This window comes from Strongylocentrotus purpuratus, unplaced genomic scaffold, assembly GCF_000002235.5.
Source record: "Strongylocentrotus purpuratus isolate Spur 01 unplaced genomic scaffold, Spur_5.0 spur5_scaffold_20, whole genome shotgun sequence".
In the NCBI taxonomy this organism is placed as follows: domain Eukaryota; kingdom Metazoa; phylum Echinodermata; class Echinoidea; order Camarodonta; family Strongylocentrotidae; genus Strongylocentrotus; species Strongylocentrotus purpuratus.
The window spans coordinates 36,107,007-36,179,095 of record NW_022145606.1 but is presented as its reverse complement, the minus strand read 5'-3'; the positions used below and the strand labels follow the sequence as shown (position 1 = coordinate 36,179,095).

The 72,089-nt window shown below is 39.2% G+C and overlaps 2 protein-coding genes across 4 annotated transcripts; one reads left to right on the top strand and one right to left on the bottom strand.

Moving 5' to 3' along the window:
- The first annotated feature begins 4,969 nt into the window (after positions 1–4,969).
- Positions 4,970–17,760, top strand: LOC592505 (oxidoreductase HTATIP2-like). Of its 2 annotated transcripts, XM_030993315.1 has the most exons (7): positions 4,970–5,100; positions 6,321–6,702; positions 9,860–9,967; positions 11,070–11,207; positions 11,980–12,041; positions 12,924–13,138; positions 15,647–15,757. In XM_030993315.1, the coding sequence occupies exons 2-6, from the start codon at positions 6,322–6,324 to the stop codon at positions 13,132–13,134; spliced, it is 900 nt and encodes a 299-aa protein (XP_030849175.1). In that variant the 5' UTR covers positions 4,970–5,100; position 6,321; the 3' UTR covers positions 13,135–13,138; positions 15,647–15,757. The 2 variants fall into 2 exon arrangements, with proteins under 2 accessions (XP_030849175.1, XP_030849174.1); XM_030993314.1 differs by lacking the exon at positions 12,924–13,138 and having other exon boundaries at positions 4,971–5,100; positions 15,647–17,760.
- Positions 17,761–24,163: 6,403 nt separating this feature from the next.
- On the bottom strand, positions 24,164–63,537 carry LOC583722. 2 transcript variants are annotated; one of them, XM_030993313.1, is made up of 20 exons: positions 63,432–63,537; positions 46,492–46,636; positions 45,210–45,442; positions 44,477–44,749; positions 43,858–43,901; positions 43,570–43,619; positions 42,006–42,325; positions 40,877–41,006; positions 40,159–40,305; positions 39,526–39,619; positions 38,204–38,460; positions 37,447–37,540; positions 36,604–36,836; positions 31,214–36,033; positions 30,297–30,446; positions 29,182–29,333; positions 28,410–28,589; positions 27,899–28,090; positions 26,730–26,894; positions 24,164–26,222 (listed from the first exon to the last, which is right to left on the bottom strand). In XM_030993313.1, the coding sequence occupies exons 2-20, from the start codon at positions 46,553–46,555 to the stop codon at positions 26,012–26,014; spliced, it is 7,809 nt and encodes a 2,602-aa protein (XP_030849173.1). In that variant the 5' UTR covers positions 46,556–46,636; positions 63,432–63,537; the 3' UTR covers positions 24,164–26,011. The 2 variants fall into 2 exon arrangements, with proteins under 2 accessions (XP_030849173.1, XP_030849172.1); XM_030993312.1 differs by lacking the exon at positions 43,570–43,619 and having other exon boundaries at positions 43,808–43,901.
- Positions 63,538–72,089: the final 8,552 nt, after the last annotated feature.

The following is a 72,089-nucleotide window of genomic DNA, read 5'->3' as shown; positions in this document are numbered from 1 at the left end:
ATCACTGGCTTGGGACACTTAAGTACAAAGCGTATACAGTGATGATCAGACATAAGGTTGCGGTGTATGACAATGTCCTCTATGACGCAGTCATGGATAGAATTAATGTCTGTAGAGGATTGTCCCTGTAGATTATCCTCATTCCTGGTCATGACAAGGTCCAAAGTGTGACCCATGTTATGGGTAGCATCATGGACGTGTTGAGACAGGTTTGCTGATTCTATGATGGAAAGGAACTGGGCTACCTCAGACTTTGAAGGCATATCGACATGGATGTTAAAGTCTCCTAGGAGAAGAACTCGTCCAGAATAGCCGTGATATCTCAGCAGTAAGATCATCAAGTTCTTGAAGAAAGTCTGCAGTACGAAACCGATTTCGTGAAGAAGGTGGGGGTCGATAAACTACCAGGAAATGAATCGAACCTGCATTATTAACAACGTACAAAGAACATACAAATAATGCATTATTCAAACGTTGTAATGGAACCCTATGAATCCAGGAATAAAATAACTTACATTTTAAAAAAATACACATATTTTCCTGATATCTTATATTTTTGGTTAATAGAAAGAAAATTATTTTAATCAAGTAATTTGCATTCCATACTCTCGTATGCCCCATACGAATTGAAGTGTTGTGACATTTCCTTTAAGAGTGAGCTTCCGCTGTTACACCTTCGAAACAGGACAAATAACGAATATTTCCCTCGATAAAAAGTTTTGATTCACTTTCGAGCAACATTACCAAACGGGAGTACCGGTACAAAGAGAAATAAATAGACGGAATTAAGGAAATAAGGAAGATTCATTTCACAATACAATTATAGAAATTACATTAATACCCTTATTTTTATCGAAAGTGGAGTAAAGAGCATCACCAATATGTTGTGTAATCATTTTTAAAAAACACAGCAAAAACTGAAAATATAAAATTTAAACCTTTTACTTGGGGAAATTTTATCAACGTTTCATGTTACCAATTTTGCCGCGTTTTAAGAAAAAAGGCCTGTATTAGTATACCAAACAAGAAAGGTTAGAGCAAGGTTTGAATCGTATTTAATATACCCTACATAAATAGTAATGTTTTATTTTCGGCACTTACGGTGACAAACAAAACTAAATTAGAAAAAAAAAAAACACGCCGACGTGCACCGAGTTCTGTAAAAGGTAAAAAGGCAGTATAATATTTTTGGGAAAGCAAATGTTTCCATAAAAAACAAAACAAAATATAAAAAAGTCAATCCAAAATAGAAACACGTGGTATTATTATCATTGACATTTTTAATATTATTTTTATCTTAAAAACGAAATCAATATAGAATTTTTTTTCCTTCAATAATCCTTTATATATTAAAAAAAAAAAAAAAAAAAAAAAGAAAAGGAAAACAAGGAAGAAAGAAAATTGAAAGAATACAAAAACGAAAAGAAATGACGATGAACGTGTGCTTCGTTGATATGCCCTGACAACATATTTAAACTGTATACATACTTTTCAAACAAGAATGTTATTGAGAACTATAAGCTTATCTGAGGCTTGCCTGACATAGCATCAAATAATGTATGCATACTGGATTATAAATATATAGTTCATTCAGATCATGAACAACACGTAAATGGAATAACTCGTCGTCGCCAGGATAGAAATGTCCAAATAAATAGTAAACCGGTCTACCGCTTCCGGCTATATTTCGTCAAAAATATATACAGGGGTAAAGGTGAGAGTTGGAATTGGGTTTTACGTTAGGTTTAGGGTTAGGGTTAGGGTGAGATATATTGTTTGGTCTATAGTTGAAGTTAGGGAGAGGGTTAGGGTTAGATATATTGTTTGGTGTATAGTTGAAGTTATGATTAGGGTTAGATATTTTGTTTGGTATAGTGTTGAAGTTAGGGTTAGGGTTAGATATATTGTTTGGTCTATAGTTAAAGTTAGGGTTAGGGTTAGATATACTGTTTGGTATAGAGTTGAAGTTAGGTGATGTAATAGTGCAGGAGATTGATCTCGGAACAGTACTGCCGCCAGAGCAATTTTGTATAACAGGACCAGGGCAGCTGCGTGGTATGGTAACATACACAAGTCAGATAAAAAGAAGTTGAAAATTATACAGAACAAAATGGGGATATTCATCAACTGTTCTGGTCCAAGAACTCATTATCTTTGTGCAGCGAACTTTCTAAAGCTGGCTTTCTTGAAGTCAACCAAAGATCAAAACAACTCGTATTGCATCACGTGCATAAAGTATACTAGGTCGAATCATTATATTCGAACCAAAAACTACGATCTTGTTACTGACATGATGATAATACAAGAAATAGCCCATTCCACCTTAACTTACCAGAAAGAGTAGGTAGGATTGGAAATTCGTTTTTATTTCTACGTTGCCATAAAACATTGTAATTCCCTTCCTGATATATATAAAGGATATAAAAATTATAACACTTTGCTCAGGGAATTAAAGAAATATTTGAGAGACAGTGGAAAGAAGCGAATGACATATTATATGATTGAAATAGCCTGAATACAGAAAACTTTTCTTTTGTCTGCCGGTTCATACTTTTTAAATATGTATATACTTATGTTTTTGTACGTTATAGAAATTCAACATATTCATCATTTTCCTCTTCTTCTCTTCCTCCTCTTCCTCTTCTTTTTCTTCTTCTTCTCCTCTGAAAACCTCTGAAATGGACCCAAATGGCGTATCGCGCTTTTTCTGAAATGACCCTTTTTTTAAAGAAAACTTAGAAACGTCTGAACCTGAAAACCCTTTATTTTGTTTTTGTGCGATCAGTGCTTGAGAAACACCCCCTTTTTCAGTAAAACGTCGACGCCGCGCCGTATAGCCGAAAAGACACCCTTTCGAAACTTTTTCTGGACGCGGGTGCGTATACCAGTCATGTTGGGAGTGACCCAAGCAAGGGTGTAGATTTGTATCCGTGGTTGGGGGGGGGGGGGGGATGATAGGTGCCAAAATATTTTCGGCGATGAATCAAAGCAACCAAGAGGTAGAAGCGTGTGGCGGGTTACACCCCCTCCCTAAGCGCGTAGCCAGGATTTCATTTGAAGGGGCGGTAGTGAGCGCGCGAAGCGCGCTCCCTAGGGGATTGTGTACAGGGAGGAGGAGTTTCCCCCTATAGCTCCCCCGCGAAGCGCGGAAACTTTGACGTTTCATTAAATTATTAGAGAAAGAAGACGATTCGTTGGACCGTTCTCGACTCTTAATCCTTGTTGGAATTAAGTTCCCCTTCCTCCGCGCGTAGCGCGGAAGCTCTGACGTTTCATAAGTTTATTAAAGAAAGAAGACGATTCGATATACCATTATCGACTCTTAAAGTCAAATAGAAGTCAGCTCTCATGGGGAATTCGACACCGTTCGGGTGTTTACCCAATAACATATGTTGTCAATCACCAGGGTTAGCCTTCAGTTTGATGACCATTAGATCTTATGTAATGCTTCGCTTTTCCTTCACCGAAGCTCTCCGAGCGATTAGGGGGAAATTTTTGACTGGCCAACGGGTTTGCTTTGTGCAGATTTGTACTCCCATTAATGGTATTTCCACCAAGTCTGGTGTCAGCGAATTATGGCCTTCTACACATAGAAACTGCCGATCCAGTCCCTTTAATCCTTGTCTGAATCAGTTCCCCCCCCCCCCCCCGCGAAGCACGGAAGTTCTAGCGTTTCATTAGATTATTAAAGAAAGAAAACGATTCGTTGTACCATTCTCGACTCTTAATCCTTGTCTGAATCAGTCCCCCCCCCCCCCCCGCGAAGCGCGGAAGTTCTAACGTTTCATTAGATTATTAAAGAAAGAAAACGATTCGTTGTACCATTCTCGACTCTTAATCCTTGTCTGAATCAGTTCCCCCCCCCCCCCCCCCAGCGAAGCGCGGAAGTTCTAACGTTTCATTAGATTATTAGAGAAAGAAAACGATTCGTTGTACCATTCTCGACTCTTAATCCTTATCTGAATCAGTTCCCCCCCCCCCCCCCAGCGAAGCGCGGAAGTTCTAACGTTTCATTAGATTATTAGAGAAAGAAAACGATTCGTTGTACCATTCTCGACTCTAAATCCTTGTATGAATTCAGTTTCCCCGCTCCCGCGCGAAGCGCGGAAGCTTTCTCCTTGTCTCCGATCTCATCACGAATTCGTCACAGAGTTCATCTATGTTTACACTGTCCAGGATTGTTTGATGTGCATTGCAGATTGCTACTTTTGCGCTTCGCGCTTAACATTTTAGCTCTTTGCTTTTTAACGCTGCGTCTTTGCATTTGGCGCACTGCATTTCTATGATGCTGTTGATTGAACAAATTGAATAAATTCATCAATTCCTGATGAATCCGTATGAGTGAGAATTCAATTTATTCTTGTCTCATATGTGGTTGTCTCATTTACTTCGTATATTATGTATGTATTATGAAAATGAGATAGCAAAATGTGTATATTGATGGTCATCTTGCGAGTAATAACCATTTACGACTCTCATCGGGCTCTCATCATTACTTTTTCTCTTCATTTTTAATTTTTTTTTATGGTGAATTACTGGGGGGGATGATTGTACAGGCCATCCCCCCCCCCACCTAAAATATTTGGGGATATATCTCCCCCCCCCCCCCCGGGATCGACACCCATGGAGTGACCCCCTTGGAATTAGGGGGCCGGGTATTCATAATTATAGAGAAGTACCTATTGGGGAAGTGGATCGATAGATAAGAGTTTATCTTCAAATATTTTCTCCTAAGTATGTAGAGCTGAGCATAATTTTGGTTCCACCCCCTCACGGGCCCCTCACCCCCTCGACCATTTTCTCACATGACTTTGCAAATTTGGTAATTATTATTTATTATTATTATCGCAGAATTTAGCCCCGCCCTTTATTCTGTCTGTAATTCATCCAGGCCATGCCACTGCACAGCTGCGCTGCATGCACTCATATCATCACTGTATACTGCTATTAAAAATGCTTGTGGCATAATTATTGATCAACGAACGAACGTACACAAGCAGCAGTGCCCAGGCCCAGCGAGTGTAACCATATTTTGACCTCCAATTTTCGAAAGGATACAAGCTACTAGGAGGAAGCATTGTTTGATATATCTTTGATAAAGTAGGTATTCTACCATGTGATTAGATAATATATTTGATGATTGTAGTTATATTTGTCACGGATCGAGATCATCAACACAGCCTCTGCTTTCGACCTGGCCTGGTATCGCGCGCTGGTACATAAGCACGGCCAATGGCAGGCAGGGATGGCGGCTCGCGCTCGTTGTTTGTGATGACAGCCTGTATACAAGGCTGTGTACTGCTGTGTAGATACATGGGGGTTGGGTGTCCGGACACTGGTTGCCATACACATTTCTCATTTGCCTTCATATTTAGTGGAACAATTCACCAAATAAATAGCAGTGCACTGACCATCATGAATATTTGCCTGTATGATAATTCTCAGTAGATTTAAGAAATATTACTTGTAGTTGTAAGTTAGAATAGTAATACAAGTTGTAAACGTAAACCCCTTCAAAATCAAGTTGCTTTCGGATACTTTATAACATTACTAGGCCTACTACTTACTAGGCCTACTACTACTAGTACTACTGGATGTAGATGATGGATCTACATGTACACCACTAACTCCACAGAGCTCCGGTGCCAAGGCGTCTGTACATGTAGCTGTCCATTTTACACATGTACTGGAAATTACAGTGGTCGATGCAACACAATCATGATGTACAGTACCTAGGCTAATGTACAGTACCTAAAGCTATGGTCACAAATCAGAGCAGCGACCGACCGATCAGTAGCCTGCTCGGTCGCTGCTGGAATTAGGCATCGCCCAGCGATTAGGTCGGTGCCCGGGCGGCGACCGCCCAGGCACCGAGCGTTTTGGCGGTGAGTAAAAAGTGAGCAGGCGCCGCCCAAATTTTAACTCCGCACTAAAACTTCAGCGGCGACCGAGCGATGCCCTAAAAACGAGCGGTGCCTGGGCGACCGCCGCTCGGTGGCCGGGCAGCCGCCGGGCAGAATTGGTTAAAAACTCGCCGCTCGGCCGCCGAGCAGGCTACTTTTGGGTAATGTGACCATAGCATAATGTACATGTACTACATGGACAATTATGAATACAACTCTATCTATGCCGTAATGGCTGTTCTTTTCTTTTTCTTTTTTTTTAGTTGTTTAGCAGGACCGGTCAGGTGGGGGTGGTTTAGTGTATAAGGGAGCAAATTAATTAAGCGTAGTCTTGTGTCCTTTTTTTCACTCATAAAATAAACATTCCCATAATATCATAATCAATCGTTATGATATTGATTTGTTCTTTATATACAGCATGGCTGACGAACAGCAGGAACAACAACCATCGGAACAACCGGCTCAAGAATCCTCCCCACCGGCCTCTATAGACACAGCCCCAGCAGCAGAGGGCGCCGCAGCTCCTACTGAACCTACAGCAGAGCCTGCCGCCACGGCAACTTCCCCAGCAGAACCTGAACCCGAAGCGCAAGGAACCGAAGCGAAAGCACCCCCTCTCCAGGCCGAGATGGAGAAGTTCCGAGGGCTTGGGAAGACAGCGTTTGTGGCAGGATACACAGGAGAGTGCGGGAAAGCCCTAGTCCAAGAGCTGGCCAGGACCAAGATCTTCAGTAAGGTCTTGCTGATTGGACGACGGGAGGTCCCCCTTGAAGGGGATGTATACAAGGATTTTGCTGCAGTAAGTATTTAGCCACTAGACTAATAGTTTCTTTTACAAGCTTAAAGATAATGTTGGGTTCTGGTCATGCGATTGCATTGTGAAAGAAACGTGAATGGATCAAAAAAGGCTTATCATCTAGCAAAAGTATTGGTGTGTACTGCAAGGTTCTGGCATAAGTTCATCAAAATTTGACCAAGTCTTGGTATATGGGACTATACAAGCATGTAGCATTAAAATCTGTCTTAATTTTTTTTTATGCTGTTACATGCCATATTTAGAATATTAAGGCATTTGAAGAGCCTTGCTTTTCAGGGAACATTTTTTATCTGATGTTCTTTCACACTTGCATAATAACAATGATAACGCTCACAAATTATTGTTTACCTATTCCCAATACTCCACCATCTCTTTAACAGCAAACAAGAAGAAACCATTTTTCTCTTTTGATGGTGATAATGTAGACGATGGTGATGAAGATGAATGATTATGGTGATAATGGTGATGATGGTGATGATGAGAATGATGATCATGTTGCCTAAAAGCTGATGCAGTTGGTGCTGGTGGTGGTGATGGTAATGGACAGTGATTTGGATACCGGTATATGAAAATCTGTAACGAGCTGTACGAGCACCTCTAAAAAATGCACTGTAGTGTAGTTTTTTTTCTTCATAGGGAAGGGGGATGTTTAAAAAAACATGTCCGGATTCCCACTCCCCCTGCACTATTACGACTGATGATGCTGATGATGAGGAGGATGATGATGATAGTGATGTTGATAATGAGGATAATGATGATAGTGATGTTGATAATGAGGATGATGATAGTGATGTTGATAATGAGGATGATGATGATAGTGATGTTGATAACGAGGATGAGGATGATGATGATAGTGATGTTGATAACGAGGATGAAGATGATGATGATAGTGATGTTGATAATGAGGATGAGGATGATGATGATAGTGATGTTGATAATGAGGATGATAATAGTGATGTTGATAATGAGGATGATGATGATAGTGATGTTGATAACGAGGATGAGGATGATGATGATAGTGATGTTGATAACGAGGATGAGGATGATGATGATAGTGATGTTGATAACGAGGATGAGGATGATGATGATAGTGATGTTGATAACGAGGATGAGGATGATGATGATAGTGATGTTGATAACGAGGATGAAGATGATGATGATAGTGATGTTGATAATGAGGATGAGGATGATGATGATAGTGATGTTGATAATGAGGATGATGATAGTGATGTTGATAATGAGGATGATGATGATAGTGATGTTGATAACGAGGATGAGGATGATGATGATAGTGATGTTGATAGTGAGGATGAGGATGATGATGATAGTGATGTTGATAATGAGGATGAGGATGATGATGATAGTGATGTTGATAGTGAGGATGAGGATGATGATGATAGTGATATTGATAGTGAGGATGAGGATGATGATGATAGTGATGTTGATAATGAGGATGAGGATGATGATGATAGTGATGTTGATAGTGAGGATGAGGATGATGATGATAGTGATGTTGATAACGAGGATGAGGATGATGATGATAGTGATGTTGATAGTGAGGATGAGGATGATGATGATAGTGATGTTGATAATGAGGATGAGGATGATGATGATAGTGATGTTGATAGTGAGGATGAGGATGATGATGATAGTGATGTTGATAGTGAGGATGAGGATGATGATGATAGTGATGTTGATAATGAGGATGAGGATGATGATGATAGTGATGTTGATAGTGAGGATGAGGATGATGATGATAGTGATGTTGATAGTGAGGATGAGGATGATGATGATAGTGATGTTGATAATGAGGATGAGGATGAGGATGATGATGATAGATGTTGATAATGAGGATGAGGATGAGGATGATGATGATAGTGATGTTGATAGTGAGGATGAGGATGATGATGATAGTGATGTTGATAATGAGGATGAGGATGAGGATGATGATGATGAGATGTTGATAATGAGGATGAGGATGAGGATGATGATGATAGTGATGTTGATAATGAGGATGAGGATGAGGATGATGATGATGAGATGTTGATAATGAGGATGAGGATGAGGATGATGATGATAGTGATGTTGATAATGAGGATGATGATAGTGATGTTGATAATGAGGATGATGATGATAGTGATGTTGATAACGAGGATGAGGATGATGATGATAGTGATGTTGATAGTGAGGATGAGGATGATGATGATAGTGATGTTGATAATGAGGATGAGGATGATGATGATAGTGATGTTGATAGTGAGGATGAGGATGATGATGATAGTGATGTTGATAGTGAGGATGAGGATGATGATGATAGTGATGTTGATAATGAGGATGAGGATGATGATGATAGTGATGTTGATAGTGAGGATGAGGATGATGATGATAGTGATGTTGATAACGAGGATGAGGATGATGATGATAGTGATGTTGATAGTGAGGATGAGGATGATGATGATAGTGATGTTGATAATGAGGATGAGGATGATGATGATAGTGATGTTGATAGTGAGGATGAGGATGATGATGATAGTGATGTTGATAGTGAGGATGAGGATGATGATGATAGTGATGTTGATAATGAGGATGAGGATGATGATGATAGTGATGTTGATAGTGAGGATGAGGATGATGATGATAGTGATGTTGATAGTGAGGATGAGGATGATGATGATAGTGATGTTGATAATGAGGATGAGGATGAGGATGATGATGATAGTGATGTTGATAATGAGGATGAGGATGAGGATGATGATGATGAGATGTTGATAATGAGGATGAGGATGAGGATGATGATGATAGTGATGTTGATAGTGAGGATGAGGATGATGATGATAGTGATGTTGATAATGAGGATGAGGATGAGGATGATGATGATAGATGTTGATAATGAGGATGATAGTGATGTTGATTTTGATGATGATGATGATAATGATGATGAATATGGTGGTGATTGTGATATTTAAATCATCAGCACTGGTGGTGATGATGATGATTATGAGGATGATGGTGATGATGAGAAGAAGGAGTGATGTTGATGATGAGGATGGTGATGATAGTGATGATGAATATGGTGGTGATCCATATTAAATAATCAAGACTCGTATCCACCTTTCTTCTGTAACTTTTTTGTTTAAAGGAGCAGAAAGTGGTTGACTACGATAAACTAGATGACTCTGCAGATATCTTCAAAGGGCCAACGGTCGGTTACTGCTGTCTGGGAACAACCAGAGGCAAGGCAGGAAAGGTAAGCAACTAGACAAGACTCTATTTCCCTCTCTCTTTACAGCCTGTCTGCACTAGTTTGGCCAGGAGGAATTAGACCTCCCAGCGTGGTCACTGACAGGTGGTTATCTTATCAAATCAGCTCTCAATCAACATAAGAAAAAGGGATCATGGGGGACCAATGGTCACCGCTTAGGCATTGTTTGCTATATAGAGGGCACGGGTAGCTATAGTGCATTGGGGCTTTAAATCTTCCCTATTATTACTTCATCTCCCTCTGCCTTCTTCTTCTTTTGTATGATGTTTTGTTGCTACAATAGGCCTGTTTTCATCAGCTCTAGATAACCGGCTATTTTAACTATCCCAATCGGCAATTATGCAGCTAATTTGCGTCTTCATCAGGCCGCAGTTGTAATTAGCGGGATATTTGGTCGAGATAATCATCTCAAGATATCTTGGGCTAGTTTGCAAAATATCCCACTATTTGTCGGGTGTGTCTTTACCAGCCCGAACGCTGAGCAAAATATCTTGAGCTAATTTCTCGAGCTCTAGTCTTGGGCTTATTTCCCAAATCAGAAATAGCGGGCTATTTGGCAATCTCAAGCTGATGAAGTCATACATATACCTAATGTAGAGTATTAGGTCAGGGTTGGAGAGCCATTCCAGGGTGTCATCCGATACCAGATGGAGTTCCTTGAATACCACCTGATAACCTTGCAGTCACTGTCGATGTGCGACAAGGTCTGGGCCCTGTTTCATAAAACTCATAAGACTCACAGATTTTAAGTATTTCATGAAAAGTGTTGGATTGAAAAAATCCATAAGTTTCTTATTTATTGTCTGATTTTTCTCAAATATTTGAATTGATTTGATTTTATTTGTTTTATTATCCACATACATGGAAATTCTTTTTTCACATGGTTACAAAGTATATAGATAAAGCATTAAGTCAATTGAAGAAACTTTGAATTACATACATGTATTACTCATTAATCACCGAGTAAATATTCACTGATCTTTCCTTCTCATTTTTCTCTCAATATTAAAACAAACATATTATCAGGGTGGAATTCCCCTTTAATGAATGTTTTTCAACCTTTCTAATCATTGTTGTGATAATATAGGACGGATTCAAGAAGGTTGATTATGACTACGTGATGAAGATTGGAGAGCTTGCAAAACAAAACGGATGTGAGCAGTACCATCTAGTCTCATCTGTGGGCGCCAACGCCAACAGCAGTATGCTCTACACCAGAGTCAAGGTATGGGACTATGTGGAAGGAGAGAGAGAGAGAGGGGAGGAGGAAAGAGAGAGAGAGAGAGAGAAGGAGAGATGCAGGGAGAGAGAGAGAAAGAGAGAGATGTCTGGTAGATATGGATAGTATAAAAGAGGGATATCAATACATGTAACAGTATGCTATACACCAGAGTGAATTTAAGGGACTATGGGTAGGGAGAGAGAGAGTGGGGGAGGAGGAAAGAGAGAGAAAGAGAGAGAAGGAGAGAGTGGGGAGAGAGAGAGAGAAAGAAAGAGATGTCGGTAGATATGAAGAGTATAAAGGAGATACCAATTTGTGGGGGAAATCATCGAAATCAATGGATATAGCCCCAATAAACCCAACCACAACAACAAATGTAACAGTATGCTATACACCAGAGTGAAGATGTGGAATTATGGGGAAAGAGAGAAAGAGAGGGGGAGAGAGAGGAGGCGGAGATATAGAAAGAGAGATGCAGGGAGATAGTTGTCGGGGAGATGATGGGACTATGGGGAAGGAGGGGGGGGGGGGGGGGGGTTAGAGATGAAGAGAGACGGGGAAAGAGAGAGAGTGAGAGGTAGAGTTAAAGAGTGAGAGACAGAGAGGGGGAGACTGTGAGAAAGAAAAAGGGAGAGCAAAGAGTGCAAGTAGTTACTCAAAGCACTTACAAAATTTTCTCGGATACTATGACAATTTTCCTCTCTACTGATAACAAAAATTCACATTTAATATGATCTAGTAAACCTTCTTGTATAATCTGTCGTATTCAATATAGGGACAAACGGAGGAAGAGACGGCCAAACTTGAATTTGAGAAATTCACCATCTACAGACCAGGGTTAGTTGATAATTTCTTTTCTAACATTCTTTTTTGTGAAAGACATACTGTCGTATTACGCTGACCAGTAATGTCTGTACAAGTCTCACATACAGCTTAATCGATGTCTCAAGCTTATAGATGTTTGGTCTAATACCCAGTTGGTCTATTCCCATATGGTCTACACCCAGCCCGTCTACTATCCGCATGGACCAATAATCATTTCGACCACTTATCGTTTGGTCTAATGACCATTTAGGCTAAGAGTCATTTAGTATAATCTCCAATAAGTCTACTACCCATTTGGTCTATCACTCATTTAATCTAATTCGCACTTGGTCTAATTCCCATTATTTCCACTGTCCATATGGTTTCACAATCATGGATCACTGGTCTATCACTCATTTGGTCTAATTCCCGCTTGGTCTAATTCCCATTATTTCCACTGTCCATATGGTTTCTCAATCATTTAATCATAAATAATGCTAGGAACTTAGATGGGCTGGGTGTACAGCAAATGGAAATAGACCAACTGCTTGTAGACTAAATGGCAATTCACCACTTTAGTATACCCCTTGACACCTGGCCAATCAGAGGTTAAATGATTTTCATACGATATGACATTCAAATTATAACAGGACCCTGATTCTTTATTGAGTTTTTGTTCGAAACGATGCTCAAACAAGCGTTTCACCATATAACAGGGCATGATTCATATTCATAATATTTATTTTTCATTTATTTCTTTATTGCAACCGAAAATTGAGCTTGGATTTCAAATACAAATAAAAATATGATCTGATAGATAACAATGGTAGAAATAATGTAATAAAAAGAAATTATTCCGACCTTATGGGCAATAGTTTATATTCATGACCTTTGACCCCTCTCCTACCACGCCAGCATGCTGATGTGCGATCGGGAGGAGTTCCGTCTGGGCGAGCGTTTGATGCGGGGCTTGCTGAAGCCCGTTGATTTGGTCTGCCCCGGTAGTTTCACAAACACAACGCTCTCCGTTGCCATGGCAATGATCGCCATGACGGTGAAGCCTGGCGACGAGGCCAAGATGGTGCTGGATGGGAAGGCGATTTATCGAGCGTCGAAGGAGATTTAAGAAGGTGCAGCTTCTTTGTGAAGGCTGTGCTTGGAATGTCTGTGATATTAGTGGAAAGTGTGCTCCATCTGTTGTATAAGGTGCTCCGTCTGTTGTATAAGTGTGCTCTGTCTGTTGTGTAAGTGTGCTCCGTCTGGTGTATATTAGTGTGCTCCATCTGTTGTATAAGTGTGCTCCGTCTGTTGTATATTAGTGTGCTCCATCTGTTGTATAAGTGTGCTCTGTCTTTTGTATAAGTGTGCTCCGTCTGTTGTATAAGTGTGCTCCATCTGTTGTATAAGTGTAATTGTTATGGCTTTTCATTTGAATGATTTTGAGATGTCATTGTCACTTCAAACAGCAGAATCTCAGAGAGGACACAGTAGCCATTTCGTACATGTTTGTATTTAATAGGCCATGTTCGCTATGTTATCAAATTTAATGTGTGAGTCTTTGTTAAGTGTCTAATTTAAAAAGATTCCATTCACTTGTTGAGAATAAATGTATTTAAATTCAGAATGCAAATTGCATTCATAAGTTGTTGCTAGTATGGACAACATAATGGCTTGTCCTACCCCTACCAGGCCTGATAAAAACCCGATTTAAATCGGTTTCCCGATTTTTTTTATTTTTCCCGATTTTTTCCCGATTTTTTTTTTCCCGATTTAAAAAAAAAAAAAAAAAAAAAATCCAGATTTTTTTTTTTTTTTTTTTACCATTTTTTTTACCATTTTTTTTTCTTCCCTATTTTATCCTGATTTGCCCGATTTCCCTCCTATTTTCTCTATTCTTCCCTATTTTGCCCTATTTTTTCCCAGTTTCGTCCCAATTTTCTTACTCGAAAAGGGAGAATGTTGTTAGATGCCATTTTTCCCCCGCGAATCCTCTTTTTTTTTTTTTTTACTCAAGGGGGGCGTGGCTGAGGGGAAAACAAAAAACCTTTTTTTTTTTTAGTGCTCACTATCACCCCTGCCTACCTAACAACACGTATCGCAATTCGCATTCTGACTATGAAATACAATTATTTGTAACAGGTTCATGCATTAAATCTGATTACATTCCGAAAATGGTCTGCTACTGATTCTGTAGTGGAAATGGGCTGCCATTGGGAATACGTGAAACATGGATACCAGTCATTCAGTAAAGCCTTTTGCCTGTTGCACGTTGTTTTCCTATAGTTTCCATTTATTTTGTTGAATTTTGGCTTTCTGATCTTTCTTGCTGTTAACCCTGATAGCTTAAGACAAAGAACTTTTGTCTTTATTCATTGCTATTCTATAATTTGAACAAGGTCACCTTTTTGTCATAGACTCTTTCCCAGAGGCTTTTATTTCTGTCTTCTGCTGTTTCGATGTTTCATTATTTGGTCCAATTTGGGCTTTTGTTCATTCTTGCTGTTTGGCCTTTTGAGTTTTGGACCAAGAACTTTTGCTTTATTTATCGCTATTCTATCTTTTGGAAAAAGGTTGTTTTTTTGCCATAGACGTTTTCCCTGAGGCGTCTTTTTGTGACAACAGTTATTTTGATTTTACTTTATGGTTGGATTGATTTCTACTTCTGAGTTATGATAGTCGTAATCAGTTTTAAAATAGGATTTGTCCTGCTTCTGCTGTTTGTTTCGAATGATTTCAAGACGTCATTGTCATTCTAAAAGGCATGGATGGTACATCACCCAGTGTGTAATATGTAGTGAGATTATTTTCCTCCTTTCTACAACATGTCCCTTTCATTTGGTTTCTTATCATTTAACTTATTCCTAATGCCCTTTTATTTGAATAATTTGTACAGCCTTTTGTGCTCCATCATCTGACTCAACTTGGATCAAAAATGTTCAAGCCTACAACCTCTACATTGCTTCATCATTTGCTCACTTTGCTTGATATCTGTGTTTATTTTCTCTGTTATGCATGTTCATTCTCTTCTACTTGTTTAGGAAGAAAAAAAAGAACCCCTGCTGGTGATGTTGGTGAACAAATTCTAGCGCTAGTTCACAAGTGTGCCCATACTTTGGACCCGTTATACGGTCACTAACTTCATGCACACGCCCACCTGCACCCCATCGTTTAACACGGCACGCACTTGTATTGTGCAGCGGTTTGCAGTGAAACCTGTGAGAAAGTGTATATTATTATGTCTTTGTTTGTAGGAAAATTCTCCCCAAAATATTTGAAAAATGATAACGACTTTGAAGTTATGACCATTATTTCAAAAATTGTTGAAGATGTAGTTGATTTGTGGTATGTTATAATAGGGTACTCTCCACCCGCGAGTCACAGGTCCAAAGTATGGGCACACTTGTGAACCGGCGCCCATTTTCCTCTATGTACTTTAATCAAACCATTGGCTTAAGCGCCTCGTATCAGGATGGTCTAGATTGTTAGAAATAAGTTACTAATAGGGTGTTGATTCGGATCAATGAAAAGTCCTCCAATCGGTCGGAAACTTACAAACCTGTTGACATTCAGTTGGTACGTTGACTTTACTTTGAGAAAATATTTTCATTGTCATTTTTATCTTTATTTTTATCCCCCAGATTGTTGATGTGCAACCGTGAAGAATCACGCTTTGGTGAAGGCCTCATGCGATTTGTATCCAGACCTATCGATTACCTAAGTCCCGGTAGAATGACCAACACAACGCTCTCAGTCGGTCAAGCAATGATTGCAAGAACGGTCAAGCCAGCTGAGGAACCCAAGAAAATTGTGCAAGGGAGAGACATCTACACTGCTTCAAAAGATATTACAGGCTAAGAGTTTTGATTTACATGTTTCATAAAATTACTGTAAAACCGGAAACATCAACTCAAGAATATTTCACAAGGGAAGGACATCTACACTGCTTCAAATTATATTACGGGCTAAAAATGTTGATTTATATGTTCAATAAAATTACTGTAAAACCGGAAACTTTGTCTATTTTAAAACCGTTGTGAATTTTTAGTTATGATGAAGTCAATCTAGAGCAAGACTTTTGATAACCAAAGTTGTCAAAGAACAGTCATTTACATGACAGAACTTAAAACCATTGTAAATTTTTAGTAATGAGGAAATCGGTCTAGAACAAGACTTTTGATACCGAAAAAATTGTCAAAGAACAGTCGCTTATATGATAAAACTCGAAGGTTTGTGGATTCTTTAAAGTGGTTGCTTAAAGCTCCAATCATGGATTTGCTAGCCCTCAAAAATTTGTCTCAAATTTATCTGTATCAGCAAGATGAGTTTATGAAAGTATGTGCCAAATTTCTGATCAAAAGACTCTGTAATAATAATAATAATAATGATATAGATACTTATATAGCGCCGGTATCCACCAGGCTCTGACGCTTATGGCACTGTACATATTACAATCGCAAACATATTAGTCTGTAGTAACTTTCTTTGAGTGAAAATCAAAGCCCTCATTTCTTCACACAACAAATGAGGTGAATAAAACACTGCCAGTTGCAAAATTCTAATTTGATGACTGTAATTATACGGATGTTGACTACTTTGCCAACATACTTTCAGGGGAATTTTCAATTATGATTTTTTTTCCCACAACATTTTTGCCCTATTCACAATGCAAATCCCTGCAGTGTGCTTTGAGCAGGAAGACTTGAAGCCTCTGTAAATCGGCTAAAAAGGCTTTTCAAAAGGCAACATTTCCAATCATTCAAAGTGGAGATTAGGGATTTAGTTTGTATGCACTGTTGGCCAGTTGACCATGAGATGGCGCTGTGCAATTATCAAACCACTAGGGAAGTTCACTGCACATTTTACATTTCATTAACATTATATTATGTTCTTAATTACTATCAGTTTGGGTGACAAGTTAAGCATCTTCCATTTGTTACTTCTCCCTCTTTTTTCGTTGACTGACAATCCTGAAAATGTAATTTTTGGCAAACTCCTTTTTAATTTTTTTTTTACCCACCAATTGAAAAAACATTCCATTTCTGAGATAGAGCTTTGTAGATAAAAACTGTCAACATGTTGATAAAAAAAAATCATATCGTCCAAATCCGAAACTGAAATTGAACAAATAATATGAATAATTGAATATTATAGTACTTCTTTATCCTGTGTATGGTCAGACCTGTCATGTAAATATGTTTGTTTTTTATGTTGTTAAATATTGATATTTTTCTTGCTTGTCATTCATATGATAGTATGTATGCTTGGTGCATCTGTATAGATGGTATTATTGAAGGTCAGTTCGCACGTGACGTGTTAAACCATGATGGGTTCTAGTTATAATGGTGCGGTGTGAATACACCTTGTATTTCTGTATCTCGTAACACACAGATAGTACACGTATGTTCGCATTGGGCGTTTGTTGCGCACCACTAGTTTATTTTCATTCCAACTTGCTATTCATTTACATGACAATTTTTTTAACAAAATGCTGCAGTAAAGCACTGCCGGTTACCAGCGCCCTATGTAAACAAGGCACTAGAGTGTGATATACTGAATGTATCCTAATTGGGGATTTAATCACAAAGGAACAAGAAAAGATATCGATGATATGGTGTATGATTGCCTAGTGCTAATATGGCTGTCTTTGTATTCCTCTTCCTTCCTTCCTTTATTTATTTAAACTCTTTGCTCTTTCTCCGTTTCTCTGTCTCTCTGTGTCTGTCTCTCTCTCTTTCTCACTCGCTATCTATCTCTCCCCTTCTCTCTCTCTCTATCTCTCTCTCTATCTCTCTCTCTCTCTCTTTCTCACTCTCTATCCATCTATCCTTCTCTCTCTCTCTCTCTCCCTCTCTCTTTATCCCTGTGTCTTTATCTCTATATATTTCACTCTTTTGTCTTCCCCCTCGCTCTCTCTCCCTGTTCTCTGAGCCCCTCCTTCTTTGTCTCCCTTTCTCTCACTCTCTCCATCTCTCTCTCTTCCTCCTCCCCACTGCCTCTAATCTTTTCCATCTGTCTACCACCTTCTTCTTCTTCTCCGGCTATCTAATATTTTGTTCACAATTTTATCCAGTCTTTCCCTAAACATGAACAAATTCATGTATTTTAGTGTCAAAATTAGAAATGTTAAATGAAATAATAAACAAATATATCAGAATTATTTTTGTGGGTATCATTAGTATTCCAATGTTTTGTCATTGACATATGTCAAATTGAACGTATATTTTTGATGTAATTGAAGTTGTATTTTTAATGGAGTACCGTATGTGATATTTGCTTCCATTTCTTGTTATTAAAGCATCTGTTGATCATTGTTGATTTTCATTAGGTAATAGTGTTAACGATATTCTAATGGTTACAATATTGCATGAATATATTCTTCATATGGTGGTTTGTAATGTGTGGTGGTTATACTTATAGTGCAATTCTTTATTGAGTGTTTTACATGTATCTGGTAATAAATATTTGTAGCTGAGCCACGAGTCGTCAAATTGTGAGGGTGGGGCCAAATAAAGTATTATGATGTCCATGTAACGTTAGTATGACATCCTCTACTACACATGGAGGATAAAATCAGCTGTTTAAGATTTTGATGCAATGAATACATATACGGAACAAATAATGTAAAGTTGATCATCCTCCGTCACGGCAATGTACAAATAATAATTAAAACAATTGAAATAAAATTCCTGGAGAGTTCTCTTACCGGTATTCATTATGACCGGTTTCTATTTTATTTCTACAGATGTTAAAGTAATAATGATTTAGAAATAATAATGAAATAATGTTTAATTATAAAAATAACAATATCTGAAGACATAAAATCGAAATCGGTCATAGTAAAGAAGAGAACTTTTTTTTTTAAATTTCAATTGTTTTAATTATTATTTGTATATGTATATATGACTTTTTTGACAGTCTTTGATCATGATGCTATCATGGCAAATGGGGCATTATTGTAAAGGGGAATAAAAAGTCTTTTCAATGATACCAACGTCAAATATGATAATATAATAGCGAGATATCGACTCTCAAACCTGAACTTCATAATTTTTTTGGACAAGTTTGTATGATGGTCATTGATATCTGTACCTGCACTTATGTCTTCACAAGGACCTGTTTCACAAAGCCTTTTTTCAATGACAAATGACAAAAATCAGTGACAAATCTGCTGATAACCAATCAGAAGCAAGGATGTTTTGTGAAACGGGTCCCAGATCACTACCTTTCAAAATGTAATACCTTCTTACAATATGTATGTTAAGAATGCGGACTTTAGCTAGTTGAGGAAGGTAGTTACATCACAGGAAGTTGCTCCTAATTGGTCAGAAAACTATGTGGAGCTTCACGATTTAACACTCGCATACATGCTTGAATGCAAGTGTCACAACTATCTCCCTCAGTCTGCTATGGCTAAAACATAGGCTAGAAAATATTATAATCAATGGACCAATGATCCCAATTAAAAGTAGATTATGTGATTCAAAACTGCCATGAAAATTAAGTATTGTTACATATAGTTGTTGGTCAGTGAATATTTTGGTAGTTTATTTTTCCAAATGGTGGTTTTGCAGCATTTGTCTTTTTCCTTGTAAATGCAAAACGTGAATTAATAATAAAGTTATATCATTGTTAAATATAATCATAGTTCTTGATGTCTTCACTTCTTTGTTTTAAATAATTGTTTCTAGATAAACTGAATCTTTAACTGAATTGTTATGAATGAATGAGTTTATTACAATTGCTGCAAGTATGTGCGTTTTTTTTTGTGTGTGTGTGTGTGTATTTATGTATGAATGAAAATAATTAATTACCAGTTTGTTTAATGAATGTAGTCATTAATGATTTACCACTTGCTCTATGACTGAACGAATTAATGAACAATTACAAAAACGAGAAACTTATTTTAAAGGGGTATACTGGTAAACATAAGTATGCAGTGAAATGGAGACCATGGAACAGCCGCAATGGTTGCAGTTTCCTCAAACTACTCGTATATGTGATTTAGTGTGTAGTAGACCACCGTTTGCTCATACCAGCAAAATAAAAATAAAACAGCTATCACTTGCTGGAAACTATGTGTACTGAAACCAAATGGTCTTCCAAAAGTTCTTTGTAAGTAATAATAACATTAGGTATATATTCTACTGCGCTACAAGAGCTCCTGATATGCTTATATATGTGTTTTCAGTTTTGATTTAAAAATATTCACAGATGGTGATTTCCTGACTTTAGGTACAGTTATTACCCATTATCACTCCCAATTACCATAATGATATATCAAAACCTCTCTTCAGATAGACAAAAAACAGAGCCAATGGATTTCAAATCTTTCATTTTAAAAGCACATTCTTTTAATAACATGCTTCTGTTTTTGCAAAGACACACACACAAAAATGCTTACAAAAGGTGCACCATTTTTACAGATATTTACAAACAATTGTAATTTTTAAAAAGATATTTGTACACGAATGATGTCAGTAATATTAATTTCAGAGATATAGGTTATTAATATTAGAAAAGAGATACAAGTATATTGCTAGATGAATAGAAATTTCTTTTAATATATTACCAAGTAAAAATACAAAAGAGTAGCACTAAATCCCCCACACACATCCAATAACAGAATGACAAATATATACATCATAAAAAAGGATATCAAATCTGATATCTTCATCATGCATCATGATTTGTTAAAAAATGACACAAAATATACATGTACAGTACACATGAAGAATTCAGAGAATATATTACTTTGACAAAGCTATTAGCATATACTATAAACCTTAAGTTCTTGATAAGGTTGAATTTATATTACTTTTATACAAAAAGAATAAACCTTAAAATGCATCCCCTATTTTGGAGTCTGCAATATAAGCTGTTGCCCATAAAGCTGGAATCAGTTTTCTTACCTCTTTTCCTGAAATGATTGTGACAATAGGCCAGTTCACACATAACAATTATCGCAATTTGGATCGCGATGCGAAGATTGATTTTTTTTTGGCAACCATTCACACACAGGGTGAACGTTCGCTCGACGTCCGAACTGCGCATGTGTGAATCTCGACGATGTATGCGCGCATGAAAGCCTGGGATTAAATAAATCAAATTTGATTCTCAAATCCGTTTGAACATACATCGCCCAGCAAACTACCACGATTATTCTGAAAAATCGTGAGACTTACTGCGAATTGGATCGAGATGCGAATCGCGAAGATTAGCGAAATTATTGTGTCCACACTTTTTTCTGTAGGTGTTGTTCTTGATGGATCGATATAAAGAGTCAAAGCGATTGAGAAGATTTAAACTTCATCTATCAAGAAGAAATCATATTCTCAAAATCATTTCATGAAAAGAAGTAAAAAATAAATTATTATTCCAACTTTATGGGCAACAGTTTATTAAACAAATTTAGCACTTGTGCAGCATGAATTCAAAACTATTTTTACAAACAGCCTTGAGAGAAAAGACTTAACATTTATACAACTATAGTTATTTGCCCTGCAGCTAAACATGAAACATTATAATGTAGGAGGCATGACGGCTCAGTGTTCTTGTAACCGGGACGTCTCACGTTTGAAATCCAATTAGATGCACTAGTGCCCTTTGGTTACGCATTAATCGTCATTACAAAGCCGTCAGTCCCTTGGTTCCTTACTTAGAAGCAAACACATGGTTTCTTAGCAGTCAGGTATAACAAACAAAACATCTTATAATATTGGAAATTTCTATAGCACACATATCCACTTCATACGGTGCCAGTAATACCCTGGCCCTACTAGGCAACTAATTTCATTAAGTTGCTCACAGCATTCAAGCAATTCCTTCCTACCAGGTAGGATCAATCAATCAATCATTTAACACCTGGGTGAAGAGTGGCAAATGTAGATTAATGTCTTGCCAAAGGACATTACTGCCGTGAACCGCAAACCATATCATCCACAATCCAAAGACGTATCCACGAGACCACAACTAAAATATAAGATAAACCTCTCCCCCCCCCCCCAAAAAAAAAGAAGAAATAATTATAATAATAACTATTAAAAAAATAAGAATAAAAATGAATGAATGCATAATTAAAATAAAAATGAATAAAATTGACAAAAGTGCCAAACTGAACGTGGAATGAGGTTGTCATAACTGAGAGCGGAAATAAAGTTTCCAAAGGCAAGAGATACGACTAAATAAAAACATAGCAGCTCGACTATTCAGTGGTCTGCTTTCACTATGAACATGACTGCTCAAAAATCAAGATTTCAAGATATTTCTTTCGAGACTTAGAATTAGAAGACAGAATGATTAGATTTAGAAATTTTAGAAAGTTTCTTCTCTCCTTCTTCGATGCATTTGCTGAAAGACATAGTAAATATATATTGCTTATCAACACAACTACACGTACCTTTATACTCACTAATGCATAGGTCATCATCAATGCCTTGAGCCTTTGCGTTTCCATGCGAACACCAGAGAAACAAGCTGACATTGATCTAAAGCTACGCTGCATTTCCTGTGTGTTTAGGGGAAACGGATCGAAAACACAAAGGCCTAAGACTTTTGTTAATGTTTATTGCACAGCGCCATCTCATGGTCAACTTGTGAACAGTGCGTAACCCGATACCTGACTTCCACTTTGTAAACAGAGGACTTAAAGTTGCTCAAGCGTGGGTATATAGAGGGCAGCACACGAACGTACGCATGTCAGCGTAATACACATTGGCTCAGTGTTATGTAGTGATTGGGAGTGATCGCCAAGTTGCCTACTTCACGAACGACTATATGCCCACGCTTGAGCAACTTTAAAGTGAGAACCAACAGTCCAGCTTGGGAAGCAGTGAGTAACGGGACCACACTGCTACAGCTGACCCGAAATGGCGCTAGAGGTTTTTTAACGTAGTGCTTCTAGTACAGTATGGCTTTTAAACAAAACAAGTCCACATCAATTATTACATGATAAATCATTTAAACTCTGTACCACTCATTTGCATAGGAGTAAAATGTCTCAGAGTAAAAAATTGAAAGACAATATTTAGTGCAAATTGGTTGGAATAGGAGTGCTTGCATCCAATCTGAAACTTTACAAAACTTTGAAGTGACATTCAAAGGCAAAAGAGAGAATGGACGGAAACTCCATTTCGGAATTCACGATGTATGGCATACCGTAAACGCTGTAAATTTTGTGTGATTCAATTTTCATGCTGAATGACCCCAAACATATTCCCAGGTTCTTAAATTCCCGTTGCACGCGATTCAACCCGTTCAAAACATGCATAAGAAGTCATGCTTATATTTTCGCGAGTTCTAAAACCTGCGCCTTGCCGATCTTACCGCGAAATCCGCGAAAATTAATGTACCGCATATATTTCTACGTTTGCAGTATTTTGTAGCTAATTTCTAATCTTCACTGGAATATAAAAAGCAGTGTTGAGAATGAACATGTATATCATATACATCACTGAGTGATGTACGTTCCATGAATCGTTTAAACATGACATACGACTGCATTGAAACATCAAGGCATAAGTGAATATGAACAGACGGACAATCCAGTTGATGGAATACTATTTCAACAGTCATTTACTGACCCATGCTGTGTGTGAACTACTCTTTACTAACATACATGTAACCACATTGACGTGCATTGATTTACAGGAATGTGAACACGGCTTTACATCGTTGGATTGAAATTGAGATTCCTGGAAGAAAATTATTAGGAAAGATACCAATGATTGGCATACATTACATTACAAGAACAAGGACATGACATCTATCACCTAATGAATATTTGCACTACTCTTTAGTAACGTAACCATAATGACGTGCGTTGCTGTATCGGAATGTGAACACAGATGGAAAGTGTTGGATAGAATTTCAGAGTTCTGGAAGAAAATGAAGAGAAACTCCAGTTGATAGATAACATTTGATGACATACAAATACTGTGCTTAGTGAAATACGTCCTGCGGGTGTTTCACAAAGATCAAACTTAACACTTAGTTGGACTTAAAATTATGGAGAGCCATCTTGTAGCCTTAAAATAAAATACATTCAAAAGCGAAAATTGAAGTATTTTAGACTTTTTATAAATTCTGCATCAAGAACATGAAATCTCCTTGATAATAGAAAATATGAATGATTTGAATCAACATTTTTTTGCCTTTTAAAATAACTGTTACAAAATATTTTCATATAGATGCTAACGGCTTTCCATTATTGATCTTTGTGAAACACCCCCAGTATGTGATCTACTCTTCAATGTGACATAACTATGTTACTTGTAACGTTTTACAAGAATGCGAATACAGTTTTAAATCGTTAGATTTAGATTGAAGGCACCGAAGAAGCTGGACAGAAACTCAAGGCAATAGAAGCAAAGACACACATGTACTTGTACAAGCGCTTTTCACTGAATGACCAATGCCTCACACTTACTAATCTGAAATCACTTGTACATTATCAAAATTATTGGCACGATTGAGAACACAGATGGACATCGTTGATTGAAATTCAAAGGCATCATAGAGATTGGACGGAAACTCCAGAGATTACCGCAAGTGAATTCACACAAAGGCATGATCGTTGCAATCCAAATACTGATTGAATCATATGAAAATAATGCCTCTGGCTACTTCGTAACGGAGGCATAAAAAGGAGTTTAAAAAAACCATTTGAAATAGTCAAGTAAGCGAACGTCCTACATGTACATTGTTCATGACTAGCTGCCACACAATATGCAATGTATGATTAGTGGGGAAAAATGCATTCAGTTGGCTAAAAAAATTAACAAATTAAAAAGCCAGCTTTGAAAGAGCAATTGCCGACTGTACAGCCCATAGGGCTAATTTATACATGTAGGTCTGAATGAGTTTGTCACTTTCATTTCACGGCATGAATTCTTTGCAATAAAGTGGAAAACATTGTGCACAGTGAGCAGAAGGGAAGCAACAATTGAACCAAAATGGTCCAACTGAATTTGAAACTACAGATGCTCCCGACTTAAACTCACACAAAATGAATCTTTCAGGCATTTCTCTTGGCAGTATTGGCTTTATGTCCAAAACAATGGTTAGGAATAGTTCTACTTTCCCTTGATCTTGACCAAAGTCCCTCAATCTCAGTTGCTCCTAGATGACTGAAAGAGAATTGTCACAGAGTGAATCTTTGAGGCACTTCTCTCTGCAGCAATGGCTCCATCAACGGATCACTTGCAGGGTGTACTCTGTTTTTTAATTTTGCAGAGTCTCTAGATGCCGAACCGTCTAAAAATAAAGACCCTCGCTGTATCCAGCACTTCTCTGCGAAGCAATGACTGTACCAACAGAACTCATGGTGGGCGTAGCTCTTTCCAGCCTTAGGTGCTGCAAAATCCCTGACACATCGCTGGTCCCAATTGTACCTCTCTCAGCCTGAATGTAAATCTTCCAGGCACTTCTCTCTGCAGCACTTGCTCAATCTGTGGAACTCGTGAAGGATGCAGTTCTTAAAACGTTGGTCGATACTGAGGCCCTTAACACTTTAATTGCTGCTTCTGAACAAAGCTCTCAGGGAGAGAATCACTTAGCAACAATCGTTTCATCGACGGAACTCATACGTAACATATTTCCTCCTCCTCTTGGAGGCTGCAGAATCTAAAAATGTTGACCGTTCTCAGGTGATCAAGAGAAAAACCTCTCACGGAGTGACGGAGTGAATTTTTCAGACAACTCTCCCTGCTGTAATAGTCGTGTCAGCGGAACTCATGTGGGGCGTAGTTCTTCCACCCCTTGGAGGCTGCAGAATCCACAAATCTTGACCGTTCTCAGGTGGTCAAAAGAATAAACTCTCACAGAGTGAATTTTTCAGGCAACTCTCTCTGCTGCAACAGTCATGTCAGCGGAACTCATGTATAACATAGTTCTCCCTCCCCTTGGACGCTGCGGAATCCAAAAATCTTGACCGTTTTCAGGTGATCAAAGAATAAACACTCACAGAGTGAATTTTTCAGGCAACTCTTCCTCCTGCAATCGTCGTATCAGCGGAACTCATGCGGGGCGTAGTTCTTCCTCCCCTTACTCTCGGCAGAATCCCTTGATATGGGCTGTTCCCTGAAGACAATTGGTCCATCTTCAAGGGACGTCGATGATATTCTTGTTTGGTGGTAGTGCTCTCTCCCTCTTTCTTTCCTTCTCTTGATGAAGGGATGCTTGAGGAGTTCAGAGGCGGTGGCTCGCTCATCTTGATCCCTGCAGGGCGAACATGAAAAAGGATGTATTAGCATCGCATTAAATCATATCAAATTGTATCACGGTTTGGACAGTAAATCTACAGATCAGCCTGCATTCACATCCAAGTGATCTTTGTCTGTCAATTGGTTACAGAATCATAGAAATTTAGATGAGACAATATATTATTTAAATAATACACAGCAGTGAATGCATACATAAGAATTACCTACACAAGGTACCTTTGGAACAGTCTAACACGCCCGAGGTGATAGCCGAGGGTGTTTGGACTGTTTTGAAGGTACAGAGTGTGGGTAATTTTACTAATGCCTGAATAAAATGATGCATGTTATTTGTTATAAAATGATGTTTTATAACATGATTTTACTGATGACCGGTCATAAGTATTTACTAATGACTGGTCATTAGTAAAATTAAGTGTTCAGCAAAATATATGCATGGTCACGTGTACACTCTCAACCAATCATTTGATTAGGATCCACGTCAACATTTTATAATGATCCTTACCTTGTCAGGCAAGCGTTGACAAACATCCTCGCATCTTCTGAGAACTTGACAGGTAACTGTGGAACAGGGTCCCCAGAGCCGATAGCAAAAATGGCCGCCATGGGAGGCATGTCCGCCCAAGGGGGCTTACGGGTTGCCATCTCAAAGACTGTACACCCAATAGACCTAGAGGGAAGCAAGGAAGTATGGTTAAGGATCAACATAGGGAGATTACCAAAGCCAAGAGTTCAAAGACCAGGGACCCATTTCACAAAGCCTTTCTCAATGACAAATGACAAAAATCAGTGACAAATCTGCTGATAACCAATAAGAAGCAAGGGTTTCAGTAGCTTAAAACAAAAACTGACATTTGTCACTGATTACATGTTTTGTGAAATGGGGCCCTTGTATGGTTTTTTTTAAGGGTATAGTTTGACTTTTATCTGTAAATTACTGAGCCAAAGAGTAACATGCAGTTCATACATTGGGGGTGATAGGGGAGGGGCAAAAAGGTAAACAATTTCCCATGAGAGATAGTCTAATAACCATTTTGTCTAATGCCTATTTGGTCTACCATCCATAAGGTCTAATAATCATTCGATTATTATTATCATTTATGACAATATGACTAAATGAGCAATAGACCAAATGATTAGAAGACTTATTGACGATTAGACCAAATGGAAATTAGACCAAACGACTTTGAGCCTACATGGTCATTAGACCAAATGATAAGTAGACAAAATGATTATATATAATGCCATGTGGACTGTAGACTAACTGATTCAGCCGAGGACGCAGATTCGAAACTGAGTCGCGTTTTTCAGATAGTGATGTTTAAAGGTCGGTCCCCAGACGTAAATAATCATATCTGATTGATACACGTCTGAACAAACCCAACACACAGAGACTTATTTGTTGTAGACCAATTGGGAATAAACCCATTGGGTAACAAACAAACTGGTTGTAGACCAAATGAGAATAAACCCATTGGTAGTAGCCGAACTGGTTGTAGACCCGTTGGGCAGTGGCCGAACTGGTTGTAGACCAAATGGGAATAAACCCATTGGGTAGTAGACAAACTGGTTGTAGACCAAATAGGAATAAACCCATTGCGAAGTAGCAGAAATGGTTGTAGACCATAGGAAAATAAACCCATTGGGTTGTAGACCAAACGGCTATAAACTCACCATATATCTGATTTCTTCCCATGACCAGTCTCCATTATGACCTCAGGAGCCATCCAGTATGGAGTCCCCCTCATTGACTTGAGCACGTTCTGACTGCGGCTGATCTGGATGCACAGACGCTTGGCACAGCCAAAGTCAATCAGCTTAATCACACCAGTCGACATCAGCATTATATTCGCTCCCTTGATGTCCCTAAATAGAGGTGGGGGGGGGGGGGGGGGGGGGGAGAGAGAGAGAAATAATATGAATGATTTAGTCATATAGTCTGTGTGTAGCAATCACTAAAAGACGTTTTGCTCTTGAACTCTTTTATGGGCATCGTATGTCGAGAGAACATGGTTATAATTTATTCCGCGTTGTTTATCCTGCAGTAATTTGATTGTTTAAACCAGTAAAATAAAAATAACGTCACAAAAACTTGCTGAAAATCACCTTCAATAAAAACCACAACTCTCATTTGCACATAATAGTGACCTGTATTTAATAAGCACATGCTGTCGGACCTTCTTACCTGTGTATGACATTATTCTCATGTAGGTACTGAGTGCCTTCAAGGATCTGTTTGGTATAGCGGCAGAACACCGTTTCATCCAACGATCCAAATCTTGCCAGGAGGGATGCGATGGAACCACCGGGGATGAACTGCATGAAGATGTTGACAACATTGTCTTCTAGAGACACTCCTAGGAATCTACATGAAAGAAGGATGTAATCATAGTATTATTGATCTCATCGATTTTTATCTTGATTAGGTAAACCATTTTTTTAAAGTTTTTTTTTAAAGTTTTTTTTAACAGGTTTGGATGAAGAAATTAAGACATGTTGAAAACCTGTACATTTTAGACAATATAAAGCTGGACTAAGCCTGAAATTCAACAATAGCCAGAAAACTATTACATCGTTACTAAATGATATCATTATTATCATTATAAACTTTTTGATAGCATCACCATTACGACAGCATTTTTTTCATAACTACATCATGTTATCATCATCATATCATACAAACCATCAGGTATAATAAAATCTAGGATTTAGCGAGTGACGGGACAAAGCGATCCCAGTCTAACTATGGTTAAAATAAAGTGTAAACACAACAACACGATTGCATCTGCATTACCACAAGCACCCATGGACCCTGTTTCCACTTACCCCACGATGACCTAGAACTTGCCAGAAAATAAAGTAATCCCAGTCTAACTATGGTTAAAATAAAGTGTAAACACAACCACACAATTGCATCTGCATTGCCACACACCCCCATGGACCCTGTTTCCACTTACCCCACGATGTTCTTGTGGCGAAGCGTCTTTAGAAGCTGGACCTCCTCCTGTAGTTTGAGATACTGTTGCTTGGCCTTCTCTTTGTCTATCTCACTCAGCTCAACCTGCTTCACGGCCAATAGCTGTCCCGTGTTCGTCAGTCCACAGTATACCTGTAAGGGTGATAGACAAACGTTGACAATCAAACATGTATATTAAGACCATCCAAGGGAAACCTAACAACAATGTGAGAGAGACTTTAACCTCTGGTACTAAAAGGTGTTTGGAAAGTTGCGAAATGTGTCTTTTAAGAAAATTGATGAGAATCCCTTGGACTGACAGAGTTAGTTAGAGCTGGAGTGCAAAGGAAATGTTACGTGAGATGTTGATTAGGCAGTTGAAGTTCATGGGTCACATTACCGTAAAGAAGGCCTAGAGAATCTTGCTTCAACAGGGAAAATTGTGGGAAGAAGGAGTAGGGGAAGAAGCAGTATACTTTAGATGGACAGTCTGCAGAAATTGTTGGAAGAGAGAGGAGTGAAAGAACTGGGAGTGGTGCTAATAGAGAAGGCTAGGAACCTAGGGTTGTGGAACAGCATGATTGCCAAAGTCAATCGATATAGAGAGAGAATGAGAATGTTTTTTAAAAACAATATTATTAGTATTATTATCGATGCATGAAATCTATTCCTAAGCATTATGATGTTCCAGCTATGACATCATCTCAAGAAGAATAACCCTGACAAAGACAAATAGAACAACATCTCAATGTGGCATATTGACCAAGGACGCTGAATTTGTGAAACATTGTGGAGCAAGCACCCTTAGGGCCCAGCTATACCAGAAGCCATCATCATCATTTTCTCAATTTATCACTCATCAATAAATCATCAATTTTGTTCCTTTCTCCCCAGTTGTTTTTCTAAGATAAACACCCTGTACAAACATACCTTTCAAATCAATGTAATTTAATATATTTGTATGTGTGATGGCTAAATGGGAACTAAATATTCAGATTTTTTACATAAATCATAGAAGGAAAATAATGAAAGACTACTCAGGATTGCACAACAGATAATATTGTAACTTGCAAATATTGGCGCAAAAAGCATTCAACACTGAGAGGGTAAACTTACCGTCCCAAATGCTCCTTTCCCCAGCAGATTGCCTTTCTTCCAGTGGAGCAGCTCCGTACCCTCAGACTCTGACACCGTGGTGTTAGTGCTAAGACTACGATCGGTGCTACTGATCATGCTCGAAGATGTATCGTGACTGTTCAGAACACTCTGTAATAGAAAGACAACATTCTTAAATGAAACACTCAAGATTGACACCGTGGTGTTAGCACTAAGAATGTGATCAGTGCTACTGATTGTGCTTGAAGACATTGCTATATATACTTTGAGTGGCCAGGTACAAAAAAGAGAAGTGTAACTTGTCAAAACGTGGTGTTGAACATACACTGGGAAGACCTTTCTGAAATGATTTGTGAAAGAATATTTATTTTCCCTGCACGTTAGCCGTGTCATATAGCATATGTATGACTGTTCGTAACCAACTAGAGGACCTACGGCTTCAAGTCCTCTCCAAGGGAATTGGTAATGAGGATTAATGCCTTATCAAAGGCACTAGCACATCAACTTTGTTTCGAACCCAGGACCTCCCGCTCTTACCACTGAGCCACTGTGCATTCTCAAGTAGTACCTATGTATCTCCCGCCTACCAGTACTCTTAAAGCCCATCTGCACTAGTTTAGCCAGGAGGGATTAGACCTCCCTGCAAGGTCACTGACAGGTGGTTATCTCATCAAATCAGCTCTCAATTATTAAGAAAAAGGGGACCATGGAGGACCAATGGTCACTGATTAGGCATTGTTTGGCCACATAGAGGGTGCAAATAGCTATAAGTAGTGCAGTGGGGCTTTAAGAGAAAGCTTAATATTGTTGTGCATGAAGATTGCGAGTTAAGAGCATTCTTAGGTGTGCCATAACTTTGTATGTAAGAGGCCGAACAGTTAATTTTGTACAGTATGATTGGTTTGTTTGTGACTCACCTCTCCGGTATCATTGAAATCCCTGAAGACCTCACTGCTTGTTTCCGACAGAGCGATGCTCTGGTTCAAGAACTCCCTTTCATCCTGGTCACCCCCTTGGACATTGATGACATCCCCAGCACTAGGAGACATGCTCCTCACCGAGCTTCGGGCGGTATGGACGGACTGCCCACCGACGGACGATGGAGGCCTGGTATGGATGACCGATGTCGTGGTGGAATCAAGAGATTGTGCGATGGTTTTAAACTCCTGGAGTGTCTTCTCTGTCAACGTCTGGACGTGTCTGGTCAGAGGCTCTTCCTCTTCAACAAAATCATCGTCTGCTGAATCCTGGTGTCCATCTACCTCAAAGATTGGGGATTTTGTCGGAATGCCAGGTCTACTGGGACTTGGACGATTATCTAAGACGGGTGGCTCTGATTGTGCATCTCCAAGTGATTTGCCACGCCTTTTCTTGACTGAAGATGAGGGAGGACTGAACTTCTTATCTGGAAGACTGTTCTTGATTGTAGACACTTGGGACTTGTTCTCTTCCCTCTTCTGGGCAGATTTGTTGACAGGAGTTCCAGGAGAGGATGCACTGTCTGCATCCGCAGGTGGGAAGTTTGGTTCACTTGCTCGCCTTGGGCTAGATCTCTTGGAAGACTGGATCTGGTGCTGCTGGAGTAATTTAGGAAGTGGCGGCTTCTTCTTGAGGACGTTGACCTTCAGCTGGCTCCTCTGTCCTGGTGACGCTTCCTCATTGGCATCACTCCCACTGTCCGGTTTGTTCAGAATCAAGCTCAGATGTTCACGGACCTGTTCCTCGTCCGAGGTCATAGAGGTCATAGAAGTCCGACGCGAACCTTGAGAAGACGGAGTCTCGTAGTGATCCCTGATACGGAAGACCTTGAGCAGGTCAGGATTGGTTTCATAGCTTGACAGCTCTCCAGTCAGGCCTAGGCTCCGACTGTCTTGGTCAGGGTGATTGAGGTCATCGCCCATCTGGGAACTACTCTTCCTCACCCGAACATCTGGCACTGGAGGATCTCTCTCCTTTGCTTGATCAAGATCCATCTGATCAGGCTCCGCATGAGTCCCAGACCTTTCCCCTGATCCTGCATTTCCATCTACAGCCACATTGTCTTGTCCCTGAGAACTGGAAGGATTTTCCCTCAACACAGATTTTGCAGCACTCATCTCTGAGGATGAGGTGCTTTTGAGAGAGTCAGCAAACTCCTTGATCGTTCCCATGGTGTCTGGAATAAAGAAAGGAGCGTTCATCTCAAGAGGGCTCAAAATGTTCACCAGGTTCTTCTTCTCTTCCAGGGATATGGATCTCAGTACGACTAGCTCATCCAACTTTAACGAGTTGTGCGGGCTGAGCTGCACTTCTCCAAGATTTCCAACATCCTCATCAGAAGAATCGTCCTGGTTACCTTCCTGGATGTAAACATCATCGTTCTCGTTGCGTGAAGTCTTGATGCTCCAACCTTGCCCTGTGATGAAGGCAGTAGTATTTTGCTCTGACTCGGGCACCAAGCTGTAATTAATATCCTTCATTTTCTTCTTTGACTTTGTCCTGACACTTGATTTCTTTGTCTTTTTGCTGACCTTTGACCCTTCACCGCCCCTACTTCCTCCGCTTCCTACTCTCCCTTTGCTCTTCCCACCACTGCCTACTCTGTCCTTTGCCTTTCCTTTGCTTCCTTTCGCTAGCAAAGTGCCTGAAACCTTCTTCGGAACGTTCCTCACCAGCTTCTTAACAGGGCCCTTAACGCTTGCAACACGATCTTTGATCTTTCCCAAGACTTCTATTTTGACATCCGGAGAGGTACCAGAAGTGGCCTGTTTGAACATCTCCACGATGTCCATGATCACTGGTGACTGCTTTGCAGCCATCGGATCACGGACAGTCTTCTTTTCTGTCCCAATGACCTTTGGCCCGGCCATGTCACGTGGTGAGGTGTCTGGAGACTTGTACTTCCCTTTCCTGAAAGAATTGTTGCCAGGTTTCGGCTCTCTCGGACTGGTCGGGTTCAGATGAATGTCCTCACTTTGCTCTGATGTTACTAACTTCACCGCAGGGTCAATGTAGTCCTGGCCTGCAGGATTGACCTTTGAACTCTCATCTAATACCTTTGGAGAGACTTCTTGGGTGTAATTTGCTAACATAGTACCTATCCCTATATTTCCAGCTGAGATTACAATATCTTTCTTACTACTATCTATTGAAACAACAGTCCTCTTCTCTGTAGCACCTAGCTTGTTTTCTTCATTTATATTTTGAGAACTGTTCTCAACCTTCGCTGGCGATGCTGCATTCTTCAAATGAAGCTGTTTTGAAGCAGCTTTAGGCATGGCCTTCTCATTGCTGTCTAACTCCTTCCCTTCACTTTTACTATTTCTCAAACCCTCAGCAGGCTTTTGCTTCAAAGCAGTCACATTGCTACTCACTGAGGGCTTCACTTTGGTAACTTCTGTCTCACTTGTTGACCCATTGGAAGGCTTTCGATTTGAAATGGTCAAGTTGCTCTTCTCTCCCACCTTTTTTGGATTTGTCTCATTAGTTGGTCGAGGTTCCCTGGTCATAATCTTCTTCACAGGAACACCTTTTGAAGCTACCTTGCTGTTGCCCGACTCATGCGCATCCTCCTTCACAGGCTTCTTTACAAAGGTTCCCTTTCCTTTCACAGATTCCCTGTCAACGCTCTTCTGCTGTTGGGCACCAGGTGTTGGTTTCTTGACTGTTCGAGGTTTGGCTGAGGATTTCTCTAAGACCACTTTGGTTCCCTGTGGCACCGATGTCTTCTGGTGCTTTGACGATGCCTTAGACGGATCCTTGATCTGCTTTGTCCTTGCTTTACCAAGGTCTGTAGGTGTATCCTCTTCATCGCTGAAGACCACTTCCTCAAAAACTTCCTCAGCGTCACTACTCTCTACAAGCTCCTCAAAGTCATCCGTCTTTGTGCAAGGAGGAACCGTACTTCCTTTCCTCCCTTCCTTCTGCCCTTTGCAATCTCTCGCTGTCACAGGCATCTCTTCCACAAATCTTTGATCCTCATTATCAAAGTCCGATTCGGACGAATCATCATCATCATCGCATGATATTCTCCAAGTGATCACCTTCTTCTCTTCAGCATCTTTCTTCCCTGTTTTCGCTTTACCCTGGTCATTCTTGGTTTTACTTCCCACTGTGTCAACAGCAGTTGCAGCACCTTTCCTCACACTTATTGCACATTTCCCTTCAGGTTTCACATCAGGCTCTCTCTGCGGTTTCGAAGTAACAGTCTGTTTATCTGTCTTTACACAAGCCTTTTTATTTGCAAGGTTAGGGGCCAGCTTTACAAGATCCGATGCTTTCTTCTCCTTTCTCCCTTTACTTGTCAATGTTGCGTTCTTTCCCTTGCTTGCTATCACACTTTTGGTCTCTACTTTGACCTTTTTAGTCCCACTGCTCGTACATGATTTCTCAATCGGAGTTCCAACTTTCACTTCTGTTTTAACAACAGACTCATCTATCTTTGAGCTTTCCCGATTGTCAACCTTACGGGTGTCCTTTTCAGAATTTCTTCCAGACGATTTAGATTCTACTTTGGCAACAGGCAAGACTTCTAATGTCCGAATAACAGGTTTTGAGACACCAACAAGGGTCGAGTTCTTCTCTTCCTGGACGCCACGTTGTGTTCCAGGTACTGGAGGTTGAGCCTTCAAGGTCTTATCAGCCATTTTTTTCACAGTGTTTCCCGATAGTTGTGCCTTCTTACAAGTAAAGTTTGGTGCCGTTTTCTGATGGGGTAAAGATTTTGTGGAATGGCTTGTGGGAGTCACCTTCCCTTTGGTGGCACATAGCGGTGTCACAAGGGCCGTGTTTCTCTTTGATGTCTTCTCAGCCGTATTGTCTCTAGATAGTAGCTCATTGTCCTTTCCTACAGCTGTCGTCACATTGCCACCTGAAAAGGGTGACGAAGTACTGGACTGACTGGCACCAACTGGATGATCATCTGGGGAAGATGCTGATTGTTTCCTTGTACCAAGCAACATGGAATTGTCCTCAAGAGATATCTTCCGTTTCCCACCCTGCCGATTTGAACTATTTTGCGAACCCTGTAAGTTTTTATCAAGGTCATCACCGATCGTTGAAGATTTCCTCTGTCCATCCTCCTTGGCTGTATCATTGGAATCCACAGCCTCTGAAGACATGACGGCACTGATTGAGGACATGGAAAGAACGGATAAGCACTCTTCGCTTGTTTGTCGCTTTGACCTATGTGCTTGAGACTGGTTGACGGCCGGAGAGGCCCGACCTAGGCTGGGAAGCCTCATCTTCGCCCTCTGAAACAGAGCGATCCTTTCATCCAGAACATTGGTGGCGGAGGGTGTCATCTTGATCCCCAAGCGGTTCTTCGCTACTTCCTTGCGATCGAGTTCGAGTTGCGGGCTTGGGCTCGACATGACGAGGCTCGCTGCGGAGGAGGTGTGACTCACAGTCGACCTGGACGATCCCTGACCAGAGTCAGAGCTGTCCTTGAGGGGGTTCACGCGGCTGGCTTCAATGTTGAACATGACGCTGCGATTCTGGAGCACACCCTGCTGCCCTCTACTCTCCTCCTCGTCCACTTCATCTTCCAAGCTCAGTCTCAGGGATTGCATCTCATTCTTGCCATCCTTCTCGCCCTCATCCTCACCGTTCTCATCCTCGAACTCAAAGATGGTTTCCTGGAGCTGGCGGTTGTCACCAAAGTTCCCTGGTGAGAGGGGAAGGATACTGCGTGAGGTTGGGTATAGACTTGAAGCTTCAGGGTTCGGACTTGGAGTTGTCAGCCTCAAATGCATTTGTTCTGAGGGGAAAAATAAAAGTTGATATTATAGATTTGCATACTGTTTTCATCAAATGACATTCCGACAAGGATTAGACTATTTTAAATTTGCATTCTAGGCCTGCTTGCTTCTTCCTTAAAAAAGACACAAATATTTTAGTATTTTCATGCATCTACTGCAAGGGGATTCACAAAGCCAAGTGTTTTAACATACTTGTACAAGTGACAGGATTTGAATTCGACATGAAAGTTTGAAATTCAGTTACAGGTTTAGATTTAGTCCCAACCAGAATTACTTCTGAAATATTAGTTTAAAAATGGCAAAAGATGGCTCAGCTTTTGCAACCTACAGCTTCCCCAGCTCCTTAAAGCCCCACTGCACTAGTTTGGCCAGGAGGGATTAGACCTGCCTGCGTGGTCACTGACAGAGAGTTATCTCATCAAATCAGCTTTCAATTAACATAAGAAAAAGGGGACCATGGGAAACCAACGAGTACAGCTTAGGCATTGTTTGCTATATAGAGGGCGCAAGTAGCTGTAAGTAGTGCAGTGGGGCTTTACAGAAACTCACCAAATTTCAAATACACTTACCAAGGTTTAGGAGTTGTGACGTGCGTATAGAAGGAGTGTGCGCCAACGCAGGACTGGTCGATATATCTTTGTTACAGAACGTCTGATACACCTTGGCGACGTCCGAGATGCTCGGATCCGACGAACGATGTTGGGTGGAAGGGCCCCCTCTAGGTCTGCTAAGTGACGAGTCGCTCTGCGTGGATGAGTGACGATCAGGCTGCCTGACACCTGGGGGAAGTATACGCTGGAACCTGAAGAACAAAAGAAATAATATAATTCTGTTAGTAAATGTTCAATTATTATAATTGTTTCTTATCAAAGGTATAGACCAGTTTCGGAAACGCCCCCCTCTCAAAAATGAAATCGAAGATCTTATTACTAATCATGTGAAAGAATATGTTTTGACTAATACATGATGATACAGATGTAAAGCTTAATAATAATTGATTTTTATTAAGTGCTTTTACAAAATACTGATCAGTGCCATGATAAAACAAAAACAAAAAGTTGATAGAGTGTAATTTTCGACACATACAAAAACTTCATTGACATGAGGTGACACTTACATGATTTCATGGTGATTTTTCAATTGATCTAGAATATAGTCTGTTCGCTTAGATCTGGTCCCACTCTTATCTGTGACAAATCACCATCTAAGACTAGTAGACATTCCATATCCTTAGACCTGTCCCTCTTTTTACCTGAATCCCTAAGGCTATGACCAAGGTCTAAGTCCATCACAGTGACTGGTATTTGTGGCCAATCACCACCTAGGTATAGAATACAGTCTAGTCCCTATAATCTGGTCTTGGTCTACTATCCAGTACAGGCTCTTGGACCTGGTCCTGGACTTATTCTTACCTGACATCCCTAAGGCTATCATCGAGGTCCAGGCCAACCACAGTGACAGGTATCTGAGATCCATCACCACTTAGCTGTTGACCGGTAGGATCAGCTGTAAAACAAAGGTCAAAGGTCGATAACAGGGGTCAAGTGATACAAGAAATTCTTTGAATTGGCTGCTACGTTAATGCACTTGAAACGTGTCAAATTTATTGATTGTTTGAAGCTACCTCACATACAGTTTACATGTTTAACTACACAACATTACACAAGATCAAACAATTCTCCCTCAACTAATTAATAGTTCCATCTACTGATAGATGAATTAACATTCAACAGTTGCACTTGCAAGATGGTTGTATTTTAAAACAAAACTAAAAGTAAATACATATATAGGCAACCTGCAATCTGGCTAATGAATTAAAATAACTAAAAATTTGTTCAAATGGTCTTGCAAAGCGTTAATAAACTTAAGCATACATACCTACAAACATACATACATATTGATATGTATATAGCGCCTTTACATAAGCATGCTCAAAGCGCTTTACATTAGTAAATAAAACGGACCAAGTATTTTGCTCTCCAAGCGCATACACTGTAAATTTGTTGTATAAAGCTGTGTAATTCAAAGTTGTGCACCACATTAACCAAGCCTGGTTCATACTAGTGAACAGGCCTTTTCTTTTGAAAGGATAAGCAAATGCAACAAGAAAGGATGAGTATATAAACATATACACAACGAGGATACAGGAACTAATAAGCATCCACTTACATTTCGTCTTTCCAAGCCTATTATGACCCTTTGACCTCTGCTCCTTGGACGCACTATTGACCCGACCGGAGAAGGTCAGCGACCTGCGCGGCTTCTTCGACCCTTGACCTTCAGAGTGTTTGGTCTTGGAGGCGGGGCTTGAGAGGGGGTCGAGGACCCGGGGTGTCTTGGGAGGGGCAGGGGTGCGGTTGGTGGAGGAGGGGAGGGGAGAGTTGCGGGAGGGGAGACGTAGGAGGCTGAGGGTCCTTGTATGAAGTCTGGAAAGAAAGAATTGTGGAAAATCAGCACTATGGAAAACTATTCATACTACTGAATACCCAATTGAAATTGTTCATTCAGTATGGTTAGGTGAAATTGAAATTGAAATATACTAAACAGGGTTTTGTAGAAATTTATATTATACCTCTTTAAAAAATAATTAACAAAGATTCAGGCAAAAAGAGTATTTTATAGATTAATTACAAAAACAGGTAATCATTTATGGATTGTATTTTCCAAATGAATTTTGTACATAAACTTTGGGGCAAATGAATGAGCCACATAAATTTACAAACAAAAAGTAATTTTCAATACAAATATTTTTCTACATTTTTGTCAGGTCAGTGGACTTTTGATTGGTAGTCGTATCACAAGATTTCGCATTCTTGAATGAAAGACTTGGGTGAATGTCAAACATTGTAGTGGATCATAGTCTAGTCTCCTCCAAGACTCTCCCACTGTATTCCTACCTCCCATTTTCTACTACCATGGGGGCAACTGAAGTTATACGACCCAACTCAGGTGAGTGAAGGAGAAGAGAGGAGGGATGGGAGATATACGAGGAGGAGGAGGAGGAAGAGAGGAAGAGATGGAGAGGGAAAAGAAAGGGAGGGACGGAGGAAGAGAGGGAGTGAGCCCTTTGTTCACTGCCACGGGGGCAACTGAAGTTATACGACCCAACTCAGGTGAGTGAAAGAGTAAGGAGGGATGGGAGATAGAGGAGGAGGAGGAGGAGAGGAGAGAGAAAAGAGAGAAAGAGAGAAAGAGAGAGAGAGAGGGAGAGAGAGAGAGAGAGAAACAAAGGGGGTGGGGAGGCACAGGGGTGGAGAGAGGACAGGGGAAAAGAGAAAAGAAGAAATAGACATCAAGAAGAAGAAGAAGGAGAAGGAGAAGGAGAAGGAAAAGAAGAAGAACAACAACAACAACAACAAGAACAACAAAAACAAGAACAAGAAGAACAAGAAGAACAAGAAGAAGAACAACAACAACAACAACAACAAAAACAAGAAAAAGAAGAAGAAGAAGAAGAAGAAGAAGAAGAAGAAGAGATGAAGAAGACTTACCCAGGGGTGAAGCGCCCGGCTTCGATGTCCTTCAACATCTGTTCCTCCTCCTGAAGTGTCTTATGGGCATCAGCAAATTTCTGCATCATCCGTTCTAAGACGAGACATGAATAAAATTAAACAGATCAAAAGGAAGGGTTAGTTTAAATACAAATGCACAACAGTCAGTAAACTATTCCTTTAAAGTTACTTGTCATTAAAGGGATCCGGTAACTTTGTCTCAGATTCTGAAACAAAATTCTGGATTTAGCTCATGCTGCAATGATAATTATTAAAATTTAGGTCAGTCGGGAACCCCATGTCTGATTATCAAGATATTTATGATTGGAAATCGAAATCAAATGTTATGTTTTCCTAACGTTTTTTATAACACAACAGTCTACTGGGGAAATTGAGTGTGGTAAAACCGGTCACTCAAAGTTGTTTTACTTTTTTGAGGCACTTCATGATCATTTTGAAGCGAAATTTTTTCAGGGCTTCAATATTACACCATATCACAGACACTGATAACACGTAGGGCCATGCATCTCAGATTTAACTTTGTTAAACGATGCCTTTAATACCAACATTACAGGTCAAACGGATAGACAGAGCAGGTTGAGATAGGAGGGTTGCAACACAGAGGTCACTTACTCCCAAGGCCATCGTGTGGTGGCGAGGTCGATGATGTCAGGCTGTGCACCCTGGTTTGGCGGGGGCTACGATCCTCCATGCGAGACGGGGGCTTGACGGGACTCAGCACCTCGGCATGCTTGCTGTCTGTGATCTCCATCCAGGCATCTACAGGTGACACAAGGACATAGGTCAAATTTCAAAGGTCAGGTCAAAGGACAAATCTTTTTTGTTGGGGGGGGGGGGGTATTTTTTTTTAACATAGAAGACGTTAGAAAAGAGAGGAATCAAGGGTTCATAAAGAAAATTTGAAGGCAATAAAAAAGAAGAATCCTTCCTCCAAAATAGGAATGGCTGTCAGCTCTGATAAATTCAATATGTGGGAACAAAATGATATTTAAATTGTATTATGTGGCGTCTGTTTCTTCAAGAACTTGGTACAAAGAGAGCCTACAAAAGATTTCTCTCGCATGTGACATCATGAACCTTGACGCTCTACGAAGGACCACTGAAGGCAGGAAATCTGGATCTCAATATTTACATTTTTGAGAGATGATTACTGCGGGCCCTATATTTTGAAGAGGGAAGTTGTTATGTTTGATCAGTAAGGCTTTTCCTTCGCAATGATATTAATTTTGCATCAATTCAAAACAATTTTGATTATTCGGGTGACTACCTTAAATGCTATGGGAGGGTCATCAATGCGGTTAAATGTCAACCTTAATCTACCAAATCTTACCTCTTAAAACAGATTTCATTCTCTTTGTCTTAGCCAGGTCTACAGCTGTGTTACCGCTATCATCTACAATAGTTATGTCAGCTCCGTGGTTCAGCAGGGTGTTGGCAACCTGAATTTGGCCAGCTTGTGACTGAAACAATAACCAAATGCAAAGGTCAAATCAGAGGGTTCAAAATGAGGTCAGGTCAAAGAGGTCAATTTAAGTACACAAGTATCATCCACACAGGTTCTATTAGCTCCATGTCTATTAAAGCCACACTGTACTACTAGTAGCTACTTGCTCCCTCTATATACAGGGGTGATAGTGAGCACTAAAAAAAAAATAGGTTTAGAGGAGGATTTGCGGGGAAAAAATGGCATCTAACAACAACAAGAGTAAGAAAATTTGGGAAAAAATAGGGCAAAATAGGGAAGAATAGAGAAAATAATGGAGGAATCAGGAAAATCAGGATAAAATAGGGAAGGGGAAAAAATCTGGTAAAATTTTTTTTTTTTTTAAATAAAAAAAAATCAAAAAAAATCAGAAAACCGATTTAAATCGGGTTTTTTATCAGGCCTGTACATAGAAAACTTCCCCAATCAGTGCCTGTTGGTCCCCCGTGATCCTCTTTTTCTTATGTTAGTTGAGAGCTGAGTTAATGAGATAGCCACCTGTCAGTGACCTTGCTGTGTGGTCTAATCAGAAGGGGGTAGAGAGGTTTGTAGTCGCACAAAATGTTTGTAAGATCCTGAATAGTGAAAAAAACAAATCTTACTAAGAATAACGAGTACTTATACAATAGGCTTGCGGTTGCACCATGTGAGAGAGTGTGTGTAGGACTGTTGGTGTAGTCTTGAAGAAGAAAAAAAAGTCTCCTGACGATGGATAGCCAACCTGTTCAAAACGTCAAGCCACTCCTACCACCCATCCTCTCCGAACTCTCAAGACTACACCAACAGTCCTTTTCAAGACTATACACACTCAAGAAAGAAAGATTACCAAGAGTCCTTTTCAGGACTCCCCAATCCCCCCCCCCCCCCCCTTTCTCACATGGTGAAACCGCAAGCCTACTGTATATCTACATCACCATGCAAGCCGATACTTATAAGCAGCATCTAACAAGTACTTTTTTTGAATATGTAAGCTCACCGAAACATGGAGGGGCGTAGAACCAGCATAACCCCTCGTGTTCACATCGACCCCGTGGTCTAAAAGCGCAATCACCACGTCAAGGCTCCCGCTCTTCGATGCAACGTGGATCGGCGCGACGGATCGGCCGTCACGAGAATTGGCCAACAGAGGGATCTGCATGAGCCTGATGGCGAGCTCGTCAGAGAGCTGAGAGTTGCCGGACGAGACGTAATGTAGGGCTGTGTGGCTCTCCCGGTCGGTTGCGATGGGGTCGGCTCGACGTCGGAGGAGCTCTTCGATGACGGCGAGAGGTTTGTATGACTCTAAAGCTGATCCAACTGAGGTGCAGAAACAATGGAAAGATAGATGTGTTAGATACTCAAACAGGCATGTATTGCAATATCATTTGTGGACCATTTATCAGCAGGTTATAACATAACAGCGACTGAAGAGCGGTATCATGTAAAGTATGAACCACTCCCAAAGATTCACAACCACAAGACTCTCTGGGGGGTGTTTCACAAAGATTCTAAGTCGAACTTAACTTTTGAGTTGGACTTAAAAATTACGGAGAGCCATTTGTAGCCTTAAAATATCTTCAAAAGCAAAAAGTCAAGTATTTTAGACTTTTTATAAATTCCACATCAAGAACATGCCATCTCCTTGATAATAGAAAATATAAATGAGTTGAATCAACATTTTATGCCTTTTAAAATAACTTTTACAAAATATATTCATCGATGCTAACGGCTTTCCATAAATATTAAGTCCAACTTAGAGATAAGTTCAACTTAGGATCTATGTGAAACACCCCCTGATTTTACAATAGGTACAAATATATTATAAATAACTCACCTATAAATCACTGTATATACGTGTATTGTCACAGACCTTTTTTTTTTTTTTTTAATACAAATGTATGCACATGCAAAACCAAATCTCAAATAGAATTCAACTCCACCTGAGTCAAAAAGTGAGTTTGGGTGAAAATGCGCAACTCCTCATCTACTGCCCACTGCACCGACCTCTACCATTGACCCCAGCATAGAGAGAGGATGGCAAGGGAAGGTACAAAGAACAGTAAATAAGGTAGTTAATCTCTGATGACATAAAATCACAATAAACCATTGCTCAGGTGATGTGAGGAACGGTCATCAGTATCTTGCAGACTTTTTTTTAATTATCTCCCTGTCTGTCTGCCTGTACGTCTCTCTCTCTCACTCTCTCTCTCTTTCTCTCTTCCTCCCTCTCTCTCTCCCTAATTTCCTTTCTCTCTCTCTCTCTCTCTCCCCTCCCTCCCTCCCTCCCCCTCTCTCTAATCATCTATCTATCTCTATCTCTTTTCCTCTCCCTCTCCCTCTCTCTCTCTCTCTCTCTCCCCCTCTCTCTCTCTCTCTCCCTCCCTCTCCCACCCCTCCCTCTCTCTCTCTAGTCATCTATCTATCTCTATCTATCTCTATCTCTATTCCTCTCTCTCTCTCTCCCTCTCTCTCTCTCCCCCTCCCTCCTTCACTCCCTCTAGTCATCTATATATCTCTATTCCCCTCTCCCTCTCTCTCTCTCTCTCTCTGGCCATACTTACTTGATTCAAATAGCTCCACATCTCGGGTGACCAGTAATAGAGGTGTGAACCCCTCAGCATTCCTACTTTCTCTCTCTCTCCCTCTCTCTCTCCCTCCCTCCCTCTCCCCTCCTCACTCCCTACATCTACCTGCCTCCCTCCCCTCCTCCCCCTCTCCCCTCTCTATAGTCAGCTATGTACATGGATCTATATATCTATCTCTATTCCTCTCTCTCTCTCTCTCTAAGGCCATACTTACTTGATTCAAATAGCTCCACATCTCTAGTAACTAGTAAGAGAGGTGTGAACCCCTCAGCATTCCTACAGTTAATGTCCAAGAGCTGACTTTCATTCTGCAAGATAAATGAAAAAGAAAGCTTAAAGGGGGTGTAGCATGGCAAATACCGGTTAATGCCATCTACGATTTCTTTTGGACAACTGCACGTAAACAAATGGACTTGATTAACGGTCAGAGCACGCTAGCGTTCGCGAAATAGGCCAAAATTCTCCTCATGCTTCGGTTTGGCGTATGTTGTAAATTATCAGCCATGTATCAACCTTTCACATGAGAAGTAGGTAAGGCTGGTTACATAATGCCAAGTGTCGTCACCATCACCAGAGGGGTGTTTCACAAAGACTATGATCGACTTTAAGTGGGACTTAACTATGGCAGGCCGTTAATGCCACTATTTTCTCTCATTATTTACTAATACTGGCATTGGTTTCTCAAGGAACGTACCAATCATGGTCACAAATCTACAGAATTTACATTTTTGGATAGCTCATAATTGAAGGAAAACAATTGTCTACAGATCATAATTGGGACACCAATGGTGAGAGCAACCAGTGGCATGAATGGCTGCCATAGTTAAGTCCAACTTCGATCTTAGTCTTTGTGAAACACTCCCCAGTAACATGTTACACTCACCAATAGCTGTCTAACGACCAGCACGTTCCCCTGCCAAGCCGCCTGCAGGAGGTGCCTTGGAGAGACACCCTTCCTCAGGACCGAGTCCAGGAGAAGCTTCCTGATCTGGGGATCCTCTGTCAGGTCCAGGACCGTCTCCGTGGCGGCGTTCCGCAGGGTCACGTCCGCTCCGTACTTGAGGAGGAGCCGGATGAGCTTGACGTGACGCGTCAGGACGGCCCACATGAGGGCAGTGTTCCCTGTTTCTCTATCTCTCGCATCAATGTTGACCACCTAGAATGATGTAAATCAGTGTAGAGAATTACAGAGTTTCCTAAATGTTAAAGCCCACTTTACTACCGGTACCATCACCCCCAGTCTACCACAACTTACCACTACCACGACTACTATCAAGACTCCTCATACTACTGCTACTCCTACTTTTACTACTACTACTACTACTACTACTACTACTACTTCTACTACGACTTCTATTACTCATATTTCAATACTTCTACCAATACTTCTACTACTATTACCAAAACCATTACAACTACCAGACTGTCACTAGCATCCCCCACCACTATCACTACCACTACCCCTTTTACTACCACTATTACTTTAAGTACCACAACCGCTACCAGTACCACTACCACTGCCACTACATTTACAACTAGCACCATCATTACCACTACTAACACCCGCCACCCCCACCACCACTACCACCCCTACAACTACTAATTATACTTCATACCTCATGGCTTCTTCTCTGCAGTATGTTCTCTACCCTGTCATAGTCTCCACTCCGCACCGCTGCAACAAACAGGCTATCGTTTTCCCCGGAGCCCTGGCCAGAGCTGAAGAGCTGCATGGTGAAGTCGTGGTAAGACTTCAGGAGTTTCTTGTTGCGGTGGGAGCCGGTGGAACCCGCACTGGACAGGGGGCTTGAACCAGAGACTCTACCCCGGTGGCCCTGGGGTTGGGTACCTGAAAAGACAGAGTTGAAAAGTTAGTTTATTCAAGAGTACTTTGGGAACTTAAGGTGCAATTTTCTTGGTGGAGACTATAACGTTCTTTTTTTTTCAGGGCAATTTTTAGATTTCAAGAAAGGCACATTGTACATCAATTTCATTTATTGTTGTGTGCTTTTCTTCCAATGCAACAGATATGTACAATGAAGACCTTTTGGTATCAGAGACTATGCTAACATGCTAGTAATACACTAATTGTAAAAATTTGGTATAATAATTAATTTATCAAGCATGTTATAACATTTTGTAATAACTTCTGTCTTTATGTTCACATGTCTCTCAATCAAAACTTATCCTGTCATAATTTATAATATTTTTGTTTTAAGCTACAGAAATTATGCTATACCGGTATTTAAAGATTGCAAGCCTTCCCTACATGTATCTCCTACAGTGTACATGTAGTCACTCTCCCCTCTCTATGTATTACATATTTAACCCTATCTCTTAACCAATATCTGCTCTTCTCCCTTCTACATGTACATCTCTCTCCCTCTCTCTCTCTCTTTTTTTCCTCTTCTTCTTCTTCTTCTTCTTCTTCTTCTTCTTCTTCTTCTTCTTCTTCTTTCTCCTCTTCTTCCTCCTCCTCCTCCTCCTTCTTTCCTACTTATTCATGTCTATCTCTCCTTTCCTCTTTTCCCCCGTCCTCTGTCCACCTCTGTGCCTCCCCTCCTCCCACCCACCACCCCCACCCCCCCCCCCTACTTTTTTTCTCTCCTCCTCCTCCTCTATCTCCTATCCCTCCTTACTCCTTCACTCACCTGAGTTGGGTCGTATAACTTCAGTTCCCCCATGGCAGTGGACAAAGGGCTCACTGCCTCTCTTCCTCCCTCCCTTTCTTTCCCCTCTCCATCTCTTTTTCACTCTCTATCTCTCTCTCTCCTCTTCCTTCTCCCTCTCTTGCTCTTTCCCTTTCTTTTCCCTCTACATCTCTCCATCTCTTCCTCTCTTCTTCCTCCTCCTCCTCCTCCTCCATCTCCCATCCCTTCTCTCTGCTCCTTCACTCACCTGAGTTAGGTCGGATAACTTCAGTTGCCCCCATGGCGGTGGACGGTGGGCGGTAGGAATACATTGGGGGAGTCTTGAAGGAGACTACATGTAGACCTGTTTATCATTGCCATGGTGACCTGTGATCACTCTGGAGGCTTATCACCTGCAGGGAAACACAATAATGCAATATTTCCATCAAATGTGGAACCAGCATCGATTACATATACCATCATATACACCTTCCAGTTCCACATAATCCATTGTGCATAAATATACAATGCATGCATGAATTTGTATGGACAATTCAATACATGTGATGTTTACAACATCTTTGTATGAAATATTTATGACATGGATTTCTTTTCAATTTGTGTTTGCATTTTATAAATGAGAGGAAACTTGTTAAAATATACAATGCATGCATGCATTTCTATGGACAATTTACATTTGATGTTTACAATATTTTTTTAATGAAATATTTATGACATGCATTTCTGTTCAATTCGTGTTTGCATTTAAATGAGGGGAAACTTGTTAAAATTTCCTTGTGGGGACATCTTAAAGGTTCATTCAAACATTTGGGGAGCTAAAAACAAAAACAGTAATATACCATGTTCTAGTTGTAACCCCTTTTTAAAGTGTTGACAATTAATATTTTACATTAAAGAATCCAATTAACAGAAGACAAAATAAAGAAACAATTAACTTTACACATACATGAAAAAGTAGTTTGCATTCTAATACTGTACACCTACATTTACATTTAGGCCTACTTCAGTATAAACACAAAGCGGTTCCCCCAAATATGTACAAATATATTAAAAGCAATAAAAAGTGCAGCACACGTACATGTACAGTACATACATGTACATGTACAATGATATACGATCTACATCATCCTCATAAATTGTGAATAATTTAGACACTTTTTCACTCATTAAATATTTTCTGATAAAAAACACAAGCCCTCTGGCCTACTCTGCACAGCGAACATGCTGCGACCATGGTAATGTGATATTGAAAAGAAATGCATGGAATTTCACCTATTTGCTAGCTACATGTAAATTATGGAATGTGTAAGTCAAAAATTCTTGGTACATTTTTTGCTATATTGTATGCAGCACGGCTCCATTCCAGAGTTATTCTATTTTGAACATTTATGATTGATTGTGTAAATGTGCAGTGTTTTAATACCGGTATACTTTAAATAAAGGTTGGTAATAGATCTCTCCCTTTAACCCTCTCTCTCCCTCGCTCTCTCTCTCTCTATCTCCCTCTCTCTATTTCTCTCTCTCTCTCTCCTCTATCTCTCTCTCTTTATCTTTCTTTTTCTCTCTCTCTCTCTCTCTCTCTTTTTTTTTTTTAGAACAGAACAATTATACTACCATGCAATTATATTTTCAGAACAGAATAAATATCAGCTTTTCTGACATTTTTATCTTGTAATAATATACATGTATGTAAGCCAATAGATTTTTGTAAAGACTTCCTTGTCGAAGTTTGATGAAACAGTTTCTTCTAAATGATGTTGGATTAGTGCAGCGCTGATACAAGTTCAGTGACTAATTCCCCTACATACAGTGTACATGTACATTGCACATGTATACGTGGAATACAATCTAGGTCTGATGGAAGACTAGCACAATGGGATGGGAAGTCAGAAGACCTCATCACAAAAGATGACAAAAGCCTTTGGTTTGTAAGCTAATCTAAATGACAATGGGGTATGAGTGTATTCTGAGCCCTATTCAATGTTTGCTAGTAAACAAAGACCTTCCAGCGAGCAGGGGGCTGTGTGCATCCCTACTAGCCAGCCAGGAGCACCTACCTGTACATCTAGTCTACAGGTTCAGACTCGATGTACATTGAGCATCTTTTAATCTTGCCAGACAGTCTTGAGCTGACCCTACATTACATGTAAAGTATGTATGAAGTAAGTTCCTGGCTGTGTTGAATACAAATAGCAGCTACTGCTATAACACAGAGCCTATGTAGAGCATTAGACAGTGAAGTCTACATGCAGTCTTTCAGTCCAGACCCAGTATTGTGTCTGCAAGACAGACTACACCCAGCACTACAGCAAGTAACTCCGAAGGACAATTATGGGTACTGGGTAGCCTTTAGGAGATGAGCAAATATTTAGATGCAGGACTTGTGTACATTTGGACTGTTAGTGTCCCTTTAAAAATTAACACCAACTATTTAAAATTAAAAGGCATGTACCTGTTTGATGTACAGTGTAGACCTACTTGTGATACCGGACAAAATGTTTATGGATCATTGGTTGAATATACATGTACGCATGATTTCGTCATGACTGCTGTATTCAATGAACCAATGAGCATCCCCAAATTGCTGATGTGAGATGCTTGTGGGATACTTTACAGGACAGAATGTGCATTTTACCATGTAATCTGATGTAATTGTCCAGAATTGACTTCCAACAAAAACACACACATTTTTTTTAAAATAATCTCTTTCCCTTTTTCTTGGGGCACTTTGCCACCCTACCCTTCCCCCCCCCCCCTTTGTTTAATATCTCTTGATATTATTTGTCCCATTATTGTCCAAATGTCACTAATTTTTCAGACTTCAGGATCAATTCTCCTTTAATAAGCATGACCATTACTATTAGCAATATATGCCTTTAATACAGAATATCATCATCAGTTTATAGCCTTATCAGATTTCACAAATATTTGATACCAGATAACATCTCCCACAGAGAACACATGGATTGAAAGAACAGAAGGTCTATACAGCAGGGTACACAAATGAAGACTGAAACTAAAAATGCACGGTACAGAATTCCTGTTGGAAAGGAATTGAGTTCTGAAACTGTTTTAAAACAAGATTCATATACTGTTTGAACAGTAGCCTAAAGTGAAAAGGAATAAATATTTTCACATCATTTTTATATCTAGAAATGATGCAAATACAAATAATATATTCAACCTGGTGTTATAATTATAAATGGCACTTTTTACTGAACCCTTATTATGTTCCGTGAACTCTCCTCCTACCCCACCCACCCCCCACCCCCCAAAAAAAAAAATCATAACCTCTCTTTCTCTCTCTGTCTCTCTCTCTCTCTTTCTCCCTTTCTCTGTCTCATCTCACTAGATTTGTACAGTGAACATGTCAATGTTTAAAAGAAAAGAAGATAATCATCATTACATGCATCTTTTATGTACAATAAGATAATTAAGCCATGTATCTTCGGCTTTACATACATGTATAGCAAAACAAATTCAATATATAATTCCTTTACTTGTATAAGTACCTTGCAATTTGCATTTTCACATTGTAAGTTGCACCAAAGGTCATGTTCGGCAAGTCGTATTTCAAGATCTCCAGTCTAATGCAAGCTCAAGTATATCAAACAATATATTCTCTCCTCTGTTCAGATAGTAAGAGTCCAAAAGGTGTATATATTCCACAGCTTATATGTTCTTCACTATGTCTCCATTATATCCAGGTCTATCAAATATTATCAAACTCCAGTCTCCTCTTTCATATGATAAAGTTCACAATCACATCAAATATATATTCCAGCTAACAATGTTCTCCACTATATTTGTAGTAGGTCCATGGCCGCTTCCCAGAAAGTATCAATAATATCATACAAGGGTACACTCCTCCTTACAGATCATCAGATGGTATAAACCCAAGTGAAGTTGTGAACTACATACTGTATATACATTTACATGTTAAAGCCAGTTTATTCTTTAGTTTTTAACAATGGAGCTCCATTCAGAGCTAGAGTTCAACTTCAATGCATCTGCACTGTACTTGTAGGCCTATCTATAGTCTACTCTATAGATCCAAAGTATAAAAATTGCACACATTGCCCAATCAATTCATATCTACATGTAGCCGCCTCAGGCTCAGAGCCGACAAACAAAGACACGTGGAACACCCAGCACATGCCTGGTAGAGAGAGAGGGAGGGAGGGAGGGAGAGAGAGAGAGAGAGAGAGAGAGGGAGGAGAGAAAGAGAGAGGAGAGGGGGAGAGACAGAGAGACAGACGGAAAGAGAGAGAGAGAGAGAGAGAGAGAGAGATAGCAGATGCATGTCTGGTAGGCGCAGATATGAATATTCAGGATTAATTGGACCGGCTTAATGCTGTCCCACCGGATGCTAGTATCCCATTTCATCCAGACTGAAAGCAATTAGCACTGAGAGAGAGAGAAAGAGAAAGAGAGGATGCACGACTGCTTGGCAAAGATATGAATATTCACTATTCAAGATTGATTGGACAGTCCCACCGGATGCTAAGGATCCCGTTACATTCAGAGAGACAGAGACAGAGAGCAGCAATTAGCTCTGGGAGAAAAAGGATGAAAGCCATGATGAGTTGGGGAGAGACAGAGAGAGAGAGAGAGATATAAATATTCAAGATTTATTGGATAGGCTCGCTGTTGTCCCAACAGATGCTTGGTATCCTGTTACATTCACAGACTGAGAGCAAATTTGGCACTGGGAGAGGGTGAAAGAGAGAGACAGAGAGAGAGAGAGACAGAGAGAGACAGAGAGAGAGAAGAGAAATGGGAGCCACGGGGAGAGAGATGAATTCTGAAAGATGGATAAAAACAAGAGTAAGGGAAAAGAATGATTTCAAAAGATATCCATGAAGACATACTTGTAGGGCAGGGACTTGCATTTTTTTTTTTTTTTACTTTGTAGGTCTAGAGCAAGACAGATTTGTTTGTTGGTTTTTATCCAATAAAACGCTTTTCTCTTCTTTCTTTTTTATCTTTTGCCTTTTTGTTTAAAGAGTGGTAAATGTACATAAATGAGAGAGGTAGCAAGAGAAGAGAGGAGAGGCAGGAAAAGTAGAAAGAGAGAGAGAAAGAAAGAGGGAGAGAGAGAGAGAGAGGGAAGAGAGAAAGAGAGAGAGAAAGGGGACAGCAAGAGAGAGAGTGGGTAGACTGTAGAGAAGGACAGAGGGGCATATTTTGGTATTAGTAAGGAAGCAATCACCATCTGGTGAGTGATCAATGGGAGACAGATGGACAATACACAGACACACCATCTCATTAGCATAGATGCATGATCAATGATAGTCTGGTATGAACCAGACCCAGCTGAAATCAATTACATGTACAGTATGTCTCATAAAACAAAGATGCATGCTCTGAACCATTAACCCTTACTGTACTGGGCTATTTTGAGCACCTCCTGACTGGGGGGGGGGGGGGGGCCTGGGAGGCCCCCCCCCCTATGATCTCGGCCGTCGGATGTCCGATGAACACGAAAATTTGCGTGTTTGTAGATATTTGCGTAACGAACAAGATGGTGTAATTAGTTTTTTTCGAATATGCAAATTTTTGTCGTTATAGCCTAATTAATTATGCAAAATGCTAATTTTATGCATTTTACAGAAAATGTGTCAAACTCCACTTTTTGAATGTTGAAACTCATTATTCATATGTAACTTCTTTTCTAACACAAAATATTTATTTTGATGTAATTAATAATGATAATTTATGCAAATTTGATGCGATTTTCAAATATTTATTTTCTTATGTATTTTATTGTTTTTTTTATTTCTTATTATATCTATTGTTTTTATTTCTTATGTATTCTTTTGTTCTGGAATACATCAAGTTACTTTGAGAAACATATAAAAGCAATTCGATATCAATTCATATCACCCACTTAGGAAGGAATACATCTAAACCTGTATTCACATTTCTGCTTGTACATGAATATATGCAATTATAGCATATTTTTGATGACATGCGCATACTAATTGTTATGTAACACCTCACAGGTATATCCGATTGCGACGAAAATGGTATCAAAACGTGCGTAAGACTTGAGGAAAAAAAGTCATGAAACAACAATTCAAAATTTCAAGCGGTTGCGGCGCAATCTCCGAAAATGTCGAGGGGGGGCCTCCCAGGCCCCCCCCCCCCCCCCCCCAGTACAGTAAGGGTTAACCCAAAATACAAAATATATCAAAGCAACAAAAAACATTTGAAGGTATAAACAGATGAGGAATATGAAGAAAAGTAAGGGTAATAATACCCTGCATATAAAAGACACACTATGAAACCAAGTACGGTAGGACTAATTGTGTTCCGTGCGTCCCATTCTATGCGAGTGCACGTGCAAGCGTTAACTACTCTACTGTACTACTACTACTCACTAAGTTGGTATTCAAATTGCAATATCTTTGTGTAGAAGTATTATTTGAAGCTTATATTGTTAATAGATATAGCAACATACTGTAGCACCCCTTTACATCACGAGCTAATAATTGATTAATTAACTTTCGTTCCCTTTCTAAATGAGTAATTATCAATGATGTACATGCTATCAGTAGCTCCACAAAGGGTCCTGTTACATTACTTTAAATACATAAACAATTGCATAACAGTGTATGTTTCATAATATTCATGAATTGGAAAGAGTTTTAAGGTACTATGTCCCCCCAAAAGGGGACTTAACAATTTCTTTAAGTGGGAAAAAACGATTATTAGTTGTCAAATCAACTTAAGTGGTACCAATTAAAGTCAGTAATATAAGTAATAATTCCTGCAAAGTTCTACAGAATATGATGTTGGCTGCAAAAGGGACATAGTATAGGGGGAACACCACTATAATATAATCTTTCCATTCTGAAGATCGAAAGGACAGATACACTGAATAGAGCGACACTGCGACAGTGTCATGCTTGCATGCTTTGCTTTCTAAAATAAGCTTTGCTGGGGCATATGTTGCATTGTCCCTTCCCTCAAACTGTTGCTAGGCAACAAAATAATTCATAAACACTCATACATGTACTTCCATAAACTATAAATAGTTTCAATTATTCCAGGATGAAATGATTTGCACTGTTGTTGAAAACATTTATAAGAGAAGAAAGTTCATGTTGGTGTAGTTTGAGTTTTTATACAAGTACATGAATCCATGACATAAAATTAATACAGGTATTTGAATATTCTGTCAGGGATCCATTTAATGTGTATTGTACTTTAAATAACCTGTGAATTACCATTAATAAAAACAATAAAATAAAGATGTACAATAAGTCCACTGGAATTCAGAAAACTTCATCATTCATGCATAGAACGATTGAATGATCAGCATACTTTTCTGCTAGCCTAAACAAGCAATTTAAATTCCTAAATTCCTTCAATTGAATAGATTTGGTAAACATAAACATAAATAATCAACGTGATATTTTAGAAAATATTGAAGTTTACACAAGGGTAATAAAAGTATCACTTCCTTGTGTAGTCTATAGTCTAGACCTTGTCAAAAGGATGTATACACATAATATTTTCAGGTTTATTTTCTATGTTTGCCTTAAGATTGTATAGGCCTGAACATACACATGTAGTATGTGTACACATATAGCTCCTTGGTTTAGGAATCAATATTTTATGTTTGGTTGAGTCGAGAATTTAGACTTGAATGAATAATGAGGGGGGGGGATATAATACAATGTACATGTACAATGTAGTCTAACTTCACTTGACCTTGCCGATTACAATTTCATTGTGAATGAGGGGGGGGGGCATTTTATCTTGTTGCAAATATAAACCATACATTCTACTCAACAGAACTGTAAATATAGTTGAACTGACCAAGCTCTTGATCTACAAACACTTGACATACATTCAATAGCTCACTCCTATTATAATTTTGCCCTATTTTTGGCTTTAGAATAAGAATTGGGTGGATTCAAAACAAAATGCAATCCATTCTTAATACAATACAAGAGGAAAAAGGTACAAGCCTGAATAGAAAGTTTCAATAACAGGAACTATCAAAAGTAGGTCGGTATAAATTAGTATTTTGAAAGGGATCTGCGCAACAAAGGAACCTCCAGGTCATTCAGATCAAGTTCAAAGTTAGAGAACTATTAAAAAGACATGTTCCATTTCTTTGGGGTTTTGAGCTTGCTTGTAGTATGTACTGTACTTCCGTTTCAATAGACTTGACCCCCTACTCCCCCCCCCCCCTTCCCCTTTACATCCACTTCCTCTTCTTTCATATCTGCAGAATGTATTTCCTTGTATAGGCTACACCAGCTTTAATAATGTACATGTAAATACTACAGATACAAAGTTGTGCAGTCTTCATTCATTTCACAAGAATCGTGATATTGTGCGCTTTCTTTATATCTCAAACTGAAATGTTCCGGTATCTCAGGCTGCAATAAAGATTCAAAGTAATCCTTCATCTCAACCAAAGTACATGTACATGAACAGTACATGTAGGATTGTTATTGGCACTTTACAATTTTAATATACAGCTGTTACAGTACATGTATTCTGAAAATAATAAATGGAAACAAATAATAATAGTAATATAGTAATGATAATAATAATAACAACATCAAAAACAACAACAAACACAAAAAAAAATCTATAAAGTTCTCCATTGCATCAGCAAAACAAAGAAACAGCAAAGTTCATTCAAAATTCAATATCAAATATATCAAATAACCTTGTAGTTGCACATGATATATTTTTTTTAATTTTAAAATCATGTCTACGTTCACAGTACATTAAAATATAGTCCTAAAGAAAGAGAGCCTACATGTAGATGGAGTTGTATGTAATTTATAGTTAATTACTAAATTATTCATACCCTAAAAGAAATGGTACTACTTACATGTACGTGTACAAATTACAAAACAGAATGTATCCAAATCCAAGACCTCTTCCAGTTCCAACTTCCACAAGAGTTTCAAATTTCCTCTGGTCCAAAAATAAAACGCATTTAGCAAGCCCAAACAAACTCCAAAGCTAAGGATCGAGACTGATTGGTCCAAGTCTTTATCACCCAGTTCCAAATTCACAAATGATGATGGGCCATAGATTGTTAACTTGCATCCAATCCATTGACAAATACAACATTGAGTCACTGAATTAAACCACCAAAAACCTCTTTAAAATTATACATGTAGCCCTGGACTTGTAGGTGTTCTTGAACTTCCGACACAAAAGCCTTGGATTTTCACAGTGACCCTCTCAAATACAGTGCTAGAGTGGTGTTTATTATTTGGTTTGTGTACACATGTTAATGAAGTAAATAAAACACTCTAGCAGAGAGGGGAGGAGGGGGTACATGTATATTTGTATCTGTAGTCTAGACTTTCAGACCAGTGCTCAAATATACACAGGGGCTAAGAAAACTATTTAATCACATTTAATACGTTGAAATCACCCTCTACTGAATAACTACATGTATGTACATGTACATGTACCTTACACGTACTTATGTACATCTACATGTACCTACATGTACAGTGTATGTTGGTTTTTCTTCTTTAAATAATTTAAAAGTTTGAATTACCTTCTAAGAAAAGTATACACTAGTTACTAATGTATTATGAGAATCCTTTGAAAATAGTCAATGCAACATTAACTTCAAAGAACAAAGCATATTAAATTTTGTAAAATGTAAAATATACCCATTAAATACTTCTTCATGAACTGTAGGCCTTTATACAAAAGTCAACAAGTTTCTAAATGTTGTATTAAAAAAACAGAGTTTGGGCCAGATGTACACAAATGAGGAAAGAAATTAGGTTGAAACAGTTTACCACATGCAGAAATCAGGAATTCAGATTTTCCAGAAAAATATGTACAATGAAGTGTGAATTATTCAAATTTACCTACACGTACATATAGATTTACCCATTAAAGAGAAGGTTGAGTTCTGGGAAGAGGTGAAAAATAATTTGTGAGCGTTATCATTCTTATAATATTATGCAAGTGTGGAAGAACATCAGATAAGACATGTTCCCTGAAAAGCATGGCTCTTCAAATGCCTTCATATTCTAAATATGTCATGTATGATGTAACATCGTAAAAATCCAGGGTAGGATTTTTACGCCACGTGTTCGTGTAGTCCCATATACATCTTTCTGTGTACAGTGTTCGAACTTTACCAAGACTTGGCCAAATTTCTTACCATTTTGATGTTTCCAGAACCTTGCAATACACACAAATTCTTATATGCTACATGATCAACCTTTTCTGGTCGATTCCACACCGTTTCTTTCACAATGCAATCGCATGACCAGAACTCAACTTCATCTTTAATAAAGAATTTTTTAAACAGCATCAAGATTACTATGGGGTCTTTGAAATCAGACTACTCTATGCAGACAAGCCTGGGTATAGTGCATTACCCTCATCTAATAGTGTAAACAGTGTCTTTGTTTACAGATGAACCAAAAGGGTTTATGATGTTCCTACAGGTACAGACAGTACCTTGTTCAGGGTCCCGTTTCCATAAACTTTTTTATCAATAACAAATGCTAAAATTCTATGACAAATTTGCTCTCAGCCAATCAGATGCCACGATTTCTAGCAGTTAATGTACATGTAACTTGTCATTGTGATAACAAGTTCGAGGAAACTGGGCCAGGGCCAAGGTCAATAACAGTTTGAGGACATAATGATCACATTTGTGTATCTTTTGAAAATGAGTAAACTCAGAGTTCCCACACTCAGTATTTTCAATGACCAGAATAACAAAAGAAAGAAGAAAAAAAAACATACTAGAAATTTAATTCGTCACGAAGACGAATAAGGTGGTCTGTCTTCAAGTCTTATAATAGATTATAATATTTACTATATTGAAAAAGGGAGAAGTTATATAGACATGTAAACAATGATGATTATGATGATAATGATCTTGATAGTAGTGATTATGATGATGATGATCATGATGATGTTGATGAGGATGATTATCATCATTATGATAATGATCATGATCATGAGCGTGATTCTGACATCTTATCGGAAAAATGAGGGATGATTTAGATAACATATAGTCTCAGCGACAACATACTAAAATTTGGGAGAAAAATGTTGAATAACAACCGAGATACTGGTCAATACACATTGTCATGCAGATTCATGTTTTGAAAACAGTGACCTCCCATAGACATAACACGCAAATATGACAAATTATGCATTGCCGCCTTTAATCGAATATTTTACTATGATGACGTCATCTTAATGATAATATATGACAAATTTCTGATAGAAAATTATCTCAGCTACAACATATTAAAATCTGGGTGAAAATCGATCACCGATACGTGAGATAATCTCAATTAAACAAAGACAAAAATGACGTCATCAACAAAATACATTTTGTTGAGTTTAGATGTCAATATGTTGACTTTGTTACACTTTGTACGAGTCAGGGTGGTATGAAATCATATCTCCAACTCATGCTTTCTCCAACCATGATATAAAAATTGGGGGTCGATGGACTATCTGAAGAGCTATTTCGATTTTTAAAATGGCATGTTTTTGATGAAATTTGCATTATATTGCCCATAGCAGCACGCGCGGAATTTGAACTTTGACGCACGCTCACGGCCTTATTAAAGGTCAAGAGTGACTGAAATTGATGTAAATTGTCAATTACGTCAAGAGGAATCCAAATCATGTAAACATTTTGAATTTGATGTTTTCCGCGCGCTGTGAGCGCGCGCAATGCGCGCGGGGACACGTACGGACAGAAAATTTTGAAATGCTTAAAATGACCTGATTCGTACTCTCGTTTAATAGTTAAGTGATTTTGAGCTTTTTTAAATTTTGACGCACACGTACGCGCGCGTCATGACCTTTGTGTGACCTTTGATGACATGAGTTGTTGACCCTTGACCTGAAGTATATGTGATATGAATATGAATGACCTTTGCTTATATGCATCATGAAGATATGATGGATAATGTGATTTCACAAAATGGCGCCTGGATGACGTCACAATGATTTGATGACCTTGAAAATGTTCATGTCACGTCTCATGACAATGACCTATGACTGTGCCAAATTTGAATAAAATTGACGAAACCGAACTTGAGTTATCCTAGGCACAAAAAAGTGTAGGAAATAAATAAAAATAAAGAAATAAATAATAAAAAATTGACATGCCTCCTTTAATCGCAAAAATACGCCATAATACCTTTGTCAAAATGAAATATTGTGGAACTACATTTGTAGAGAATTGTCTAAGCTAGATCATATCAAAATTTGGAAGAAAATTGATCAACATTTACAGAGATACAATCAATTTTCCAGAAATATGCTAACGTCATAATATGCAAATTGAAATTTTGATTTGGGAGGCCATTATGATGACGTCATGAGTTAATTGAGGGTCAAATGAGACATGAAATCATATTTCCAATTCATACTCTATCAAAATATGGAAAAAAAATTGGGTTCACCTTGCATCCTAAAGCGCTACAATGAATTTTGTATAGGCATGTTTTTGCCCATGTATGCTATGTATTACAAGAGCTTGCACGCACGGAAATTAAAAACGGACGCTAATTCCGTTATTAATGGTCAGAAAAAGGTGAACAAGGTATCAAAATGCTTGAAAAAATGTGCCAAATATGATGACAGAGAAAAATTGGCGATTATATGTTGAAAAATACCACTACGCGCGAAAACGCGCGCGCATGCGCGTGTGCGCGTTTTTTTTGCAAAATGCTTAAAATGGCCTGAAACGTATGCAAAATGAATTTGAGACGATTTGGAGCATTTTTATTTTTTGCGCGCGCGCTAACGCGCGGACGTACGCATGCGCGCGCGTTTTTTGACCTGAAATTGACCGGACGGATATTGACCTTAATCATGATATATATTAATAAGAAATGCTTTTCCGTTAAAAAGATATGATCATGAGTTGAAAGTACCAAAAAAAACACAAAATGGCGCTTGGATGACGTCATGAAGACTTGATGACCTTGAAAATGTTTCTGTCACGTCTCATGGCAATGACCTATAACTGTGCCAAAATTGAACGAAATTGATCGAACCGATCTTGAGTTATCATCGGAACAAAAAAGAGGGAGAAATAAATAAAAATAAATAATAATAAAGAAGAAAGAAAATTCTGACGAAATCAATAGGTGGTCTGTTGATAACAGACCACCTAATTAGACTGTTTCTTCATCAGGTTGATCTTTGGACTATTAAACTTCACCGCCCCCCCCCCCCCCCCCACATCCAAAAAATATGAAATACCGGTACAATTAAGTTCCCAAGATATTATCATTTTAAAAAATATTCAGGCCTATCCCCTGATAATACCAGTAGCTACCCCCCCCCCCCCCCCCCCCCTTTAACATGGGCTTGTAAAAAAATATATACATGTTTGTACTGTATAATGCATTATTACATATTAATACAAATCTTTTATTTAAACATACTTTCTGCATTTGTAGAGGATACTTCTTTTTAAATGAAAAAAAAAATTATTCTGCTTTATAAATACCACCTACAGTAGGCCTACATGTACATTAGGTGTGAAAATAGCCTGTTTGTGCATTTTAGTACAGTATAGGTAAAGATGTCCATTCTGGTACCAGTGGTCCTTAATCTTTGTTTGAAACCCTCTACATGTATAACATTGACAATGGGCACAGAGACTCTCAGTCTAAGGGTCTTGAACCCTAATTACCATCACAATGGTTCTAAAAGATTTCCGAGCTTGGTACAGCTGCAAATAGCCTCTATTCTAGGCCAAGAACAATGGAGAACAGGGCTTGGTCCTGCACTTGGTTTACAGCTGTTGGACCCTTTGTTTGGGGTATCATTGATTTTGATGACCAATATAATGATGCTAGTTTAAATACAAGAGTGCACTATGTTTAGGCCATTAATAACTTAATAGTTTAATATAAAAAAGTTTGAATTCAATACCCACACAAACATCAAGACAAATATGACAACCATCCTGATACTCCTTGCAAATATGTTTGATTTACTATTAAACCTGATATTTAAAGCCTACAGGTACCTGCACTAGTTTGGCCAGGAGGGATTAGACCTCCCTGCATGGTCACTGACAGGTGGTTATCTCATCAAGTCAGCTCTCAATTATAACATAACAGTGAGATGTTTGAAACCAAATTTATACTTAAATAAGTGCCTCGATACAAATTATTTCATGGCACCCCCCCCCCCCCCCCCCCCCCCCATGCTGGAAATTAAATATTGGCACTGTTGAAAAGCAAACAGATTTATTACCGATTTTGGTGAACACTATACAAAATGAGAAATTATCTTGTTTATTCATATCATTGTAGATCTACAAAAATATACTAGTGAAAACACCTGCTATTCCACTCCGGCTTATTCAGATTTCTATAGTATCCATGGTAACCAGGAAAAACATTGCCTCCCCACAATTGCTTTTTAAAAATGGCTCGTCGATACCTACAATGTCCATGGGCATACTGTATACGCTACACGTAGACCCTGAAAATCTATCACTTTTTTGTGTGTTAAAAAATGCTCATAAAGCTTTAATACTAAATCTATCAAAAGCACTGCACACACTTCATGCACATGTTCATGATCTTCCTGCTAGCGTATTTGTTGAAGGTTTTTTTTTTTTTTACCTGGCTCTTGAAATCTCAGAAATGCAGTCAATTGTGCAGTCAGGTTCCAGATCTATCTTCAATCTTCTTTCTACCTCTAACAGTAACAGCTTTTAAATCAGGGCTTTCAACCCTCCTGCATTTGGAGGGAGTCTCACGCCACTGCGCTCATTTTCCCGCCGTCCAACCAGCTCATAGCGGGAGACTTCTGCAACCACGCCTTCCCGCAAACGATGCAGAATCTCCCGGTTAATGAAAAAATCTCGCGCCAAATGTGACAAATGAGAATCTCCCGCACCAAAATACAAATGACCTATCAAACGTGCTTCTTTCCATTGTGGTTCGTTTGATTGGTTAACAAGGACATGCCATTTTTTGGAGGGCTTGAGTGGGGGGGGGGGTGTGTCAATGAATAATGATTTCAAACTTCAAAGTTACAAAATGTATATACTGCTTTATCTTTAATCTTTTTTTCAAACTACAAACAAAGTTTGAAATTCAAAGTTTAAAAAACATCAAAATCATTTCCATGAATACACTGAATTTAGCTGCGCTCTCCAACAAAAGAAAAGTTCAATTTTTAACCTAAATTCCAATGAAAATAAATTGCAATGGTAACAACAAAACCAAATTGAATTATGATGAACCTTACCATTTTCACAAATAATATTCTTTGCATATTTTCCAAGAAAAGATTGCAAAACATTGGTTTGGAAACCATGAAGTAAATATCACATTTTTTTGTGTCATCTTGACACAAACATAGCAGGGGCTTATCCCTGGCATATATTCATTTTCACCATAGGCTGTTATTAAATGTATAAATGCATACTTGTAACAAAGTAAATATATGAATATATATGCAGTCAAATATTTCAACATTATACCCTCCACCTACATGTATATCTTGCCATTATGTTGTTTATATGCATGCCATATACTACAATGCTACTATGTTGCAGTCCTCTTCTTTTCCTTTCTTTTTTTCTCTTTCTCCAAGCTCTCTATCCTCCTCTCCTCGTTGCCTATTCCCTTTCTTCCTTTCTTCCATTTATATGTATAATTGTATTTATGTATTCGGGCGTACCCATTACAAGTTCTGCTTATTGGGTTTTGCGCCTTCTTCCTTGTAATACTTGTAAGTTCTTTAAGTGTTCCTACGTATAAATTGTATTGTTTGAACAGATGTCAAATATGTTGTCAAATTGAATGGAAGAAAATTAATGTTCATTTGAATTGAGAAAAAAAAAGTTAAACTCGTGATGGGAAAGTCGCTGCTATTTTTAGTGCTTACATCATGAATACATGTATGGCATCGATCGACACGTGGGGAAATTCCACTCAGTATCGTTCTTCAATTTTTTTTTGCGCGATGATCAGAACCGGAGCTACGAGCAATCGAAGATTGACTAAATATTCAAAGCGTCGGATTTCAACGAAGGAACTTAAGTATGGTTTCAAATTTGATATCTCTCGATAGAATATTTGTTTATTTACCTGCATATGAAATATCTACATGTAGGTGATTTGATTACCGAAACGATGTTTTTTAGCTCCAAAACTTTATATACATATTGACTTGTGTGGCTAAGGGGGGGGGGGGGGGGGGGGGGGGGGGGGGGGGGGGGGGGGACCAAATTTTTTTTTTTTTTTTTTTAACATTACACTATCGTTATTTAGCTTTTTGTTAATCTAGGGTGATGATCTTGGTATTATTTTTGATACATGTATTTTTCATCCTCTTTCAAATGGTACTTTTTTTAAAGGCGATTCAATCAATTCTATTTTTTTTGTTCACGTCCCTACGATATATCATACTCAAGTCTATACAGCCGGAACTTTTTTTCTTCAGGAAATAGACCTCTCTTCAAATTTTATTTGGGGGATAAGGAGTGTGGCAAGGTGACAGTCACTCTTCGTCTCTTGGCTGCTTTTTTGTCACAATTTCACATAGATCTATGTCTACGGCCATAGACTTTTTTTCTAGGCCTTTTTATTTTGGTGACAGTCAAAACATTTCGCCCTCACAGTTTAGCAAGTCGCTACCAAGGACTAGTAGTAGATCTAGTAGAAGAGATCAAGTCGAAGAAAGCAAAAGTTTAAAGTAAAAAATGGGGCGTGACCATTATAAATATAATTGACCCCCCCCCCCCCCCCCCAACCTAATTCTACTCTCTCTCTCCCCCCCCCCCCCCCCCCCCTTCCCTCTCCATTTTGGCAGAGGGGGCGGCCCGTGTCGACAACACTGAAATACAGAAAAATGTTAACCGTTACAATTTGACACAGCACAGCACACCATGCACCACGCCACGGTCAGCTCAGGGAGGCGTTCGTACACTACTCCAAGCCGAGCTAAAGCCCCGGGAAATGAATGCTCAAAACCGGTGATTTACTCGCACAACACACACTCCCCCGACAACTGCACTGGGCTCACCAACTCACTTGCTCAACGATACACATTTGAAGGTTCCAATCTGGTCTAAATTACCACAAAACGGTAGATTACTTAATTCCTTAACATAAAGCATGGAAATATATCACTCCTGACGTTCTAAATATGATAAAATAGCGTCATATTTACCTCCATGTCAGCATGAAATTGTTCCATTTTAGTCTCCTTAGATACGAAACGCTACTGACGAGATCGCCATTTTCAGGAAATGTTTATAGACACGTCCATTTTTGAAAGGGGGGCGGGCTGCTTAATTGATTTGAGAACAATATTTGAAAAAGGGATTAACAAAAGTATTTAATCATTTATCCATTTAATTTCCTTTTAAATAGGAAATAATATCGCGAATTTCTTTTCATAAGAATCGAAAATTTCATGGAAGGTTTCCCCAATTAAATTACTTTGTATCATTTCTAGAACTAAACACTATTTTGTCCCTCTAAACACAATAAGTTTTAAAATCCCTTACTAACTTTGTAGTCGACTGAATGACATATGTTTTCTCTACTTCGCCATGAGATGGCTCTCTTACTTTTTAATGTCTCTCACTCAACGAACTATCGGATCAGAAAAAAGGAGAACTTTTACATTTTGTAAGAATTCTTAAAAAATTAATTTGTTGTAAATTAAAAATCTTTGGACATTCCCTGTCCTTCTTTGTCTGGTTTTATTTTTATTTAATTTTTTATTTAGTTATTTTTTCATTCATGTTTTCCTCTTTATTTTTTGAAGGGGGTGGAAAGGGTGAGGGGGATTATTTATGGTGGATTCTTTTGAGAGCGCAAGGCACCCGAGTGGGGCGAGGGGCTGGGATGCCCTTAAGCCATGCACCCCCCCCCCCCCCGACAAACTAGTATCTATGCCCATTTTCAGACCCTCAACAAGGATCCACCACTATTAATGTTTGAGAGTCCACCTAAAAAATCCTATGCATGCATGTTTTTAAGATATAATATTTGCCAATAAATGTACTCATATTAGTGTATTATTATAGGCGTGTGACCCAGACGATGGGGCGGCGCAGGGGTCTGACCCAAAGCATGCTAACAAAATTACTTTAATAATATTAAAAAATGTTTCCCTCATAATAAGTCTGGCCATGAGTGGTCTATATACCTCTCTTTTTGTTATTGTTTTATACAAATATACCAGAAGCCTAATAAAAACTATTTTGTTTACCCAGAGAGGTAATCAGCAAAAGTCTTATTCGGGAATTAAAGAGACATCATCCCTCTGGAGAAGTGTTTGCTCCTGTAAAAGTATGACGCATCAATTCTTTGTTTTAGTGCTTTTCAAGATCATTAAGTTTCGAGTTTCAAGTTCAAGCCTATTTGTCTTTCTTCCAACATGAATTTAATACAATTTAACCAATTTATAACATGTGGAGTATATAAAAGGAACGTTTATAAGGAACAAGTTCATATAATGCGTTTAAGTGAAGAAATAATGAAAGACGAGAAGACCTTAAGAAAATCTTAACTTGTAGAGGTCACTTTTTTTCTTTCTTTTTGGCACTCGAAATTTTTTTTCCCAGGGAAAGGGGCCCCCTGGATCCGCCACTGGTCTATCAGAACACCGTTAAATCATATACCAAAATCAAAAGATCAGTATAGGCCTAAGATTTTGACGATGATTTTCACCGTGTCTTAGAGATTGTAGGAATAGCGCCATCTACAGTTTGCACTTATTGCTTATATTTGTCAAACGGAATGAATGCTTTGCCATAATGATCACCCCCAAAACAACTTTCTCGGCAGGTATAATGAGTGCAATAAAAGACGACGAGGGAAGCTGAATCAAAGACAAAAATAAGAGCAAACGAGTACTTGACAGAAGGGGGAGAAAATGACTAAAAGAGCAACTCTCCCAGTTATCACCCCTTTTTCTACTCCCCCCCCCCTTTTCACCATTGACATTCGACATTTTTTAGGGAGGGGGGAAGTGGCGGATCCAGGGGGGGGGGGGGACCCGGAAGGCTCGGCCCCTCCCTGGAAAAACACGTTAATTTTACCTTTTTTTGGAGATGGCCCCCCTCCCTCCCCCTGGCGCTCAAGAGGGGGGGGGGGATGCAATTTTTAAAATTTTAGAAGACCCCCCCAAAATTGATGAATATTTTCCATTACAATCCGAAGGCAAAAGAGAAGTCTTAATGTCAGAAGTTTTTTGGGGTCTCGGGACACCCACGCCCATCATAATTTATAGAGCCTATGCAGTATGCATTTTACACACATCGACTGACAAGGATTTGTATTGGGCCCAGGCGCGTACGCAAGGGGGGGGGGGGGCAGTTCCCCCCTCAATTTTTGTGTATGTGTGTGGAAAACCCTCACCTCAATTTTTGTTGTGTGTGTGTGTTTGTGCTAAAGGGTGACATAAAAAAGTGACCTTACCCCCCTAAAAAATAATGTGTTTTTAATTCTTTTTCCCCAGGGGAGGGGGCCCCTGGATCCACCACTGATGTAAACTACCTCCCCCCCCCCCCCCCCGTATGACAGTATTTAAAGAGCTCTCGAATGCAAAGCCTTTCAAGGGCCTTTCAAGAAGAAAATACAAAGCACAGGATTTGGTCTGTCTATGACACCCCCTTGAAGCCTCTTCCATTATGCTGCCCTTCGTTTTCATGATTAAACACCTCGCTTGCTTTCTTTGCCTCTCAGCACGGTCGCGCCATTGCCATACCTCAAATTTTGCACAAAACAATAGGCACTATTATTATTTTGATGGAGGGATTACTTTGTGCAACACAATGGTTTTGCAAAATTATACATTTCCAGTCTTCATTATAGCTCTATGGCAGCCCTTTAACACGGGTATACAATTTGAAAACAGTGACGGTAAATAATATAGAAGCATTTGTTCATCTACCATGCATATTCCTGGAATGGTAAATACAATGTGGCATAGTTTATTTATATAGCATTATAAAGAGTAAATAAAGCTTCTCTTCTCTTCATTTATATACATATTTCCCCCCCCCCCTTTTTTTGGGGGGGGGGGGGGTTGGTGTGATCACTATACAAACAAGGTCAATGTGAGTGATGATACTAAAAGCCTGTCTGAAACAGGTGTTACTTCCCAGACTTGAAGAAGATAACAAACTTTTTTTGGAAGAGCAAGAAATGTCACCCCAAAATGTAATGTCTTCACCATGTTCACATTGTGCAAAAATGATTATAAATGTGTATGTATAGTAATAGATTTGTATCTCTCCTTAGCGCCGTATCTAACAACGAAAAGCAAGAAATAAACAAACATACGCATAATAAAAACAAAACATCAACCTTCTCTTGCTTTCCATAAAACAAAATGTTTTATTGGCTTTAATAATTACGTGTTTAAGATAATAAAATCTTATAATGAATCATGAACAACTTTTCTTTTGCTTTCCAGAGATTATTTAGATTCACTGTGTAAATTTAAAAAAAAAGGAAAAGAGACCCCATTAACAAAACAAAAAGACAAAAACAAAAATCAAATTAGAGTCTGTAGGCTTAGACTATCTAGAGCGCTGTTCATCTTGCGTGAAAGAAACGGTAAACCAGTGCAATGGTGTGTTTACACATTGCTTGAGGGAACCGCTAATTACAGCATGAAAACTAACACTTTGAGCGCATTATTAGCTCTTCAACCTTTTAGTATACCAAGCTCGATTTATAGGGCTTCAAAAGCATTCATTTCACCCCCCCCTTTCTCTCTCTCTCTCTCTCTCTCTCTCTTCCACTCTGTATCTCTCTCTCCCTCTCTCCATTCTTCTCTCTTTCTTTTTCTCTCTTTCTCTCTCTCTCTCTCTCTCAGATTTTTTTTCTCTCTCTCCCTCTCTCTGCTTTTTTTCTTCTTTCTCTCTCTCTCTCTCTCTCTCTACCTCCTCTCTGCCCTATCTCTTTCCTTCTCTTTCTCTTTCTCTCTCTCCCTCTACTCCCCCACTCTCTCTCTTTCTCTCTCTCAGTCTCTCTCCCTTCTTTTGCACCGAGTTAAACCACAGGCACAGGTGCATAATAAGAATTAAATACCATACTAATATCATTAGACGATTGAAGACATGATTTGAGAGTACCATGCACAATTTCAAATCATTATTTGCCCGCGGTCCAGCTTTTGAAACAAAAATATACGCCACCATACACTTGTGATCATGTAAATTGATAAACTTTGCGTCGCCGCCCCGGCCCCCCTCCCATTTCTGGTTATTTCCTCGACGAGGATAAATGACAAAAGAAGAGGAAGGGGGTAGAGCTCAATTCTTGTGTACCACTCCACTTATTGGTGAGCATTTTCATTCATCCCCCCCCCCCCCCCCCCACCAACCCTCACCCTCCGATCCCCATTCCTAATAAATACCAGTACCCCTATTCCAAGTTATTATCCTCTAATCACAAACTTCAAGAGAAAAGAAACCCCCCTTTTTAAGGAAAAAAAACGTAACCCGGATCCTGTGGTTGAGCTTTGCCCCGGAGAGTTCAAGTAGGATCAAAGTAACATTTTTTCGCCGGTCCATCGTCATAGAAACGTGAAGCCGATCGCTAATGACGTCATAATTTGTTCTACCCTCTTGTGAATGCGTCCCGCGCGCGACGTCGTGGGAACAGGTGTATTATTACTAAAGAGATACCAATAGTACAAATGGCTTGATGATACGTGTAGCGAAAAACTTCGATCAATAATTTATTGATCCGAGGTAAGCTAGTTCCAGGATCTTGATTTGGGTCTGTGTGTTTCTTTTTATTGATCTCACACCCCTTTCATTCGTTGTCTTCGTTTGATAGGCAGACTTTGGACAAGCAACGCATGGCGGAGTAGTAGGGGTTGACTAATTCGGAACACTGGTGTGACGTTTTGGAAGAAGGGGAATTCGTTTACGCTTAGTTTCCTCAACGCGTTCAACACAAGCTGTAACATTTCAGACAGGTTACCGCCTATAGGATCAGATTATAAATGGATTAATCAAATATTATTATTCTTCATCCAAAACAACAGGAATACCGTTGGAGATAACAGCTCAAGAAAGTGTTCGATTTGAATTCGACAAGAAGTTTAGGGGGAGTCGAGAGAGAAACCGAGAGGTAAGCATTTTCAATGTAAATCTATATTACAAGTTGTAATGAGTGTTCTGTAACTCCATGCCATGTCCCGCTGGCCTGGCAGAGATACGGCTGGGTGCAGGGGCAGGGATCGCTTGGAACGAGATGTTTCCAAGCGACACATGCACAGAAAAAGAAATGGAGGGAAGATATTAGAGGAACATATTTTCCCCCTCTCTCAGTAGCTTCAAGTCATAATGCTATATTATTTAGATGTTATTTTTCTGTCTTGTTGGTTAGTCATGTGAAATGAGGCAACACAAATTTACAGGACACCAAATTTCTTGTAGTTGTCTAACAACAGAATTCACTCAGAAGAAAATTGTACTGTGATTAGATTTCAAATTTCTGCTAAACATAGATCAGACTGTTTTATATTTCCTCTCATTGTTTATTATCCATTGTATGCCAACAGGCAACATCAAGTACTGATATACAGTATATTTCAATTTAATCAGTTATTACTTTGTTATATTTTGTATTTTAGAAGTAAATGTAGACAATACATTCACCACACGTCTAAAAAAGAAGCAAAAGTTTCTGTTCTGCCATGCGGAAGTGGAACTGTACAAAATTTGTGTTGAAAATTGACCAAAATAGCACATCTATGTTCAAAAAAAAAATCACATTTCAAAGAACATGAAATCCCCTCATTAAAAAAAAAATATGGACAAGAAATTACTATCCATTTTAATTGCCCTAATGTTACATTTGTAATCATCAATATTTTGTATTCTACAAGTAAATGGTGAAAAATTACCGGTACACTTGCATCACGTACAGTAGCAATACTACCATCTCTTCTGCATAGTGTACTAGTAGAAGTCCATATAAGTAACTCGCATACTCTGTAAGTGTAGTATAACTCTTGGCACCTTGAAGGAGAAAAAGAAATTAATGTTGGACAAAGTATTTTCATTAATCTCTTTTATTGAAAGAGATCTCTTCACTCATCAGCCATTTTAATCCTTTAACCCTTTAACCCTTTACAGAGGGCATGAATGCAGCTGGATTATCCCTTAAAGGGAAAGCAACCTTGTAGTAAACTACTCTAGGGGAAAGCAGGAAAAATCTGAGAAGCAAACTGGTGAAAAGTTTGAATAGAATTGAACCAAAAGACAAGAAAGTTATGAATATATTGAAATTCTATTTTAAAAGCCAATTCTTCTTTCGATACATGTAGCAACATACAATTACTAGTCAATCATCATAATGTCTTTGCAGTTGCAAGTTCTGTGCATGTGGGAGTCTAAAAAAAATAAATATTTGGAATACAAACTAAAATTTGATGACCCTTTTATGATTGAAAGCAAAGGACGGTTAGTTATCGGAAGCTCTGTGCACTGCCGGTGTCGGTCTTCAACAAATGTTATTACTACACAAAATGAACCTCATACATGTGCAGTGTAACAGGTTGCCCAACTTTAATTGAAATGGTTTTTGTTTAAGGTCATTGCCATGGTAACTGTCACCAGTGAGTGAATGCACAAGGTCAAAGTAGATTTGTTTGTTGATTTTACTATTATGAGCTTTTACATTGCACAGGCAAGCTCCAATGACCATGACAGATTGGTATAATTGAGTTTTGAAAGGACGCATGATCAGAAATAGTAATAGTTTGGGTATTATAAAGAAGTGTAGATATCAGCTCTTGCAGAAAATGAAGAACCAAAAAGGTATGATAGAGAGAAGAAGGAGGGAGAGAGAGAGAGAGAGAAAGAGAGAGAGAGGAGGAAAGAAAGATAGAAATACACAGAGAAATAGAGAAGAGAGAAAAATAGAGATAGAGAAGAGAGAAAAATAGAGATAGAGAGGAGAGAAATAAAGAGATATAGAGAGAGAAAGAGGAGATATAGAGAGACAAAGAGAGATGGAGAGGAGAGAGAGAGAGATAGAGAGAGAGGAGAGAGAGAGATAGAGAGGAGAGAGAGAGATATAGAGAGACAAAGAGAGAGAGAGAGAGGGGAGAGAGAGAGATATAGAGAGGGGAGAGAGATAGAGAGGAGATAGAGAGGAGAAAAAGAGAGAGGAGAGAAAGAGAAAGGAGAGAAAGAGAGAGAGAGAGCGAGAGAGAAGAGAGAGGGAGAGAATGAGGGATGAGGTGAGTTTTAAAACTGATTTAATTGAACTATTCCCTATGGACCTATTCTTTACGTATCAATTTCATCCTGTCCTACATTTTCAAAGAATATTCATAACATGCATTGTATAAATTCATGAATCATAATGCACAACCGACGCTTCCAATATTGTGCAGAATACAGTACATGATATGCAGGTCTGCAAACAACATCATTTGTAAAATTTCTAGCTATTAATGGGGTGCTGGTGTTCTGTGTAGGCAGGGCACTGTCCTTTTTCATTAAGTGTTTTATAATAAGAGAGAGAGAGAGTCAGGCCAGCAAAAGATGAGTGTGGGAGGGTATTATATATTTTTCCACATCGCCTTTCCCTTTCCTTTATCCCTTAATTTTCTTATTTTGTGCCATTCGATAAAGGGAGGCTTGTGCCCCATGCCCCCTTATTATAAGTTGAGGTACATATATTAATATAAGTTAATTTCATTGAGACAAAGTATATACCAATGCATAGCTGTTCTTAACAGCCATAGATCACAGGAACAAAGGAAGTGATATTTTCTATGATTTGAACCAGGGGCACTTCCACATTTTTGTTAAAGAGGGGGCACACTATGATGACCCCCCTCCCCATAAAGATCATCACGTTAATAACAGAGGGAAAAAAGGTTGTCATAATCCCCAAAAGTTTTGAGGTGTATGTGTGTGTACTGTGTGTGTGTGTGGGGGGGGGGGGGGGGGGGTCGGTCTCAGAGTCAGGGGAGGAGGGGGGAGGTTGGACCCTAAATTCGCCGCCAATATTTGAAGCTGTCAGAATAGATTCCAAAGGTCGGAAATTACAAAGTTAATAATTGACTTGTGGCAGTCACTAAGTCAACATACGATGAGTCCTGTTACCTAGATACTGACAACAACCTTCGATTTACATGATTGTCCATGTGCACTGGTAGGGCACATAGTGTGGGAAATAATCAGAAAAAAATATCATAAAGCTGTTCATTCCTCTTGCACTTACCCCCCCCCCTCTCTCTTTCTCTCCCTTTCTCTCTCTTTTTCTCTCACATCCTCTCTCACGTGGCTCGAGGGAACCGCATGAAAACTAACACTTTGAGCGTATCATTAGCTCTTCAACCTTTAAGTAATAGTATACCAGGCTCGATTTATAAGGCTTCAGAAGCATTCACCCCCTTTCTCTCTCTCTCTCTCTCTCTCTCTCTCTCTCTCTCACCCTCTCTCTTTCATCCTCTCTCTCTCACCCTCTCTCTTTCTCTGTTTCTTTCTAAGTTTCCTTTTTCTTCTTCCATTTTTGTTTTAGTTGAGTGTGTAATGTTTTATCTAATGTTTTTTGGTGTGGTATATTTCTGTATGCTTGTATATAATGTGTTGGGTGCTCAGTGTTATCAAGGAGATGGGGTTGCTGTATGTGAGACTGTTACACCCATTAGTGGTGCTTCTTCCGAGTCTGGTGTCAGCGAATTATGGCCTTCTGCACATTGAAACTGACGCCCCTCGATCTTCCTTCAGGGATGTATCATAGCTACCCTCCAGCTACCTACCTAAGAATAAGTTTATATTTATACAGTCCTCTGGACACTTCAGCTGTAAAGCCTATGGACAAATACTTGTTGCAG

Coding starts and splice junctions, on each gene's coding strand:
- LOC592505 (XM_030993314.1), top strand. CDS start 6,322: ATGGCTGACGAACAGCAGGAACAACAACCATCGGAACAACCGGCTCAA. Junction 6,703..9,859: donor TATACAAGGATTTTGCTGCA/GTAAGTATTTAG, acceptor TTTTGTTTAAAG/GAGCAGAAAGTGGTTGACTA. Junction 9,968..11,069: donor CCAGAGGCAAGGCAGGAAAG/GTAAGCAACTAG, acceptor GTGATAATATAG/GACGGATTCAAGAAGGTTGA.
- LOC583722 (XM_030993312.1), bottom strand. CDS start 46,555: ATGTATTCCTACCGCCCACCGTCCACCGCCATGGGGGCAACTGAAGTT. Junction 39,620..40,158: donor ACCACACGATGGCCTTGGGA/GTAAGTGACCTC, acceptor GTCTCGTCTTAG/AACGGATGATGCAGAAATTT. Junction 26,895..27,898: donor GGGAAGAAATCAGATATATG/GTGAGTTTATAG, acceptor GCTTCCCTCTAG/GTCTATTGGGTGTACAGTCT.